At 31.8% G+C, this 54,387-nt stretch overlaps 1 protein-coding gene and 1 long non-coding RNA gene across 3 annotated transcripts; one reads left to right on the plus strand and one right to left on the minus strand.

The window, feature by feature from the left end:
• The first annotated feature begins 10,642 nt into the window (after positions 1-10,642).
• Positions 10,643-37,377, plus strand: LOC118194040 (phosphoglycolate phosphatase-like). 2 transcript variants are annotated; one of them, XM_035365224.2, is made up of 9 exons: positions 10,666-10,807; positions 11,615-11,717; positions 12,617-12,684; positions 16,212-16,304; positions 18,702-18,839; positions 26,200-26,259; positions 28,899-29,046; positions 30,070-30,214; positions 36,411-37,377. In XM_035365224.2, exons 1-9 carry the CDS (start codon positions 10,805-10,807, stop codon positions 36,592-36,594), a joined length of 942 nt encoding a protein of 313 aa, XP_035221115.1. In that variant the 5' UTR covers positions 10,666-10,804; the 3' UTR covers positions 36,595-37,377. The 2 variants fall into 2 exon arrangements, with proteins under 2 accessions (XP_035221116.1, XP_035221115.1); XM_035365225.2 differs by lacking the exon at positions 11,615-11,717 and having other exon boundaries at positions 10,643-10,807.
• LOC146998661 (uncharacterized) lies at positions 31,453-42,888 on the minus strand. Its single transcript, XR_015039659.1, has 2 exons — positions 42,403-42,888; positions 31,453-31,775 (listed from the first exon to the last, which is right to left on the minus strand). It is a non-coding gene; the product is annotated as an uncharacterized LOC146998661 (long non-coding RNA).
• Between the last annotated feature and the right edge of the window lie 11,499 nt (positions 42,889-54,387).

Below are 54,387 nucleotides of genomic sequence, written 5' to 3' on the forward strand. Positions count from 1 at the left end.
ATTTTGATAATAAGAAACAAAAAGTAATAAACATAAATTAAGTAAAGAGTAAAGTTGCAGGATTAAGTTAACAGTCCACCGGATTCATATAATGATGCACAGACAGTCCTTTCCCACAAACATTCATGGGTAGCTTTAAACAATAATCAGCTAAAGGCATAACAGCTAAAGGCGAAACATCGAAAGAAGAATCAAAACTCCAAAAGAAGACCTAAGAAGACCGTCTGTCTTCTTCAACCCTTGAAGACATGCGAGCCGTCTGCTCACATCTCCACTCACATCCACGTCTCGACGCTGTCTGGAATGCTCCGCACTGAGTTATGCTGCGATTACGTCATTGCTGGTATTCTAATTCAGCATTGGTCATGGATTTCCACAGCTTCGGACAGCCTGAAGAGGCATCGTCCTCGATGTCTGTTGAGTGGACATCATTATCATCTACCTGCAAAGAGAATAATAAAAAAAATAAATAAATAAAAAGAAAAAAGTGTATCAGGTCCTTAGGTTTTGAGCTGATACAAACATCAAATTCCATTACAAACATCAAAATCCATTTTCAAATTTATACAAAATATCATTTATCACGAAGAATCCATTTTCTTCTCCCTTCTCAACTAAATTCTTTATCAGTTTCACATGTTCATCTTCATTCTGTTGTTGTGCTAACCGAATCATCTCAATTACATGGGATGTGTATGATGTTAAAATTAAAGCGTTTCTACTTAACGCATCAGCATGTTTCATTGGCTTCCTGAACGATGTACAATTTCGTAATCGAATTTTTCAATAAATATTGCCCATCTTGCAATCTTGGGAGTTAAATCTTTCTTATCTAAAGTTTTCTGAAAAGCACTACAATCAGTTATAATTTTGAATTTAGACCCTAACAAATAGTTTCTAAATTTCTTCAGAGCTTCTATAACTGCAAGGGCTTCTAATTCGTAACTACAGAGTTTCTCTTGCTGCGGTGAAGTCTTCTTACTCATATACTGGATTGGGTGATAATTACCATCATCAGACAATTGGAGTAATACCGCACCAAAGCCTTGACTACTAGCATCAGTATGAAGTTCTAATGGATATCCTTGCCTAAATATATGTAGAACGGATGTTTGAGAGAGAATTTCTTTTAATCTGCAAAAAGCTTCCTGTTGTTCGGAATCGAACTTTAAACCAATACCTTTTCTAAGTAAGTCACTAAGAGGTTTAGCTATTTTAGCATAATGAGGTCTGAATTTACGAAAATAACCTGTTAGTCCTAAAAAGCTTTGTAGTTGCTTACAGTTACGCGGTTGTGGAAAGTTTCGAACAGCAACAGTTTTGGAAGGCGATGGTCGAATAGTTCCGTTTTCAATTACATGTCCTAAAAATTCAATTTTACGTTTTAAGAATTGGCACTTTTTGAAATTTATTTGTAATCCATATTCCGAAGCAGTTTTGAATACTCTTTCTAATTTGTCTAAACATTCGACTTCATCATTAGCTGGTATGACTATATCATCCATATAAATAATTAGCACACCTTCATTTAGCAAGTCACGAAATACTGAATAAATATACCTTTGAAAAACATTTGGACTAATACATAAACCAAAAGGAGCTTTAAGAAATTCATAAATACCATTATGTCTTACAAACGCATTTTGTAATTTTTTTGTAATTTATTTTGTGCAATTTTCATCTACGTCTACATGGAAAAAGCCATTTTTCAAATCTAGTGTCGTGAAGACCTTTGACTGTTCTAAACGATCAAGAATTTCCGGAATTAAAGGCAGTGGAAATTTGTCTTTAATAATCTTCTTATTTAATTTCCGGTAGTCAATGCATAATCTTTTAGAATTATCCCGCTTGTTACACAAAACGATAGTTGCCGCATAGTCAGAGTTGCTAGGCTTTATTATTTTTTCTTTCAGCCATTCCTTAATTTGATCGTCAACAATTTTTTGTTCCGCGAAAGACATGTATCTTCTATTTTGACAGACAGGAATTTCATCGCATAAATTTATTTGCATTTTAAAGTCAGATTGTCTATTTTTCCGAGGCTGGTACGAATTAATTAAATTACACAGTCTTTCTTTATGTTCCGCACTCGAAATATGCGATAAATCAATCTCGTTGACAGAAATAGCATTCACCAGATGTGAAAGGTAATTAAACGTCAAGCCACTTCCGCTTTCGGAATTTTTGTTTACATTAACGGAGACGCCAGACGATTGAGAAAGATCATAAACATTCTTCAATGACACAGCAATATTCAAATTTCCCATAACGCAACGAACATTAGAATTTCGAGATGACTCAGCAGTTATCAAGTTTACATTACTTTTATTCCGATGAGAAATTATTTGAAGGCCATTCTCGGTAAAAGAGAAGTTAAACTGATTCAATACATCCAAACCTAATACAATTTGATTACATAACGACTGAACAACATAGATTTTCGTACGAAGTGAAAAACTATCAATTGAAATATCAGAATTAAAAAAGTCGATGGGGTACGTTTGCTTTGATTCAATTCCGTTTAATGTGATATCGCTACAATTTAAATTAGGAGAACCAATCTGCTTGTGTAACTCCACGCTACATATCGTGACATCCGAACCAGTGTCAACTAGACTATCAACTAAATGATTATTTATTTCTACAGTCTTCATAATTCTATCACTATCAAAAATTCGTTGTAATAAAGCTCGTTTCTCGGGGGTCTGGTCTGGACAGTCAGTTGATTTATGCCTAAAAATTTTACATTTAAAACATTTTATACCCTTCGATTTGTTTACACAGTGCGATGACCGATGGCCAAATTCCTGGCAATTAAAACATTTGACCTAATTAACGTTAGATTGATTTCGGTTTGATGACGCAAGCTTACTTCTATCTTTAACTTGAGTGTCTACTTTCGGTTTCGGATTTTTAAACTTATCATTGTCCGATCTCATTTTATCATAAATTTTAAGCCTTTGTTTAAATTCAGATATTGTTTCGCAACCATATAGTATAGTTTTCCTCACTACAGAATCGGGAATACCATCAATAACATATTTAATTAATGAAGCATTTCAATGTTACCTCGCGAACACATTTCTTTCATTTTCAAAAAATACTCATCTAAAGATTCATTAGGCATTAATTTACGCTTACATAACATTTCATGCAATTCAGCAGAATGAAAAGCTTTACCATATTCAGATTTCAAAAGCTTTTTTAACTTACACCAGACATTAACTTTAGGTTCACTCTGAATAAATAGTTTCGCTTTACCTTTTAATGATCTTTTAGCAAAAACTAATTTATGCAAATCACTCAATTTCAAAGAATTTATAACATCTTCAAATTCATCAATCCATTTATCAACATTTTCATATGCATTACCAGAAAAATATAACAATACTTTCAATATCCGAAAAACTAAGATGAGGTTTAAAATGATCTTGAATTGGAAGCTGCGTACTGTTATTTACTTGAGACTCGTTAAAACCAGGATTGTCTCTTTGATTATCATCAAGCATTACTTCAGAAATTTTATTAGTATCAGAAATTTATTAGTTTCATCTTCAATATCACTATTTTCTTCATGCAAAATATTTTCAAACAATACAGGTAAATCACATAGGAAAGAGACAATTCGGGTTACGACTTCTAATTTTAAACCTTCTGAATTTATGCACAATACATTGCACACTTTAATTAACTCATTCAAAGTAAAACTATTCCGCACTGTATCTATTTTCTTATTATATTCTTCAGAATCTGGTTTAAATATAAAGCCAGAAAATTCACGTAATCATTTCCGGTTATTTCGGTCTCCATCAGTATTAAAAATAAGCTTATGCAAACTTTTGATTTCGGAACTTTTACTATTCTTTAAAGCTGCTTCCTATTCTGGAATTTCTACTAACTTCATATTGGAAAGAAAGTTTTGTACTCACCCGACAGATGATCGTCGTCAATTGAAGTAATCCACACACTTTATACGAGTAATCCAATAAATCCAATAACTCGCGACAACAGTTCACTCAATCAGTCCAATACACAGTTCTACTACTCGCACACTTTCGAGTTGGAGGCCGCACGGGTGGTCGACATAATTTGTAGGGTTCTCTTTTAAATCAGAGCATGAGAGCACGAGCATGGCATTGTACATGCTTTTATTTTGATAATAAGAAACAAAAAGGAATAAAGATAAATTAAGTAAAGAGTAAAGTTGCAGGATTAAGTTAACAGTCCACCGGATTCATAAAATGATGCACAGACAGTCCTTTCACACAAACATTCATGGGTGGGTTATTTAAATAATATAATCAGCTAAAGGCATAACATCTAAAGGCGAAACATCAAAAGAAGAATCAAAACTCCAAAAGAAGACCTAAGAAGACCGTCTGTCTTCTTCAACCCTTGAAGGCATGCGAGCCGTCTGCTCACATCTCCACTCACATCCACGTCTGGACGCTATCTGACGCTGTCTGGAATGCCTCGCACTGAGTTATGCTGCGATTACGTCATTTCTGGTATTCTAATTCAGCATTGGTCGTGGATTTCCACATATATATGATCAAATGAATGCATAATAATTTATAATGAGAAATCTTTCCATATACCATTTCCAAGGAACACAAATTGAATTTAAAATCATGAAAGAAAAAAATTAGATTGTAAATAGCATTTTAAAAAGTAAATTCAACTTCTTGTTTATAAATCGCCTAAGAAAATTCTTTAATCGTAAAAATCCAAAACCAAAAGCAAATTTTAAATATTGAATAAGCAGCATTGTCATTGATCGCAGATTAATCAACTTATTAAGGGGATAAACCAATCTACCATCAATTAACAACAACTAAATTAAGAGAGTTTTTCATCTTACTTCCAAGTAAGATCATGCATGATCTTAAGCATGATCAAATGAATGCATTATAGTATCAAATAAGTGAAATGTGAATGCTGCTATTAAAAATTCCGATTGAGAAACCTAAGAATTGCAATTTGAAGTCTACATTAATTCCTATCTACTAAGTCATAATAGAAAATGAAGAAAGTAAAAATTTAAAAATTAATTTGAAGGAAAAAAAAAAGGTAAAATAAAAATTATTTTTGAAAAGAATTTGTTAAATTGTAAAATAAAACGTGATAGATGGAATAAATAATTTGTCTTACAAGAATTAGCTAATAAAGTTGTCATAAAGCAAATTCATTTGAGGTTGGAGATATCAAGGCTTTATCCAAAACCTTTAATATGGAGGGTGAAGTTGGATGGCTTAGACTGAAAGATTTTTACAAATGTAAATAGTTACTATGTAAAAATATATAGTATTATTTTTCTGCCTTCTGTGTTTTTAGTAACCAAGGCCCATTTATTAAATCGCAATTACAGCTCGTTTTGCTTGAAGATTTTTACCTTTTTCTCTATTCTTTTTTTCTGTTTTATGAATTTTAGCAAGAAATTTTATAAACAAATTTACTTGCTTTTAAACAAAGACTTATTTATTCCAATTAATAGCTAGTTGCACTGTCTAACCATGGCATAGCTAACTTCCATTTCTCATCTGCTTAATATTTTACCGTTCTCTTAAATCTGGCAACTGCACACAAATACGTCTGCCCTTGGAATTAAGAAAAAAAAACCCGTTCGTTGTTAGTTAGACAGAACTTTGTACTGAAATAAGTTTATCACAGCTTTTAAAATTTTTTCTGGCTTAATTTGTTATTATAAATATGACAGTTTCATTTTAATTGAATATAGTATTTTTGCCGGGCTGGGGCGTCGGTAGGGAAAATGACCGACTCCGACTCTCTCATATATATATGTAATATATATATAAACATATACACATGGGTTAGAGCTTATTTTTTTAATATAAAAGAAGTAATATATGCTACAGAAAAAAAAATTGATGGTATAGCAAATTATTTATATTAATTGGCATTTATTATGAAATAGTGTGTGTGATTAATGGCAAAGCCTCGAGGGCTATCTGGCTAAGGGGAGGGATGTCTTCATGGAGGATTTTCTAAGGAAAATTGGCTCGTATACACAATTATTATTATGAAATAGAAAAACTGGCATTAGTTATTTCTGAGAAACACTATAGCTTCGGCAAGATCTTCTTTGTTGGAGGACCATAGATCCGATTTGATAAACTTCAGAGCTGAAAAGAGTCTTTCCACACTAATTTGAGAAGGAGGAAGAGCTGTTACTGTTAGGGCTTACTTCTTTTAACTTTTCAGGACAGATTTTTATAAGTTCTAAAAGAGGATTCTTGCAAGCGGAATCATATTTCTCTATTTCTTCAAAGGGCGGGTAGAAATCTTGTTTGTATACTTTCATTTTTATATCTAAAGGCTCTTGGTTCTTTATTTGCATTCACTTTGCCTTAGCCTTTTCAATATTATCCGAAAATATTTCTCAAAATCTAATTCATCGCTGGAAGAGGATGTTTGCAGTTTGACTGTCCTGATTCGAATTCTCCAATTGTTCTGAGAATAATTTCATTCTTAATGAAAGTTCATAGATGGCTTTTGTTGTCTTTTTAATTTCTTCGTCATCCAAGAAAATTCATGTTTCGAATCTACATATATTGAACCAGCAAGATCTCATTGTCTAGCAAAGTAGTTTCTCTTTTCTTCATTGAAAAAATGATTCCTTGTGCAATAAACCCTCCATCCCTCCATTTCAGAAAGAACAAACGTCACATTCTTCCATTCTCACCACCTGTCAATTCTTTAGACTGCAGCTTTTTTGTGGCTATATACGATGTAGAAAGAAGAGTTTCCAGTTCTGCAAGATCATTCCATAGTCTTTCTGTTAGTGAAACATTAGGGTTATCTACATCTAAAAAAGATCTTAATTCTAACAACTTCTTTATCATTAAATATGTACTTCCTTATCGCGTTGCTTGATGAATGATTGTTCCTTTTCCTGATCGCTTCCTTAGAACGGCATCAATTTTGGGAGTTCTTGCTGCTATTGCTGCTTACTTAAATTTACTAATGAAATTTGTAACTATATGAATGAGTTTAATCACTAACGGCAAATATCACATCTATCCTCCTCCTTTATATTTACTTATTAATATGTTAATAAAATAGAAAATAACTATTTGTTAATGTATATAATCCATAAATAATAATAATAACTCCGCTTGCCATTAATTTGTTTGAATTCATTTTAATTTCATTTCAAATTCAAACTGTCCAACAAAAACTGGAGTTGGAGTCGACCTGATTTTAGAGACTCCAGCTCCGACTCCTTTTACCCCAAAATCTGCCCGACTCCGATTCCGACACCATTTGCCCACCAGCGGACGAGCGGTTAAGTCGCTGAACACTGGTAGTTCGGTCCGAGGTTCGAATACCGCGAACGGGCTGGCTGCATGGGTGTTTTCGTGGTTTTCCCCATGTGTAACGTGTATACGAGCCAGTTTCCCTTAGAAAGTCCTCCACAAAGACATCCCTTCCCTTAGGCAGATAGCCCTAGTGTGCTTTGCCATAATTAAATACACCAACTACACCCGATTCCGACACCATGACTTCGACTTCACAGCCCTGTTTTTTTTTTTTTTTGGGGGGGGTCTTATACGATATTCTTCTTTAGTTTGCATTTTCATTTACACGTCTTGTTTACACACTTGTTTATTTGTTGGGCTTTACCCCAAGGCATGGGTTCCTGGTCCGAAGCCCTATCCCATATTAATAAATATAAATAACCTAATGTATAAGTAGCATATCTGTAGGCGTAAATAGTAATTCAGATAATAAAATAAGTCGAAAGTAGTGAGGAGTAAGGCGAATAATCTCCATCGGGGAAAAAGTGGAATCAACGAATGAAATACTGAGTAGTGGATCACACAGGAGCCAGAGAGTCGGGAAAGCTAGTGACTGGCTGAAAGAGAGCTTATCACTAGAGCAAAGAAAAACCCACCGGCTTTGTTCGTAAAATAAGTAATAAAAAGGGGGCAGACGAAACAGCAATGTAAATTATAAAAATGAGCAGATATATACAAATAATAAAAGGAATTAAATCCAACGAAGTCAGAAATAAACATTATAAGTTTACAGGTACTGCTCCTGCAATTATCCACGTGAGTCATAATTCAGCAAAGGTATAAAAACATTCTGAACAAACATAATATTGTTGAAACATTTTTTTTGCAATTTTTGCCATGAATTGAGCAATTGGTTTAACACCGAGTTCCTCGTGAATTTTAGTATTTCTGTAAAACCAGCGTGCTAAAGAATTCTGTCTCAGAGTCATGTTTTGATTAAATTGAAGCTTATTTAAAGTAGTTTTTAACGAAACATTTCCCAGACAGGACAGGCGTAGTAAAAATCGGCCGCAACATGGCCTTGATTTAATACTTACGTATTGTTATAACGATTTTTTATATTTTTAAAGTCATTTAAATCATGCTAAAATTTTCGTTTAATTTGCATTTATATTTTTGCATCTCAATCGAATTTCCTTTTTCACAACTATTAGGTAATGCTTGTAATACAAATTCTTCATTCCATTTTTTTATGGCGTGCACTAGCCACTTTTAGGTTTTCGCCACTATTAAGGCCAGAAGTGGTGGTCATTTTATGATAGAGACACCTAATAGGCGGCCATCGTTACCTCCTATGAGAAGACATACAATTTACATCCATGCCTTCTTCGGAATTCGAACCCGGGCCGCGTAATGGCAGACCGCACATTGAGTTGAACAGTGTTAAACGAATGTCGCATACTGCGCATGCCCAGAAAACAATTTGGCGTAATTACTATGTTGGCGCGATTTGAAAAGAAGATAAATACGGTATATGGTAAATGTATCGCCATCTAATTGTAAACAAATCTGGCGTTTAAATCTTCGTAGAGTATAATGTAAATGTAAATTAATTACTGTGTTAAAATACTATTTTTTGCTATACTGCTCAAACAACTAGAGAGCTGAAATTATTGCCAAGTAATGTGAAGCAGTGTTTACATTCAAAATGTAAAATATAATACTTATGAAATTCTGCACATTCCTTTGGAACTGTACAAATTTTAGTTCAGAAAAAGACTGAAATTTAGGATATATTAATTGAAAATTTATTCATTATACTTTTAAGCAATAAAAACAATTCAGGATTTACCATACGTTCCATTCCTACATACATAAAGAAACACTGAGGAATATAACAAGTGCTTGCAAATAACACTGAAGAAATTTTACAATTCTTTAATGCTAGTTATCAAATTCTTTGAAATGAGAAAATAAAAGCGCGAATATACGCTAACAAACTAAGCGAGATACTCCAGTTTACAATTACTGAATTATAACATGTAAACAAATTACATTTAAATAACGAATTATTACGAACATATGTTAACAAATATTAAATGCACTGTTATTGACAAATTAAAATGAAACATATATTAGAAAAATAAGCAAGTGCAATCGGCATGGACGTTAAAATAACTAATAAACAAAGTTCCACAACAGTGCAGTTTTAAACATCACTCAACACACTCGGCAGCCATGGAGATCACGAATAAGCTAACGTAGGGTTGCTTAGTCGCCAATATTTCTCCCAGCGCCAAAGGTGCACCATCAAGCATGCGCAGTAAGCGAAATTCGCTTAACACTGTTCAACTCAATGTGCGGTCTGCCATTACGCACCCGGGCCTTCGGTATCGCAGTCGACTCTCCTATCTACTATAGCACGTGGGCGGCTGTGATGCAGTGTATAAAACTGTATACTATAACATAACTTTCACAACGTGCAAAAATTACTAATTAAAATTTCACATAATACAGTATGAAATAAATAGCTATGGCTAAACTATAGACATACAGCTGAAAATCATATTACGTTATGCATAAAAAAAAACTTCCCAAATCGCTAAAAGAGTAAACTCGAAAATGAAATTCAACTAACTTTCCTTAAACTGCAAAATCTCAGAGATGATTAAAAGTAACTTACTCTGCAGAGCACTATTTATATGGTACTGCACAGGCTTCTTGATGTTTCGGAAAAAGTAGCATTTAGAGCATCGGAAATGCTTCCAAGCTGGCTAAGTATAGCTAACTTGTCACCAATTTGTGTGCCAAGGAACATTTTAGCCAATATCTCATGTTAAACGTTATCTGCTAAACGTTCATGAAGAAATCTAAAGTTTTAGCAAATATTTCGTTATAGAGGAAGAAAATAAGGAAATTCTTTTGAACATTCATTGGAAGAATAAAGAGATAAATCGAAAGAGAAATCAAAAGCAAGGAAAAAAATAAGAGTCGAATGACGTAAATGCTGCAAATAATAAAAAAAAAATCAGTAATGAACATTCAACAGAAGATTCTAAAGATAATGAGACAATTACTAACCTAGGAATTCTCTCGCATAGCACAAAGCGACTACATAGCGGAAACTTACTAATGAGGAATTTCATAATACGGTGTGTTGAAGGGGACGTTTAGGAGGGACATTCGTTCTATTTTTACTTATCAGATTGTCTCGGAGTTATTAGTTATTTGGAATTACTTATTAGCATCTAGCATCCTTCACTGTATTTATCTCCTTTGAACTTCAGCTTGAATTTTCGGTCTGTGAGCAAAACGACTTAGCTATTGCAAAACAAAATATATCTCAGTCAGCTGACGTCAAAGAACGTAAATCTGAACTCTTTGGTTTACGTTTCCGCTTCCGTTTAGCGTGACTTTGGTGACCGGGCTGTGAAATAAAAAGTGTGAGGAATTAATCATGCCATCGAGATCTTGTAAAAAAGTTGATGAATCTGTAATATCATCAGGATTTTTTGAGTCATTTGATTATGTGCTAACCGACTGTGATGGTATAAATGTCTGCTACTATGATTAAATTATTTTTTGATAATTCATAATTCTAAGAAATTAGTGGGTATCGGTGATAAAAAGTTATCACTTATTTTAGAAATTCGTCGTAATTTTTAAAATATATGTTTCTTTTTACAAAAAGAAGAAATACAAATGATTGTGCACTGACAAAAAGTCTTTAAAAAAGTATCAAAACATCACAGAAAATACCTGAAATAATGAATGAATTTAATCATGCAACGCAAGCTATGGTAGAAACTGCTACACATTATTTCCTTAGCTCTTGCAATGATTTACAAAAACTTTTTGCATTAGGTTTAGCGTTAAAAAAGGTTTCCCGATTAAGGGTATTATCTTTAAATCTGAAACATGCTATGAAGAGGTTTTTGTAGAAATATTGTTTTTTGAACTAAAAGATTATTTAATTTTAGCACTGCTAATAGCAATAGACTGTAATGACTTTAGCTTTCATTGTGCTGTTAGGAATATACTAATTATGCAGTTTTTTATATTCCATTTTGAAAAACTTCAAAAACTTGTTTATTTTTATTTCATGTTTTGATATAAATTTAAATTGTTTGTATCCTTTCATCTCCTGGGGCATATTACTTCTTCCATGGCCTGTGCCTTTGGATAATAAACATTAAAAATCACTTGGTTTCCATCAATTTCATTTTTTATTTTATATTTTATAATTATTTTGTAGCAGTAATTTGTTTTGTAAAGGCACTGCAAGGTAACTCAGCAATTTTTTCTCTTGATAATTTTTGTTTGATTTTTAAATTGAAATTATTTTTTTAAATCAGTGCAGAACAAGAAGCTTATCAGTTAGAGACAAATTTAACAAGGAAAAAAAAAACCCTCACAGAAGCACTGTTGGCTTGCTACTGAATAAACTCATATATTTGGGTATTTATATATATGCATATCTTTAATTATATTGGTTTTGTGATGTACAGTATTGTAACAATTTATCTTTGCTGATTTACTTTTCTTGAAAATTTTCTCTTAACTGAAGTTTTTTTTTTTTTTTTTTTTTTCTTCTCCCCCAATGGAATCTTTGCTAGATAATGTTCATACTTAATGCATTTCAATAAATTTCTTTCTGTTAGAAAACATGGTCACGTATATAGTTTAAAGTCAATTAGCCAAATCTATTTTATTTCTTTTTTCATAAAACAAAGAGTTTTTTTAATGGAAAATTCTTTAAAGTAAGAGGGTTTTGTCTTTTTTATGCAGTACTTTTATATTTTCCATACAGTATTATTTACCAAACATTATGCTAACAAACTTTGATCTGCAAAATATATTTTTGAATTATTTCTATCACAATAAAGTTAAATTTAATAACTATTCTGAACATTTTGATTACAAGATAATCTAATATGTGTAAACATTTGATCATTATGGTAATTCTTAACTTACCTATCAAGCATCTCTTGAAAGTTTTGAGAATACAATTAACAACTGAAAATAAGATCAATAAAAATATCAATAAAAATTTTCATAATTTTTTATTGATAGTAATGAGGACTTTCATGTCTGAGAAGAATATATTGCATCTTGAAATAAGTAAGTATGGGTACAAAAAAACAGAGATGAGCACTTAGTATCATTATTTGCCAGATACTATCTTTCCTTACTATCTAATTTTTATTAATATTGAGATAAAATATGATGATAGAGTTTTTAATAAACTCTAGTGTAATATTTATTGCAGGTAAAATTTGGATTTTTTAAATATGCTCAAAGAAAATACTAAATATATATATATATATATATATATATATATTTATTTTAATGTTTAGGTGTGCTGTGGTTGGGTAATGTTCCAATTCCAGGATCTATTGAGACAATACAAGCTCTGAAAAAAATGGTAAGTGCTTTATTAACATTATGTTATTTTAAAGCTTGGAGAAGTAATGTTCTTACTGAAAATCTTATTTTTGTCAAAATATAAGATAGTCCATATATGAAATGAATCTCTGTTTTTTAAGATGTGTTACAAAATTGCAATACTCTGGAGTGAAAACAAGGTAGCACCATATCGATTTGTATCTTTCTGCTTGTATGTTCTGCTTGTATGTCTTCTTCCTAGTTTACTTAATGTACATTTTAAAAACTTGTGATGTACTAACATATTTCCTCATATCCACAATTTCTCCAGTTGGAAATACTAGAAATTATCCAGACTGATCATGACATATTAAATTATTTAATATCATAATAAGTAGCAATAATAAAATAAAAAAATAGTTCTGAAGGTTATAACTAATAAGAATAGTAGTACATCCATTTGTACATTCTTTTAATCATATATGTTCTTTCTCTATCATTCAAAAAACTTCATACACCATTTAACTTTCCCGTGTCAATTTTCAATATATGGAACTAGGAAAAAATATTTTGGGAAATTATGCAACTAAATACAATATATTTCCATTTATTGTTAATGTTCACAAAAAAGTGTCATATTTAATATATTTTAAAAGTTATGATGTAAGATAGGTAATTAATTTTATTTATGGCATTTTAAAGAAAAGAGTATAATGCAATTTAGTCATTTCTGTGGTTACTTACATGCATTCTTTGGTGGTAACTCATTTAGAATATTATCTAGATCAGTGTTTCCCAACCTTTTTTGTGCTATGCCCCACCTTATACTCTCTAAAATTTTTAAGCTCCCCCTAGCATTTACATAATTTTTAATATTTAAAAATTGAAATTTTCACGAAAGAAACTTGAATGATATCTTTTAGGCAGAAACGATAACGAAATTTTGTGAGCAAACACAGTAAGTGAACTTTCAAAACATGAAGAACTGAAATTCAAGAAAAAAACTCATTTTAGTGAAAGTTTTTTATTTTAAGTATTAGTAATTTTTATTATTTAAATGTAGCGAATTCCTTGCGCTTGATACTTGCTGCAAAGAAACTTTATGTCAGATTCCAATGTAGATAACTTGAGTCTCAAGTCTCCGGTTTCATTATATCCAACTTTTTTTTTTTTTTTTTTTACAGCAGCAAATCATTTATGGCACTAAATCCGCATTCAGCAAAATATGAAGATGGAAACGGTAACAATAGTTCTCTTGCAAATTTTGTTGCATTTAGATATCTGATTCTGATTTCCTCACAAAGCTATGCCATCGCTCCTTTCATATTAAATAAAGTTTTAATTGACTCAGCATTTTGCATTTCTGCGAGTTCTTTTTACTGCATATTTGAAATATCAGCCAAATCCACTAGCTTTGGCTGTATCATCCAATTTGGAATATCATTTTGTTTTAAGTCACAAAATCTTTTAAAAATCAGATGATTGACAATAACATGTATTGCGGTATCAATAACAAGTATAATGGTAGTCACGTCACATTTTTGGAGCCAATGAGACGTTTTAAAATTGTTGTGGTAAATAATATATGCCTGACATAATTCAACAAAGGTAATTAAACCAAATATCTTCCTTTTGCATCATAAGATTTATTTGCTCGTTGAAGTTGTTTATATAATATATTTAATTTTTCAAAGATATTGTCTAAATAACTCACAATTGCCTTGTAATCATCTGTTAATGGATTTTTCATTTCAGGTTTGTCGCTTAAAAAATAACTAAGAGTATCAAATAGTTCCATAAATCTTTCCAAGCAGTTCCCTTTCGACAGCCTTCTTACTTCAATGTGATATACAAGTCTCATATTGTCTTCATTTTGTTCTTCATAAAAAAAACTTGAAAAGACGTTCACATTTGGCCCTAGCTTTAATAGCATTGATACACTTTATAACTGAATTTAGTACTTCATTTAGAACAGGCGAATTGTTTTTAGCTAGCAGCTTTTCTCTATGAATAACACAATACACAAGAAGCATTTCTGGATTCTCATCTTTTATCAATTTTAAGCAACGCTTTTTCTTATTCCGTGCTTTATTTTATTTTTCAACCATCATATTAGGAAAACTATCTGCAGTACAAGATGTATTATATTTTTATTGATATATTTTTTATATCTATAATTTTTTAGCGTAGTATAAATATCTTTGTAGGCAGTGGTGCTTTCTAATGATTTACAGAATATTTCTTTGGCAAAATCTCTTTTATGAATATATCTTACACAAGTTACAAGTACGGCCTCACTGTCTCTCAAAGTTGGTTCATCCATTTGCACCGAAAGTTTTCTTGTTTTCAGCCTTTCAACAAGTTGTATTTCAATATCTTCACTCATTTAATCTTTCTTCTGCAAACAGTATTGTTATTTAGTGGCATAGCTTTAACGTCTTTGTCACCTTTTTCTAGAAGTTTTAAATGCTGATATTGATGGTTTAATTAAATTCTCCCCTATATTCCCAGATTAAGCAATGAGTAATGAAATTTGATAAATAGCCTCAAGAGCACGATTAACAGTTGCATTATGAGCAGTAAACAGACACTTTAATATTACTCTTTTTTCAAAAATTTTCCTTAAAGTATGAAAATAATTCAAATCTGAATTAATATCAGCATTATGTTTCGCCTTCAAATGTGCCTCAAGACGACCTAGTTTCATTGATTTGTTGATCAGGCATTATTGGCATAAAAGGACAAAAGTTGACCGTTTATGGACCGGGTATGAAACCAAATTTTAAATATGGCTCCGAATACCGACGAACGTTTTTTCTTGCTTGCACCCCTCGTTTAACTAAGGGCTGAAAGAAATAAATATAAGATCAATATAAACAAAGCTGAAAGCAGCTACTGTTGCCATTCAAGGAAAGAATAATATACCGGTTGCTATTCCTACAGTAAAAAATAAAATAAATTCGTTGGCTGAAATGTGTGAGAAACGTCTGGAAAGCAGAATGTGTCAGTTATTTAAAAGCATTTAAATGTCCATGTCTACAGCGAGAATTCTTTATAAAATATTTAAAATGCACCGCAATTTAAAAACTTTTTTATGTATACATCGCTTACAATTTTCTTTATTCTGGGGAATAAAAAATGAAATTTAAAAAAATTTTGACTTTATGAAACATATTTAGAACGTCCTTTGTCCCCTTAAACTCTGGACGAGTCCATTTTCGAATTGCCCCCCCTTAACAGTTGCATTGCCCCCTTGTGGGACGTGGGCCCCACATTGGGAAACACGGATCTAGATTGTAATAAGTGTGAAATGATATTTTGAGAAACCCCAAAGGTAGAATATTAGAAATTAGATTTATTTTTACTATAGAAAATGTTGTTGTTTTCTATGGTAGTGCTATGAGGTACTGCTAATGAAGAGCTATCAGTTATTTCAAAATATTCTAATTGAAAGAAGATTGACTTTCAATCTTTTTGTTTTTTGTAATTAGCTGTTTTAATTGAGTTTTTGTAATTAGCTATTTTTATTGATATTTTTATGTGTTGATTTTTGTGTAACTTTTTCAGGGAAAACACATCATTTATGTGACAAATAATAGTACAAAAAGTCGAGAGGAATATCTGAAAAAGTGTGAATCGTTGGGTTTTCCTGCTACCTTGGTAAGAATTCTGAGTTACAGTTCTTTTGTATTTATACATTTTCTAATTTGATTTATGCATTTTAAAATTATGTTTTATGCATATTAAAGAAATTGAATGATATGAGGTATTTTCAATAGTAAAAGGAATATTAAAAATGTCATAAAATTATGCATTTATGATTTTATGTTTATTTATTTTGTAGGGAAGATTATCCTGTGAATTCCAATTTATCTTATGCATCTACTCTGTAGTTAAAATCTAGAATCCCCTGTAGAATTATAGGTACTTTCTGATCTTATCTGTCACCAAACGTTGTGAAGTGACTTTGAAGAGCATTCGCAAACTCATTGGTGACTAATTTTCAATGTGGGGAAGAAATGGCTTCCGATTTATCATTTTGTTTTCCTTAGAATGCGTAGTTAGAATAAGTTCAGTTATATTAGTTAAACAGTACTTGCATATTAATGTAATGACCTCAGTGGAAGTCACTACACTTTCAAAATGTGCTAAACTCTGGCAACCATGCTCATAACAATCCATTAGTCAATCAACTCTGCCATTTTTCATATGCTTTTTTGGTTAATCTTTGGATTAACCAAACCATTAATTGGTAACATGGCAATTTTTTGGTGAAAATTTGGCGACCAACCCTGCTACAGTAACCTGCTAGTTTTTGTTTGGACAGCATTTTTGTTTTCACGAAGTAAAGGCATGTTTTTTTTTTTTTTAAAAACTCAACATTTTTTCCAACAATCTGCTAGCCGAATTACGCTTATGCTAGAACTTTTATGGAACAAAAGTGCTTAATCATGACGAAGATTAGGTGCGAAATTGGGACAAAACGCAGAATCGCCCACTGCTTACAGCGTTTTTAAGAATTGCACATACACGGTATCCATGTACACATCGACCTATTTTCACTTAAAAAAACATCCCAGAATTGCACAAAAATGGCATTGCGCACACTCTTGACTTTATCCATGCACACTGCTAAAATCCTAGTTAGTAACCTTTATCGCCTTACCAAAATGTTGCCAAACTACCTGTTACCATATTCAAAGATTAGCCGCTTTTTTTGTTGCATTCCAAGTTCCAGTGGTTTTTATAAACAAATCAATAAATTTTTTACCTTAGTTTTAAAATATGAATTTGTGGAATTTGGCCGCAATGAAAGAAACTGCAGAAAAATTTCTGCAAGAATACAGAATTTTGCTGAAAATTTTCTAAAGGAAACAACAAGGAAATGGGTTTCCTTGATAGCCGCTGTTGCCAAGGGTTGCATGAAGCCATGTCTCTGGAGTTCTGTGATTTTTTTTAACTGAAAACAGAATGCTCTGTAATCCAGGAGAAGAATGGCACACAAACATTACAGAAAGATTTGAAGAAGAACGCAATTTTTTTTTTAATGTTTCACATAATCCTTGTTTAATAGTTCAAATTTGTATATTTAAATTGCTAAAGTATGTTTTCTTTTCATATGTTGATAATGTTTGCCGACTTACGATAAATATCAAATTTGGGAATAATAGCTTGGGAATCTTTGTTAAAGAAAAGCAGAAATACCACCAATTTGCACCCGATAAGTGAAAATTAAAGTTTAACCTCTTCATCTATAAACATTTGCTAAATTGCGCCAAGGTGGTTGCATTAATACATAACTACCAGTTGAACTGTGTCTATAGTAAGTAAGATGGTTTAGTAAAAACTCTGTTTAAGTAAGCATGCAAAAACTAAAATTAAATTTCTACTCATATGCATAAAATAAAAGGTATAAATCTAAATTATTTTTAATTATTAATAGGTACTGTTCTGTTACCAGGACCAGGTGTAGGAAGTGTATGTATGTATGCACATGTATAGTATGTATGTGCACACACACAGATACATGTGAACACATACATCCATATATACATGCATGCATACATACATTTCTCGACATGGTCCCGATAACAGAACATTAATATTTTGCTATTAAAATTTTACACATTTTCAAGAAGTCTTCGGAATTGGGACAAATTTTAAATAATATTCTATGGATAAATTGGATATTCTATGGATAAATTGATAATTTATCCATAGAAAATTACATTTATATCATATGTTTACTTTAAATTATATAAATAAAAAGCAAATAGTTATTAAGTATAATAGTTATATAGTTTTTATAATAGGCAGCTGAAATCCTCGATATAATTATTAAAATTTCTTGGAAAGACATTCAGTATTTTTAAAGCATAACAGATCTGAATCTAAAAAAAAATAATTATAATTTATATCACAGTTCTTAGCTTCACAGAAGAGAGTTCTAATTTTGATGACGTATTTTCATTCTTTAAAAGGTAATTTTTTCTCCTTCCCACAGTAGTCAGAAAATATGTAGAGCTATTTCATAATGTCAAATTTTCTATTTTTTAGGATAGTATTATTTCCACATCTTACTGTGTACCATGCTATTTGAAGTCCAGGAATTTTCAGAAAAAAGTTTATGTTTTTGGTAGCTCTGGTATTACTCATGAATTAGAAAAAGCAAATATACAATACTTACCTATAGGAGTGAGTAGTATGTTTATTTTGATATATTTTTTGCTCATGAAAAGTAATTTTTATCATATTATTTTTGTTTTCTATATTTTATTTTAAATAGGAAATTGATATTTTAAAACTGAATCTGAATTTGCAGCTGATATAGAATTTATATTGTTTAGAACTTTTAGATAAATTAATGTTGAAATATAAGAAAACTAAATGACAAAATATCTCTCAAATTATTTGTCTCGGAATTTGATTTATGAATGAATCAGATAATTTCTGATTGTAACAGTTTGTTTGTATAATATTTTTTATTAAAATTATATAAAACTTGAACTATTATATGACTTTCAAAGGGAGAGGAAGTTTAATCCATGTCAGATTGAGGGGAAGGAAAACAAATGTGATCATTTTAAGTAAAAACATCATAACTTAAAATTTGTCATTCATCATTCTATGCAGCATAAGTATTCTATGCTTGAAGACAGCTATTTGTGTAATGTAAACTGTAAATGTTGGGCCACAACATAACTGGCTGAATCCGAAACTAATTAGGTAATAATATAAATTTAATGCAAATAATACCAAAAGATAATATTATAGTTTTTCCAGATGTACATCAATAATTGAGACTCAGCTAAATCAAAGCCTAAGTTAATCATAAGAATTAAGTACAAACCAAATTAAAATTTTTTTGATCGTAATTATGTAGGAGTGAATTTTGCGTTGTGTTTTATTTTTATTCCAGGACCGTGCTGATGAAAAACGTTTGGGTAAATGATAATAACAATACACAAGAAAACATAACACATATTAAATATTAATCAGCAAATTTATTTCCTCTCTAGAAGCTAAGATGTATTACAATTATTACCTACTTTCTTATACAATCCATTAATCCTAGCCATCTCACCAATAATTATTTAAAGTCCATACCTATTATTCTTAACTAATAGTTACTTTCTAAATTTTCTATTTATTATTCAATTTCTGTTTCAATTCAATTTTCTAATTATTATTCAATTATTTTTCTAATTGTAATTCAGTTTCCGTTAACCAAATTTTAAAAAAAATCATTGGAATTAAGTTTAAAAAAAAACATGAAGTTATTAACAGTGAAGGGGTACCCCACAAATTTTTCCCTAGTATGTCAACCATAATTCATAAGAAATGCATGTTTTCCCTTACACATTTTAGGTAAATGGCTAATTAAAAAAAAAAAAAAAAGTCTAACACAAATGCAGGCACTTCAGCCAAGTCACATTCCTAATTATTGCCATTCATAGTAAAGAAACAGGAAAAAAAAAAACAGTTAATAAACAAATTCTGCAGGTCAAAGAGTTTTTTTTTTTTCATTATTTTTAAATTTCTATTTATTTAAGCACTCGTGACATATTACTAGGACCCATAGGAACTTCTGGCATGAATTTATGAGAAAAAGAAGGAAAGGTATTTATCACTTAGCCATCCAAAACCAGAACTTGCTCCTCAGGAAGCCTCAAATCTAGGTCCAATACTGTACTCAAGTCGTTGGAGGAAAAAGACATAAAAATTTTATTGTACAGGCTGATAATTGGAAAATCCACTCAGAATATGGCAGAAGAAATTCTTCAAATTCCTTTCATATGAATGCTAATTAATTTATGGATATTTATTCAGGGGCCATGTAAAATTGCTTCAGGGCTCGAATTAAGCCTTCAAGTCGTCAGTTTGAGGCCACTGATCTAAGTAATCCAGAAAACTTGTGAAACTTCATATTAATGTCTTTAATGTATAATTTTTCACTGAAGTTAATTATCACATGCATTCAGTTAAAACAATGATTAGTATAATTTTGAAAGTGCACTAATAAAAATATAATTTTGTTATTTTTTTGAAACCCATGCAAAGTGGTATTTTGACTCGCATATTTAACACGTTGACTGCCACGTGCATTTTATGTTATTTGCCCATGACACCAACTTGAAATTTTTATTATGCAATGTATATTATGTTGAAATATTATCTACAGAAGATAATATGAGTTATATAATCGTGTGTAATGCATTTTTCATGGTGGGGGTCACCAGCTACCCCCAAGGCACTTAGACAATTATTGCGATTTATAATTTAAACTTTTACAATTTATTATTCTTCAAACCATTACAGTAACAGTAGTACTATTTAAAAATTTACCAGTATCAATATTTACTCTAATTATGCATTTTACTGTTGATTGCGTCACTAGTGGCACCCATAGCGCTGAAGCCGAGTACCGGACACCGGTGACCCCCACGGCAGTCAACATGTTAAGAAATATTTAAACTATTAACTAAAATTGTCAATATCAGTCCACGGATTAATAAATTTTTCCCTTAGAACTTTTCTTGAAGGATTCTTCTCTTTCTCCCCTTAGAATCTTCGGATCATTTTCATTTAAAAAATATATAAGAAAACATAACACATATTAAATATTAATTGGCAGATTTATTTCCTCTCTAAAAGCTAAGATGTATTACAATTATTCCTTTCTTATACAATCCATAAATCCTATCCATCTCACCAATAATTATTTAAAGTTCATAGCTATTATTCTTAATTAATATTTACTTTCTAAATTTTCTAATTATTATCCAATTTCTGTTTCAATTGAATTTTTTGATTATTATTCAATTATTTTTCTAATTACAATTAAATTTCTGTTAACCAAATTTAAAAAAAAAATCATTAGAATTAAGTTTTAAAAAATCATGAAATTTTTAACAATTAATAAAAATCTACTGAGAGGAACACTATTATATATAAGATATTAAAGATAAGGGGTACCCCACAAATTTTTCCTTAGTATGTCAATCGCAGGGTCAACCATAACTTATTAGAAATACATTTTTTTTTTTATATTTTAGGTGAATGGCTAATTAACTAATTAAAAAAACAGGTCTAACACAAATAATTAAGAATATGACTTAGCATTTCAGCCAAATCACATTCTTAATTATTGCCATAATCACATTCTTAATTATTGCCATTGTAGAGAAACAGGAAAAAACAGCTGCTTAGAATATGGCAGAGGAAATTTTTGCTTGTCAGTCTCAGATGCAATCGGATAGATCAGATCACCATCAGAGTTCTGGACCAGCTTCCTTTCTCAGGTCAGGCATGAGACACCATCATTGTACACACTCGGTGCATCACACAACCGTTGTCGGCAACCATTTCCCAATTGGTGAAATAGAAGACTCATATCCTGATCAACACATGTGGAATAATTCGCCACTTTTAAGAATGAAAATTGTCTCCTGACAGGAATTTCATAGAAGGCCAATATCAGACTCGTCTAATTGCAGGAAAGATATTAAAACATTCACATGTCACCTCAGGTCACAAAACGGTAAGAGAGAGCGCATGAAGAAGTAACAACTCACCTGAAGACACTTCGGCCAAAATTTAAGTACTTTAAATTCTTCTCTTAATATATTTCAAAAAAAAAAACATTTATTTCCGAAGCTAACTAAAACTAGCCCAGTTTCTCCAAATTTCGAAAAATATGCTCAGTTGGAGAGTTGTTGTTAGGGGAAGTTACTTCCCCTAACAACAACTGAAGAGCAAACTTACCACATCACTAAATTAAGGAGGAAGTTCCTACCTTGAAGACAGTGAAGACAAAAGTGACCTATACTGCAAAATCTTATTCACACTCTCGCAAAGCAGGCTACCACAAAATCTAAAACTTCGCACCCTCCATCAAGACTAACATTTTCACCTTTTTCCCCAACTTGCACAAAACAGCCTATCAGCAAGCCAGTCAAGACCTGGAGCCAAAATAGACCTTTTCTTTCGCAAAACCTTTTCACCTTTCCTCGTAAGACAACTATTAACCCTTGACCCTCGTCACATACTCCTATTCCCCTAGCAACCGAAAGCAAAGAAATTTCTTTCTAGAATATTCGAAAAGAATGATGCAGCAGAATTACTGTCTTTCTCTGAATCTTTCACAAAAAATGTGAAGTCTTGCCCGTTAAACTTAATAAAAGAACAAAATATCATTGAAGCACAGGTTTTCCAAAATGTAAAACTCAGATAATGGAATATTAATAAATTAAAATACTAATCCAAAGAATTAACTCAATTCCAATTTTTCCTAAATAAAAAGTAAACTTTTCTCAACAGAAAATTCAGATATCATCTACACAACATCCCTTCCCTGTATGGGTGCCAAAACAAATGCTTCAAAACACGCATACACATCCAAGCGAAACTACAAATATACTGTAAAAAGTTTGCCACAATTGAAATGGGCATTGAGATCAGTGATATGGAAACCAAATTTTCATAGAAAATATTCGTGAAGTTAAATAATAACAAATTCAAAAGCATTTCAATACAAATTTTATCAAGCCAAAGAAAAATCAAACAGCAAGAATGAAGTGTCGCTAAGCTATAATATTCCAACCTCAAACTAATCACTAGTGAGTAAACAACATACTTGAGTCTCCTTAATAAGACAACCAAGAAAAATTCAGTAATTCATAACAAATCAACTAAGTACACAAAAGAAAGTTTCAAACTAATGAAAGCTGGACTTTTACTAGAACGCTAATAAAAATTCCCACAAAAATAAAAAAAGTGTCCAAAATAATACCTCCCCCCCAATTTATACAAAAATTGAGATCTATTTTGCATCAAACTCTTGCGAAAAGGGGAATTGCAACTTAAGTAACAGTATTTAGCAACACCTCTACCCAACAAAATAACTTTACAGCGTCCATGTAAGCTGAGAAAAGCGTTGTGTTACAAATGACAGACCCATGGCTTTACGCATCAAGCAAAACTCCAGACACGTTAAAAGAGAACACAGAATCCATTATTCCGGAAAGAAAAGTGCCCTGACTGAAACGTTTCTGAACACCAACGCAATGAAAGAGATACAACAATAGCTTCTTAGAAACAAGTTCCTGTTTTACTGGTGTGTGGTCAAGAACAACTATGAAGTGCAAGTATTACAAGAAAACCAACTTTCAGGACATTACAATTTCACAAGCAAGACCCAACTGCAAGCAACAAATGCAAAGTTCTCATGAGAAGTGCTTAAACTAAAAACTACTTATAACTCAAAATCTAAAACAAAATCTCTAAAAATCTCACAAATCAATTCCTATAACTCAAATTCTACCACATACACTAAGCTTCAGTGAACATACATTTTACGAACCTTTGCCGAGTTCACCAGAGAACAAAACAAAAACTTGAAAACAACCTTAATAATTAAAAGGCAAGACATAACTTATAGTGGAGTTAAATACTCTTCAAAAAGAAAACTCAAAATTCATAAACCATAATTCTTCACAAAAATCTCTCCCAAAAATGAAACTCCTCTTAAGTATGAAATTTCCACTTCCACACGTATCAAGATTATAATCCAATACAAAACTTACTCCAGTACTAGAATTAACCCCAAAATCTGCATTAAGTCCAACCAAGAAAGAAATTCACTAACTAAAACAAAACTAATACAACTCACTAGTAAATTCAAAACAAACTACCCGTAATCAACAGAAAAATCCCACTCAATGAGTACAGAACAAAACTACTCTTCTTAATCATATTTCAAAATTTCACAAAACAAATTCCACGTTGTCACAAAGTTTCTGAAAAAAAAAAAAATTTCACTTAACAATACACAAAACCCCAAAACTCGGAAGATAGCAAAATCTCAATTACCCTGACTCATTAAACAAATCAGAACTTCGCTCAAACTGAAATATTCAATCAAAAAAAATTAATTTTTAAATTTAAAAATAAGTCACTTTAGGTAATGTAGCTCCATTTATTTACAATTTTAAAAAAGTACTTTTTTGTTATTGACCGGATTTGGAAATATATGTATGTACATGTGTATACATGCATTTTTGCAAATTTCTAAATCTGTTTCTAATAACAGATACCAAAAAAATTTAATTTGCATAATGATATGTGACAATATCTAGAATTATAAACATGGATGCTTTTATGGTCAACAAAACGTTTATTTTTGGTGAAATAATCTTCAAATTAAATATTTTATTATAATTTAAAGCTTTAAACAAATTTCATTTTTTTTTTTTTTTTTTTTTTTTTTTTTTTTTTTTTGTTATCATAAATAACAATAATGTTTCTGAATCAATTGCATTACCATTTGGTTGGCAAAAGGTAAAAAAAGAATTATTTAATGTTTGTCTGTATATAGATTTTTAATATTTTTAGTTGAGTATAATACAAGAGCTGAAACACAGCATAAAAATAAGTTGGAATTTAATCACATTATAAGGTATTTCTCCCGCCTTCTTGGCATGCCTTCATGGTGTGGTGATCTGCATGCTGGGCACGTATTCCATAGATCTACGGTTCGATTCCCAGCAAAGGCGATTGCTCTTTTTCATCATTCCTGCTTCCAAAATACCTAATATTTCTACAGTGACACCCGAACTAAAAGGGTGTTGGATGATGATTCTCCATGCCCAGGATTTAGCGATTGGGTCCCCTAAAAACCCCATATTTCTCCCGCCTTCTTGGCATGGTGGTCTGCATGCTGGGCACTTATTTCAGAGATCTGTGATTCGATTCCCAGTGAAGGCATTGCCAGTTTTTCAATCTCTCTTGCTTCCAAAATAACCTAATGTCTCTACAACATATTCAAAATATTTTCATGTAAAATTTCTGTCGTTAAAATTTATATTGTTATAACATTTATTTAAAATAAGCCATAAAATTTTGTCTAATAATTTCTTAAAAGGAAAAGGGAAGTGTTAATAATTACAGTTAAGATGGTGTTTTAAGAGAGTAACATATATCCTTTCCTAGTAATTTTCAGATAACTTTACACAGAACTGTAAATTTTTGCCATTTAATTTTTAACTAAAACATTATTAATTTCTATTGTAAATTTATTAAATGAGGCTGTAAAGTAAATCTGTTGTACATTTTTCATTATTTTTAAAATTATTTCTATGGATTTTCTTAATTTTATACAACAGAGTGAATTCATTTTTGGCTTTATGATTGAAACTAGAGAAAGAATTTAATCAAATGATTTTATTCACTTTTGCTTACATATTTCATAATTCATGAGCTACAATTAGACCAGTGATTACATTCTAGTGAGAATTCACATAAAATCATTTGATCTCAGACTATGGTAGTAATTTGTACTTTATATTTTTAAAATATAATTTCTTATTAGATTTCTTTCCACCATGTGTTTCCTTTTTTAAGTTGGAATGTTTTCCTAACTGAAAATTAATACAAATATGAAACTGTGTTTAGTTAAAATACATTACTGTTGATGAGAATTTGGAATTTTTTATATGTAATTCATTTTAAGGTTAAATTATTATATAATAGTTAATCTTCCTTTCTTTCATTTTAGCCTGATCCTATTCCTGATAACTGGATACAGTGGTTAAGTGATCTAAAACTTGATCCAGAGGTAAATATCAGTTTGTTGGATTATTCAATTTACTATATGTTAAACTTCTTTCAAAAGCAGTCTTTGTTTTTCAATACTTGATATTTTTAGATAAATCATGGTAATCACAAGGAGAATTTATTTGCCATAATATATCCATTTTGATTCTTTGTAAATAAAAAAATCCTAATATTCAATATGTTTTTTTTTATTTAGCTTGGTTATATCGATTCATTATGAATATTGTGCTGTTCTTCTTAATTATAACTAATTTTATTGTAAACTTAATTATATATAGTGGTATCTCAGAAAACAGGCTAAGCTATGAAACCATTGAAAAACTGTTAGTTCTATCCAGGATCAAATCCTGATGAATGGGTTGGCTGCATGGTGGTTTATCATGTGTATAGTGGAAACAAGCCAGTTTCTTTGAATAAGTCCTTCAGAAAAGTATTTCTGCTCTTAAGCAGCCCTTGACTACTTTGCTATAGTCTAAATCAGTTGCCTCAAACTTAAATTGCAGGTGACTCGAAGGCACGATCTAAAAAACAGCTAAAAGGCCAAAGTTTTAAAACAATTTAAAGTTTTTTTTTTTTTTTTAACAGAAGGACATTTTTTACTATATTTGAAAAAATATACATAAACAGTAATAATTATGACACAAAGAAAAAATTCACATTTAGACAATTTTCTGTCTAAAGGCTGGCATCTTCAAGAAATTTCTGTTAGTTACACTTATGTAATTCAAACCTATTGATAATTAAAATTTTCAGACTGATATCTATTCAAATAATTATAATATACTGAAGTAACCACTAAATAATTTAAACTAAAACAAATTATGAAAATTTCCTAAGAACAAAACTAGAAAATAAATAATGACAACTTATTCTCTTTCTTTGATTTATTATATTTTCCTGTGATCCATACAGAAAAAATATATTATAAAAATACAAATATTTTTATGTAAATAATTACAAACTTCTTTATTCTTTACTACAGGTTTTAGCAATAACACCTCATTGACATTTCAATTTTGATAGTTTGTAACCTTGGAGAAAAATTACTTGAAAGTATCTTCATCACAAAATATAGAAATTCATTGGCAATCCCATTTTTTTCCCTTAGACTAACATAAAATTATTCTCCCAAGTAAGTGATTATTCTCCTTACAAAATTCACAACTAAGGATATTTATCTTTTGACAAAGAAGAAAAGCTAATCAGATTTGTATCTTCAAATCTTTCAGTAAGATTTATGTCGCAGTTTAGATTAATTACCTCCATTTACAAGTTCTCTTTATTCATGTTTGTTTTCAGCAATGAAAGTAATGAAAATTGGACTTCAAATAATTGAAATCGAAGATATTTTCTTCAAATTTCTTTCATATGAATGCTAATTAATTTATGGATATTTATTCAGGAGCCATGTAAAATTGCTTCAGGGCTCGAATTAAGCCTGCAAGCCATCAGTTCGAGGCCACTGATCTAAGTAATCCAGAAAACTTCTGAAACTGCATATTAATTCCTTTAATGTATCTATCATTTTTCACTGAAGTTAATTATCACATGTATCAATTAAATAAGTTAAGGTTTAAAACAATTATTAGTATAATTTTAAAAAGTACACTATTACCCATGCAAGCAAAGTGATATTTTGACTCACACATTTAAGAAATATTTAAAATATTAACTAAAATTGTCAATATCAGTTCAAGTTCACAAATTAATAAATTTTTTCCTTAGAATTTTTCTTGAAGGATTCTCCTCTTTCTCCCCTTAGGATCTTCAGATCATTAAAAAAAATATAGTGGGCAGGGTTTAAAAATTACATTATATTATGCTTTTTTTTATGCATTAAAATTTCTTCTGTGCCAGTCATTAAATTTCAGATTAGCTTGAATTTATTTGCATGAATAAACTTTCTTGTTTCAGTACTTTCTTATTTTAGTGGTCCCCAAGATTGAATCACTATCAACCAAGATATTTCGCCACATGTTCTTATACATCGTTACAAGTCACATCTCGATTGATTAGTGATTAAATTTTGGGTGTCACTATAATAAGGCAAGTACCCTTGGTTTTTAATTGTAATTAGGATTTAAAGCTTCAATTTTTAGTCCAAAGGGGCTTTGTCCCTGAAGGACTATTGTTTTTGTTTAGCGATTTTGCGTCGATTCACTATAAACAGCGAATCACTTTTCAAACTGTTGGCACCAAATGTTCTGCATTATTTGAAGAAATTAAATAAAGAAAAATATGCATAAATGTATGTATATTTCTCGCATTGTGATAAAAGACCAAATTTGAAATTTGGAATTTATTATCGATTTTCCATTTTGTAAAACTTTAATGAATTTTTGATTAACAAACTCAAGAATTTCAAAGCATGCAATGGCAACGTTGTACAGAAAAAACATTTTCATCTCCAGCGTGTGGTTCTCTGTATCGGAAATTCTGAAGATATGCTCATTTTAAAACTATTTTGCGATATTGCTCTTGAACTGAATTTTATGGTTTAAGTGCGAAGAACATGATATTTAATAAATAAATGTAACAGACAAAATGTTTAGAAAAACTGCCCCTTTGGACGTAATTTAAAATCTGAAACCTTTCAGATTTTCTTTTTATTAATAACTATTTTCAGTAATTTATATTTAGGTAGGAGCAGTTGTAGTCGGATTTGATCAGTATGTCAGTTATCCAAAATTGACAAAAGCTGCAAGTTACTTGAAGAATCCTGAATGTATTTTTCTTGCAACAAACAGAGATGAACAGTTTCCAACAGAAGGCAATCTCATAATTCCTGGTTGGTGCTTTTTATATTTTAATATTTATTGTTTGAGATTAAAGGATTTAAATGCTTTTACCATTAATACAAGATTATGCTCAACATATAAGCTGTTAATATGCATAGCTCTATGTATATTTTACAATAATATTGTTAAGCTTAACTTTTCAGATTAAAATTTTAAATGTGTTTGTAAGGAATTAATCATGATTTTCTTGAAAAGACATATAATCATCGACCATTCTGAATTACTTTCTTTTTTCCTCTGTCCATGGCAGCAGTATAACAAATCATTAGTTTCATTGTAATGTAGGCTATCATGTGATTCATCTTCATAGACTCAGGTGGAAATATCCCATTACCATTCTTCAGTTTAACCAAAAGAAAAATATATGAGCTCTATTGTTTTAGGTGTTTTAATATTCATAATTATTACATAGTTTAGGATGGTTTCATTATATTATTTATTGTGTATCTTAATGCAGAACTTGCTTTTTTTATTATTATTCTTTAGAATTTCATTTGTTCTTTTATTATTTCATTGGTATTTTAACCAACAAATTAATAAAATTTTGTATTTTGTTTAATCCACCTGGCACCTTTAAATGACAAATAATCAAACCCTTAAATAATTTTAATTGTAATTTATTTAAAAGTATAACTTTTAAATAAAAACTTATGATTTGTATAGTTTGGCTTTCATGAGAAATTAAAAATTTCCCAAATTCTATACCATGTATTTACAAAGCTGATATCTTAATTATCTCTAAACTCAGTTTGCTGCATTAGTTGAGGAAGCTCTTCCAACTGATAACTGCTTTAATTTTTTGCTCGTTTAGAATTTAAACACAGAAAACATATCAATGTACTTCTAGAATATATTTCTGACAAAAGTATTCACCCTAAGAAATTTTAGTTTTTACATTAAATTCGGTTCTTTGGTTAAAGCTAGGCTTTATTTTTTAATTATAATCAGTGCCATTAATTTTAATGTGTGTTTATAATTTTCTGTCATATGTAATTTTTATTTATTTTTAAAAGGTGCTGGAACATTTGTTTATGCTGTAGAAGTGGTGAGTGGCAGATCTGCAATAGCACTTGGAAAACCTGAGAAATTTATGCTAGACTGTATTAAACAGATACAGCCTGAGATTGATTTTAGTCGGTGTATCATGATTGGTGATAGGTAAAAATCTTGTGTTTCACTGTTTAATATACTTCTTAAAAATTAAATTTTAAACTTATTAAAAATGTAGATAAGGAACATAATTAGCATTAATGGAAATTAACAATCCAAATCAGAACCATTGATTTCTACCACAAACAATTACTGTTTACTTTAAAATCTGAATCTATGAAGTACAGTGCAAAGTCCGTAATCCTGACTCATCGGGACTTCGGCTATTCCGGATTAGGAGTTTTTCCAGATTATAGATCATCAATTTAAATCTGGTAAGATGGCATGCAGAAATTATACAATTAAAAATATGAAACTGTAATTTGTGAAATAAAGAGCAATTATGATCTAAAGGGTATCAAAATTTACAAAAAAAAAAAAAAAAAAAAAAAAACTTGATATTTATTTGTTTACTTTATTAAACATTTCTTTCAATGTTTCTTGTTTAAGTTACTTCGTTTTTTGTGCTAATACTGTCTCTTTAACTTTATAAACAGACATAATTTCTTGTTCAGTTACAAAGTTCCACTGTTCAAGTCCTGTAATTTCTGTGTCGAGAATACCGACTAACTTGTCAATCAAAATTTTTTCGTTTTCTCTGCCACTTTCTTCACTATCAGAAGCAGGCATGGGTAAATGCTTTAGTGGCTTTACGCGCACACGTAAACGCATTATGCGCATGCGTAAGTTTGTGGCTTTGAGGTCCGGATTTTAGATCATTCCAGATAATGGATGTACGGATTACTGTACTTCTAATTTTCTTCAAAGGTATGAAGCTCTTTTAAACATTTAGTGCTAATTAAAATAAAAATTCCATACTAATTTGAGGAGAATGAAATTTTAATTGAGTGAAAATATTTAATAAAAATATTAATGGAATTAGAAAAAAAAATTTAAGTCAACGCACATATCTCTAGAAATATAAAATAATAATTACACATATGTGATGAGAATGAACATGAAATTAAGCAAATAACTGTGGGATTGGCATCAAATATATACACACTGTGTCCATGAAAATCCTTGCACGGCCTTTATTTTTACAGCTGTTGCTTGTAGTTCATAGTTATAATTACAAAAATGTTTTAAATGATGCAAATATGCATGCTTTGTCATTTTTTAATTAAAAAAATCAATTTTCTAAAAATTACAAAATCAAACTTTTTACATTTCTTTACTGCCTACCCTTATGTTAAGGAAATTTCTATATTCATTATAAGAAATAAAATACAAGCATACAATTTCCATATGACAAAAATTGACCAATTTAATTTTATAGTTAAACATCACACTCAGGAACAATATACAAATTGAAAATCAAAATGGGTGCATTTGTATGAAACTAAAAATAAAATATCAACTTCAAAAACAAAAAAAAAAGGGGGGGTTACGATGTTTTACAATAGATAAAATGTTCAGCATTTCTATGCAGATTGTAATGAACAGCATTGATCAGCATAATTTTTTCCAAACAAGCAATCTTATTTACAAAATCATATAGATTTTGTGTTCTAGAAAAACACTGGCAAGTTTCCATATTGGCATGCATCCAACTCGTAGCATTATTTTCCTAAATTAAGAAGGAAAAATATTTCTAGTTTAATAAATTTTTTGTCTGATTTATTAGATTATGATTCTAAAGTAATAAAACTTCGTGGGAATATGAATAAAGTATTTTAAGCATTATTAAACTTATAAATTGCTTGCGTGAAAATTCTTTCAGCATACCAGTTGTAACAAAGTTATATGTTACACTCTGGTAAATCACAAAAGAATATCACTAAATGGCCTGTAAGAGCAAAAATATACCTGGAATTATTCTAATTTTTTGGTTAACCTAATTCCTAAAGGCCAATTAAAAATGACATCAAATATCTAAAACTTTAGAATGTAATATTTTAGTCAATTTTTTTTTTCTAGCCATCAAAATTTTTCAGAAAGTTTAAAATTTTTGTTTTAAATTTTTACTAGGTTCTGTGTTAAAATGATGATAAAAAGTAAATATGTATAAAAGAGAATTTTTTCAGTGCTACAACATCTTGTCCCCTAGTAATTAACCCTTTGGGTACATTTGACGTCTGAGACACGTCATTCACTTTTTCCCCCCTAGGAGCAGATGACATGTCTAAGACGTCAAACCAAAAATTAAACTCTGGGGTACATTTGATGTCTGAGAGATGTCATTCACTTGTTTTCCCTAGGAGCGGATGATTCACATACTTAGCACAAAGCATTCAAATGCTGATTTGATAAACACGGGCAAAAGGAGAAAAGGTGAAGGTGGCGACAGTGAAAATATTATAAAAACGGCATTTGTGCTTGAGTATAATAAAGGTATGGGAGGCATTGATAAACAAGACCAATTGCTAGCATGCTTCCCAGTTATGAGAAAAAGTGTAAAGGGTTATAAGAAAAAAAAATTTTTTTATCTAATATACATGGCCTTTTATAATGCTTATGTTTTATATTCTAAAATCAACTGCACAACCAAGGCAGGCATTGCTTCCTTTCGTTTAGCTACTGCCGAAGAAATGCTGGAGCAATTGTCATTGCCAAATTATAAATGTCGTGGACGTCTGTCAAGTAGCGATACGCCATTTCGTTTGGCAGCAAAAAATTAGGCACACTTTCCTGAGAACATTCCGTCAACCAAGTCCAAACAACACCCTGGAAAAAGGTGCTGTGTTTGTTATAAGCATAATATTAGGAAAGAGACTATGTGGCAGTGCAAACAATGCAAAGTAGCACTGCATTTACCTACTTGCTTTGAAAAATATCACACTCTGCATAATTATTAGTAATTGGTTTTTTGTTATAGCTTAAATTTATTTTGTTATTATTAATTTATTTTTGTTTTGCAATTCTAATTACTTGAAGACATCTTAATACTATATATGTTACCAATATTTTAGAAATAAATAAATTCTTACGTAAAATTTACTGCTTTTACATACTACTCCAAACAACCAAAAATTATATTGGTTCCACATGCAAATATTTTCTCAAATAAATCCGTACCCAAGGGGTTAATCATAACTTGGGGAAAAGTAATGATTGTTTGTTGTTTTATTAAGGCAAGTAATTACATTATAATTTTTGCAATTTTTCAAAATGTTATTTTAATTATTATATTCAGGAATAGTTGTTGGCTAAAACACAATATAGCTATATAATATAGATAGATCTACTAGTATAATTTAATTTAATTAAATAAAAAACTGAACATATTAATTTCTACACTGCTGGGCCATTAAAATTGCAACACCAGAAAAGAATGATCTGAGGAATGTCAAAATCACATGAAAGGAAGAAGTTGGGATATGTAAATGATTAGTATTGAAAGAAAGATGTGCGACTTTTTCCTTCCTTTCAAAAAAAGTTGCAAGTTGTTCGTTTTCAACCAATCAGCTATCAGCGCCGAATGTTGTTAGCTTGTTTGTAATGGAGAACCAGTTTCCCCTGTGTTAACCCCAAAGTGAGCTGTGGTGATTGGCTGTTGTGACAAAACAGAAAAATTGTTCCAAACAGTTGTTCTTTCGAAACAAACCGACGTGTGATAGCAGCCTAACACATGAGAGGACAGACATATTGTGAGGTTAGCCCTGCAAAACCATATGACCACATTATGGACTATTAGTCAGGAAATGGGCATGTTTGCAGCACACCCAGTATCAGCTTGTAAAGTGCATGAACGCTTGCAGCAGTGTGGACTATCAGCAGGGTGACCATTACTTTCACTTCCTTTGGCAACACAGCATAGAGAGAGATGGTGACTCTGGTGCACTAAACTACAAAACTGGGTACGGGTATTTTCACAATGTTATCTTTTCAAATGAGTCTTAGTTCTACGTGCAGTATTTTGATGGCCGTATACTTGTCTGGAATGTCCAAGGAGACCGCACGTTGGCTGCTAGCATTCTATATCGACATAGGGGCCCTGCATCTTGTGTGATGGTTTGAGCAGCCGTTGAGTACACGACATACACATCTCTAGTTAATGTTGATGGTAATTTGAACACAGATGGGAACATTTCTGACATCTTATGTCCAGTGGTTGTGCCCTCTCTTTGAGGTCCCCAAACACTATGTTGCAACAAGATAATGCAAGACCACATGTAGCACATCGTGTTCTGACCTTCCTTGATACACAGGACATTTGATTGCTGCCCTGGCCTGCACACTCTCTAGATCTGTCACCCTGGTCAAACATCTGGTCATGGGTTGCTGAGAGACTGGCCCCCCACCCCTCTCTGGGTAGTACGGTTGATGAAGTGTGGCATAGATTTGAAGCAGCATGGAATGAGTTGCCATTTCTGTCATCCAAGCCCAGCTTGACTCCATGCCTAGTAGGATAAGGGCCATTTTAGCTGCCAGAGTGGAAGCTATTTCTACTAATTTCTCTCCCTTGTAAACCTCCAAAATGCTTACAAATTTAATCATTTTGTCTTCATGCCATACTGTTTTACATGCAATATTTTTTCTTTCTTTTTTTTTTTTTTTTACTTGCTTTCCTTCATGGTGTTACAATTTTAATGGCCAGCAGTGTATACTTAAAAATCATTTTTAATATGCTATCTAGATTAAGATAATTAATTAGATTCTTATTCTTATATATCAAATATTTGCATACTTAATTAACATTTGATACATCTAAAATAAAAAGCAAAATAAAGATATTTTTAACTAAATTATGTATTCATTACTCTGAATTATTTCATATTACAATTTCTTTTCCAAACTGAGTATGAATTCATATTAATAAAAAGTTACTGAAAATTGAAAGGAGGAAAAGTTATGGAGTTCAGAACCTGGACCGATCTAATGTCCAGACACTAGCAGATTTATTTTATTTTTTATTATTTGTTTACAAAGTCTAGAAGTAAAGAATATGATACTTGAAGAGGGAGAAAGCAAATATGCTCTAAAATCGGTTTTTCTCCTGACTGAGATTCCTATATGTCACTTCTAAACACTGGTGCCCTAAGGAAATACATGGTGATCAATGACATTACATTGACTGGTAGTAGTCATGACTGCTTTCAACCCGTGAGTGGTTGTGGAGAAGGTGTTAACATTCTTCTCTGTAATCTAAACAATAATTGATGACCTAAGATTTATTTGTTTGGGGTGGGATTCTGTCCATACTGGTTTTCTTTTGTTGGCATAGCAGTGGGGAAAAAAGAAAGAATGAGATTTCTAAGAACTTAATATTGAAAATTGCATTCTTCTTTAACTTTATAATTTGATCCAGCTTATTATTTTTTGTAAGCTGTTATTTTTACAGCTATCTCATCAAAAAAGTTTTAATTTTTAATTATTTTGAAAAGAGTTTCAAATCCTGGAGCTGCAAATAGAAAGGATAACTTGTACTTGCCTTAAACCTTAGGGATAGAAAATGGCACTGACACAATTCGAACTAAGAAAGTGCAATTTCAAAATTAAACATAACAACTTGATTTTGGCATAGATTTTGCATGCTATAAGGTGAAGTTTTCTAAAGAATGCAATTTTTCAAGAAATATGGAGATGATAATAAATAAAGGTGATATAACAGATTTCTATGCCCCAGTCAGCAATAGACAAAATCTGTAGTGTGCCTTTAAATCAAGAAAATATCCATACTGATAATGAAGTCACAGAGAGGTTTTTGAGAATGAGATTTCATTTGAGAGTTTAGTGGAAATTCTCACTATGGCAATTATAAGACTTTAACAATGGAACTTAATAACTGAACAAGAAGTTATATCTACTATAAAATTTAAGAGAAAGTATTAACACAAAAATGGGGCAGCTTAAACAAATCTATATTGGAAGGAATGTTTAATAAAACAAATAAATGTTAAGTTTTTTTTTTTTTTTTAAATGCTTGATTCTTTTAAGATCATAAATGCTTGATTATTTCATAAACAGTTATTCGTATTTTTAATTTTATAATTCCTTCATGTAATCTTACTGGATTTCAACTTATCTAAGTTCTGGAAATTTCCAAAACCCAGAACTGCTGAACAGTTGCAGATCTCGGACTTTCTATGAGACTGTTCGTATTTTGTATGTATTTTAGATTTGTGTTATAATTATTTTATATGATTTAAAAAATTTTTGATGCAATTTCAAAGTTTGTGTGTATCCCAATAAAAAGGTTTTTGACAAATAAGTATAAAAATTTTATTATAGAACACCTTTTCATATGCAATTTTACTTTCAGATTAAATACAGATATATTACTTGGAACAAGACATGGCTTGAAAACACTATTTGTACTTACTGGAATAAATTCTTTAGATGATGTTCAGAACTTTCAAGAAAGTAAAGAAGAAAAAGATCATATGTTTATCCCAGATTATTATCTACCTTGCCTAGGTGATTTATTGAAATTTATTAAGAGTTAAAATTCTAACAGATGTAAGAATATATTTGTAATTAGTTTCATAGGCTAATTTATGGTGCTGTGATAGAAAAAGTATTAATACATTTAATTCATTATTTAAACTTATGAAATATACAAGTTCATCTCATTTTAACTTTTTGAAACTTATGGTCTCCTCAATGAAATTAAAATTTGTGTTGGTTTGTGTCTCCAAATTAAAATGTTGTGTCATTTCAATAAAAAAAAAAATAAAAAAAAAATAAAAAAAAAAAAAGAATTTAGATTTTATCTTATGAAGCAAATTGTTTACACCAAAGTATTATTATGAGAAATTTTATTATTTTAAAATTTTTGTCCAAATGTTATTGTATTTCAAAATATATTGTCATTATTAGACCCATAGTGATTTCTGATTTGCCAGCATGAATATAATTTAAAACGTTTTATTGGAATTTAGAATTTTATAATCATATATTATTTAAGATTTATTAAGAAGGGAACCAAATTTTTTAGGAAAGTTTACTAGCTTACATTTATTACATACTTTTATGCTGTGTGTGTAAACATTGTGAAAATGTTTCTAGTTATTAGAGTACAAAATAATTTCAGATATTTTTGTAGTTTTGCAAAGTATTGTCATTTAATTCAAATAACCTTTCTATCAACATTTTATATGGAAAATTAAACATAAATAAACGAGTTACAAATTAAATTGCATTATGTATTATTCAAGTAAGGCAGCAATAAAAAGGCAAAAATGTATGTTGGAGTTTAGGGAATCAAAAATAAATTTATATTTATTCTATCTGTTTCTCAGTATGTTAACATGTTTAATCAATTTTAAAAACAATTAAGTGTGATAAAATAGTAGGATCATTTTTTATTGTTCTATTGATGATAAATTAGTGGTTTATTTTGCAAACAGGTTTCATATTTTACTTAAAAATTTTTGGAATGCCTCGAACAAAATTAATTCAGAGAAAAAATATATTCTTGAATTAACACTTTTGAAAAGGTAAAATTATTACAATTTTTGGATCTAAAAATGACATTAACTTATCTTCATAATACAGTTAAAAGTCATTAATCTGGACTCGCCAGGACTTCGGCGATTCCGGATTATAGATCATCAGTTTAAATCTCGTAAGATGGCATGCAGAAATTCTAAAATTCAAAATATGAAACCGAAATTTATGAAATAAAGAACAATTATGATCTAAAGGGTATCAAAATTTACAAAAAAAAAAAAAAAAGCTTAATATTTATTTGTTTACTTTATTAAACATTGCTTTCAATGTAAGTTGTTTAAGTTGCTTTGTTTTATGTGATAATACTTTCTCTTTCATTCTATAAACAGACATAATTTCTTGTTCAGTTACAAAGTTCCGCTGTTCAAGTCCCGTAATTGCTGTGCCGAGAATACCGACTAACTTGTCTGTCAATCAAAATGTTTTTGTTTTCACTAACCTCTCTGTCACCTTCTTCATGCCTTTATCCATTTTTTGCAGCAATTCCACTTTTTGTTTGATGGACATCGAAACATTACTTTCGTTTTGGTAGATCCTTTGGGAGCTCCAGCATGGGAAATTCTATTTGACATAGTCGAAAGTTAAAGTTTACTTTTATAAAATTGCTCTTACAGTCTGCAAAAAATAATAAGCAGCATGTAATTTGAATATTAAGGAACAACGCAATCGTCAACATTAACTGAAATAGGCAATTAGATCATTTTAGTTTATACCGTTCGTTATACATTAAATGTGCACGCGAAAACGTATTCTGCACTTGCGCACACTCATATGCACAGTTGTAAAGGTCTAACGTGAACGCCTATGCGCATGTGTCAACGTGGCGCATGAGCAGAAAGTTTTTAGCTTTGAGGTCCGGATTATAGATCATTCCGGATTATGGGTGTCCGAATTAACGACTTTTGACTGTATTAAGATATAACTGCCCAAAAGACACTGCTTGTTTCTAATAATACATGATTTTAGCAGAAATATAGAAATGCTAATAGCTTTGCTTAATTTGGTATGTATTGTTTTCAAATGGTGGGACACTTGTAAGGTAATGCATTCATCAGGATGACCAATAACCATCAGTTTTTTAGCCATCTCATTACCGAGAATGTTGCCTAAGTTCAACATATGGGCAATTTATTTTACACTTAAGAGAAGGGGATGCTGTGTTCTAGTTTTAATCGAGAATGCCTGGGGCAAAAATCTGAAAGTCCACACGTTTTCTACCAACACCAAATTTTTCAAGAAAACTTTCTGCTTGACAGTATTTTAAGTGCTCGGATGCTACATAGACACTATAATACATTTATAAATATTGAAGCCTTCTCCAGGATTCAATCCTGGGTCCAATGATATAGCTGTCAGCATGTACTAACCACTATGCCAATTAAGGCGATGCTTAAATTAGTAGAGATATCTTTTTTTGTTCATCAGATTTCACAGTTATGTGAAAAGTTTTTAAATACTTATAAGATAAGACTTTTTTCTTAGGAATTTGATTGATTAATGATGTTAATTGACTATGTATTTTCAGTTCTATAGTAGTCTGGGAAAGGGAAGCTCTGTAGTAATTTGGGAAGGCATCATAAAAGAAATTAGAAATTGGACAAAATCTATCTAAATTTAAAATATATATATATATTATCGAAAAAATTAAAAACTCATTATTAAATTATGCATATTCAGATATGTAAATTAGTATTTTAAGTGAATTCTATACACAGTAGTTGAAATGGATTTAAACCTAATATGAAAGTTTATTGAATTCATAACACAACAATGGTTTGAAAAAATTCCTCTCTGAGAGAACATAAATAAAATTTCTTGCTACAAGCAGTTATAAAATTTAAAAGTAAGGTAAAATTAGACATATCTTCAAAATTTGTAAAATTGTCTACATCTCATGAGATGTCATACTTATTTTTCACCACTTTCTCTTGTCAAAGTGTAGATCTGATATTTATTTCAAGAATCATTTGCCTTTCAGCTCAATAGTTTCGTCTATGGGCCATCTGTAGAAGCAATAATAAATTACTTCTATTCGAGGAAAAAAAAAAATTATGTACATCAAACAGTACTATTTCTGACTAGTTTTTGATGCAGATTCAAAAAAAAATTTTCCCTTAGAGAGGTTTTGATCTCTCGGTATCATAACAAAAAATAAATTTTAATGCAAATTTTATTTTTATAGGTGCCTTTGAAAGCAATTTATGCTACTACAAGTTTTATAAGAAGTTATCATATAGCTAACATTTAAAAGATAAATGCTAAATGATTTTACCAAATGGAACTTGCTAATTATTTATCCTTTTTTTCTTCATATACTACAGTTTAGTAAAAATATTGTGTAAAAATGGAGGAACAAAAATATTGCCTCCTTTCTATTAAGAAGGTAAGTAAGGAAGGAAGAACAACTGGCTCCAACACCTCGGAGATGTAGTGCTGGCTATTTAAAGTACCGGCAATGCGTGCTAGAGGAGTCTGAGAGTGATATCCAATACTGCCCCATACCATAATACCCGGTGCAGGACCAGTTGTGGCAGTGCATAACGCAGCTGTTCAGCACCCTCTCTCCACAGTGTCTCCAGACTCGAATCCGACCATCGTGGTGTTGCAGACAGAAGCGTGACTCATCGGTAAAGACAATTTCATTCCATTCTGCCATCCACATCCTTCTTTCGTTGCACCATTGACGGCGGAGACATTTGTTGTTCTGCATCAAGGGTAGACAAAGCAATGGACGTCTTGCGGACTGACCATTCTGCTGTAAACAGCGTCGAATGGTACGTGCAGACACTGGATGATGCGTTACAGACTGAATGTGCTGTGCTATGGTTCGCGATGTGACTGAACGATTCACCACTGCCATGAGCACAATGTTACTGTCATCATGTGAAGTGGTGCATTGAGGTGGATGCAATCGAACATGTCGGTGTGTTGTACCCTCCTGCATCCTACAGTGACATATCTGCATTACAGTTGTTTGGTTTCATCCAACACAACTACCAACTTCCCTGAAAGATAATCCACACTCTCGGTAGGCCACTATCTTTCCTCTGTCGAACTCGGATACTTGATCAAACGATGATCGCTGTTTACTACGAGGTATAATTGATCTTTTTTTTAAAAAAAACCACAAGAAAAACAATTGTCGAACTTAAAATCATTGAAAACTCCAAGCCTTAAATAGCGCTTTGAAGTGGCGCCATAGGCACGCGTGATGTGCGTCTGCACCGAAATTCTAATCATTTGCATATCTCACCTCCGTTAATGCATGTGGTAAATTTCATGTTATTTGCATGCTTCTTTCAGGGTGTTGCATTTACGGTGGCCAGCAGTGTATATACAAATTTTCCAAATATTTTAGCATTAAATCAAAATATAATGCAATTCTGTAATAATAACAAGGCTATATTCTTCATAATTAGCAAAGATTGAAAGGGACAAAAATGTTTGTGACTCTAGTGATGCAAGCTCATGCAACACGTTACTCATTTTAGATGTTATAGCAGTCAGTAGTGAAACATGGCATTCTACGAAGTGAAAATCAACATATGTTCAATAGAAAAGAAATTAAAGTCTAATAAGCAGATTATTGATATTGCATAAGAATGTATTAACATGCCATCAAAAGGCTTATTGTTTTAGAATTAAGAAGTCCCATGGGCACTCGAGTAAGCGTATTGTAATAGTAGATGACTCATAAAAAATAGCCACTTAGTGGCTACTCTGTTTTTAGACCAGTAACAGAAAGGTCCTGTTTCTGGAAGCATCCTTGGAGTTTCTTGCCCATTTTGAAGATAACATAAAAATAACTCATTTAAAAATGACCATCAGCTTAGCAAGGTTTATGTAAAGTTGTATATTTTTAAAATATTCTTAGGAAAGAGAGGAAATATTAGAGATTTAAAGAGATTTCGAATTTTGGGTAACAGACTGTCATTCTCAAATGTAAAAGAGAATTTCATTGCTTAGTAAGCCCACAAATTTTAATGGAGTTGAATTAAACAGAAATACATGTACAATACAAATTCCGTAATCCGGACTTCGGCGATTCCGAATTAGGGGTTTTTCCGGATTATAGATCATCAGTTTAAATCTGGTAAGATGGCATGCAGAAATTATACAATTAAAAATATGAAACCGTAATTTATGAAATAAAGAGCAATTATGATCTAAAGGGTATCAAAATTTACCAAAAAAAAAAAAAAAAAAAAAACCTAATATTTATTTGTTTACTTTATTAAACATTTCTTTCAATGTGAGTTGTTTAAGTTGCTTTGTTTTTTGTGCTAATACTTTCTCATTAATTCTTTCCTTTATAAACAGACATAATTTCTTGTTCAGTTATAAAGTTCCACTGTTCAAATCCTGCAATTGCTGTGTCGAGAATAGCGACTAACTTGTCAATCGAAATCTTTCAGTTTTCAGTAACCTCTGTCACTTTCTTCGCTATCGGAAGCGCGCATGTGTAAACGTTTACTGTCTTTACGCGCATGCGTAAGTTTGTGGCTTTGAGGTCCAGATTATAGATCATTCCGAATAATGGACGTCCGGATTACAAACTTTGTACTGAATTTTAAAAACTAAAGAAGAATGCAGCTTCAAAAATAAATAAAATTATTTATTTTAGGCTATAAATTATTAATCACTAGGAAAGTGGACTGCGCAAAAAATAAAAGCACAATAAATAAATTTAATCAACACCAGAAACTTAAAGAGTGTAACATTATCAAAAATTACATTTAGTTGACTATTCATTAATTCCTTTAAAGAATATTGCACTATTAATGATACAGCAAATATATTACCTGATCTTTGAATACTGGCATTCAATACGCGAAAAACATCACAGAACAAAACCTACGCGGTTAATATGAATTTCACTTCACTATAAATAGGTCCATGCGTTGTGGCCAAGATGGCACCTGAAAAATTAAACTAAACCTTGAGTGCACTTGAACTGGCAAAAGCCGCTCGCTGTAGTTGCTCACGAAAAATCACAGCTTGGAAAAACTTCGCCGTTAGTCCTGGAAAAACACTTGTATTAAAGATGGCGCTCTCATGAAATAGGATTCCGCCCATAGCAGTTAATCACCGGAAATCACAGTTTGGAATTTGACGTTGCTTAACTTTGGAAACAGGACGCCGCCCACGGCAGCTGATCACGTCGTCGCCGCTCTGCAGAATCCAGGAAAAATCATCATGAACTAGAACCACTGTACTGATCGCTGGACGGTACGCATCGCGATAACGTCTTCCAATAGGCGCTGGAATGGCACACCAAGGAGCAATGAAACAGGAACCAGAAGGAATAAGCCTTATGACTTACTTTTTTCTGGTCTTTAACTACTAAAGACGGCAACCAATCAGCTGTCGGCACGACTCAGCTTTCCAGATGACGTAACCTCTCAAGTTTCGTTTTTGCATCTTAATTAAGCTGGAACAGTCCGTTCTGAATACAAACAGTGGGAGTGAAAAACGAAGTAGAAGTAATTGCTACATACCTCAAATAAGAACTAAACCTTATGTAAAAGTTAGAATTATTTCAAGGAGGAGAAATGATGCAGAAAAAGGGTTACAATAAATAGGTCATATTTTCCAACAAGATTTATATACAACATTGTTCTAATATAAGTATTTTGAAACAAAATCGGACTTTTTCTGAAATGACATACCATTTTTTTCCCCTATTTTGATTCTACGACTCAAATTATGCCTAGATATTAAATTTTGTAAAATTTGGGGTGAAATTTACGGAGGAATTCAAAAATTTATCTTACGACTCAAATTATGCCTAGATATTAAATTTTGTAAAATTTGGGGTGAAATTTACGGAGAAATTCAAAAATTTATCTTGTCAAACTTCTTAATTTATAGACACCTATTTTCCTTTACCTTTTTTGCATTGTACATGAGCAGCAAAAAGTCATCTTTCATACTTTGAAATAATTTTAGCAAAGTGCCTAAACCACATTTGGCGTTATTATCACTTATAACATATATGCCAAATTTCAAAATGTGCCAATATGTAAATTCGCGTGTAGCCTCGGAAATTTAAATAAAAAACTCGGTACATTTCCATTTTGCCGGCGCAAGCGACCTTCACGCCTGGTAACCTTTCACGCCTAATTTTCAAAACAAGTCCCAGCCATTTCTTATCAGATTGATCATTTCTTTCAATACTGGCATACAATTACATAGAATTTTTACTAGATAGTTCAATTTTATGCCCTAAGACCATTCGCGGTAATTAAGTCAATTAGGATGCGATCACACCACTCATCCAATGGCGAAAACATAAAAAAGGCAAAGTCAAGGGTTAAATTCATCAATTCTAATGAGAATGCACTAGCGAAGTAAAGCACTATGGTTTTACGTAATTTCTGAGTAAGCTATTTGTACGAATTGAAATAATTCTTGCACTTGTAATTAATAATACTGATAATTACTGAGAGAATTAGATTTTTGTAGCGTAGTTCTAAGTGAGATGAGATCACTTAAAGTCACGGGATATGAAACGGCGAATCAGGATGTTGTACCATGAAAGCATAGTAAATTCTTAAATTAATGTCTTTTTACAAATATATTATATTGTCTTTTTACAAAATTTTAAATGATATTAAAATGTTTATGCCTTAAATAAAAATTTCATAGATTTAACATTTGTTAACATTTTTTATGTGTATACTGTGAGTTGTCGCTAATAAAGTCTGCTTGGCGAGACTTGCGCCGGCGAAACGGAAAAGTACCAAAAACTCTAATTTTTTTGCAGGTGTGCATTGAAATAAATATACTTTATAATGTTAAAAATTTTATAGGTTATAAATACAAAATTTTTTTCGAAAAATTTATATTTAAAAATACAGATTAAAAAAATTAATAAAAAAAGGTGCGACTTATATTTGGATTAAGCCTAAATTTCTAATTCTGGAAGAAGGAATCAAGTAAGGTTATTAAAAAAAAAGAGAGATACAGTCAAAAGTCGTTAATCCGGACTCGTCGGGACTTCGGTGATTCCGGATTATCGATTTTTCCGGATTATAGATCATCAGTTTAAATCTGGTAAGATGGCATGCAGAAATTATACAATTAAAAATATGAAATCGTAATTTATGAAATAGAGAACAATTATGATCTAAAGGGTATCAAAATTTACAAAAAAAAAAAGCTTAATATTTATTTGTCTACTTTATTAAACATTTCTTTCAATGTAAGTTGTTTAAGTTGCTTCGTTTTTTATGTTATAATACATTCTCTTTAAATATATAAACAGACATAATTTCTTGTTCAAGCCCTATAATTGCTGTGTCGAGAATATCGACTAATTTGACAATCGAAATTTTTTCTTTTCAATAACCTCTGTCACTTTCTTCGCTATCGGAAGCGAATTATAATGACGAGGAATTTGATTTAATTCATATCAAAGACGGAGTACATCGAGATGAAATACTACATTTAGTAAGGAATTATAAGCCAAATAAAATAAAAACATCTGCCCTGAAGATAAGGATAGTGTTGACAGGTCAACTTCCAATTCATTGCGCGCCGCGGCGTTAAAGATAAACAAACGTTAAGGTTTAGATAAACAAAGGATATGCCTTTATCCATTTTTGGAAGCAATTCCATTTTTTGTTTAATTGACTTCGAAACATACTTTCGCTTTGTAGATATCCTTTACATATTAGTAAATATATATCAGAAATTCTATTTGACATAATCGAAAGTTCAAGCTTACTTTTATAAAATTGCTCTAACAGTCTGCAGAAAATAATAAGCCGAATCCAATGCGAAGGTTAAGGAACAACGCAATCTGCAACATTAACTGAATTAGATAATTTTAGCTCAGCTTATACCGTCCGTTATACAGTAAACGCGCATTCGTAAACGTATTTTGCGTACGCGCACACACATATTCGCAGCCGTAAAGGTCTTCTGCTCATGCGTCAACGCTACGCATGCGCAGAATGTTTGTAGCTTTGAGGTCCGGATTATAGATCATTCCGAATTAACGACTTTTGACTGTATCAATAAATATATGCCAAATTCAATTGACATTGAGGAGCTAAAATTTTGAGAGCTAATTTTTTAAAAACTGCTCATGTGATTTTTACAAAATTTGGCAGTTTGCATAATTTGAGTGGTAAAATCAAAATATGAAAAAACAATTGGCATGTCATTTCAGAAAAAGTCCGATTTTGTGTCAAAATACCTATATTAAAACAATGGTATATATAAATCCAATACATATATACAAGTCGCGCTTTCGAGACATGAAAAACACAAGCTGAAATTTGTCAATCCGTTCAGTAGAACGGGAGATATAGAACTGTATTTTTTTTTTTTTCGCAGTTTGCCTTAAATCATGAATATACTGAGATGGTCTTTTGAGTAATGTGTCATTGGTGTATGCTGTTTTCCATTTACATAAAAGCTGATTGATTCAATTTTTGTGCTATTACTTTCTCTTTAATTTAAACAGGCATAATTTCTTGTTCAATTACAAAGTTCCACTGTTCAAGTCCTGTACAGTATATATTATTTTAATAACTTAGAAGTAAACATTTTACTATATCTAGTGGCAAAAATTTCTTACAAAAAGAAAAGTCTGGAAGGGTTCAAATTTTAACGGTCGCCTAAAAAAGCTCTTTTAAATATAGTTTATCAGTAGAGATTATCAATGGACATAGCCCAGGTGGAATAGCAAAATATTTTATAGGATACTAGATGAATATGAAGTTAGACTAACATGGGAACATTATATATTGTTCCTATACAATAGAAAGTCTGAGATCTGGACTCGTCGGGACTTCCGCGACTCCGGATTTTGGATTTTTCCCGATAACAGATCATCAATTTAAATCTAGTAAGATGGCATGCAGAAATTATAAAATTAAAAATATGAAATCGTGATTAATGAAATAATGAACATTTATGATCTAGAGGGTATCAAAATTTACCAAACAAAAAGCTTAATATTTATTTGTTTACTTTATTAAACATTTCGTTCAATGTAAGTTGTTTATGTTTGTTCGATTTTTGTGCTATTACTTTCTCTTTAATTATATAAACAGGCATAATTTCTTGTTCAATTACAAAGTCAACACAGCTTGTTCAAGTCCTGTAATTGCTGTGTTGAGAATTCTGACTAATTTGTCAATCGAAATTGTTTCGTTTTCAGTAACCTTTCTGTCACTTTTTTCTCTATCGGTAGCGGTATTTTCTGCACCTAATAGAACTATACTACAGATTTCACCGTTCGTTAATTGATTGATGATTGGGGCATTCTTTATTTATTACTGCTTCTCCACATTCCTTTACAAAATCCGTTAACTGGAAAATTTCACCTTTGGTTTGCGATATCCGAAAACCTTCAAATTCGTGGCTATTATCTTCATCATCCTCACCATGAAATATGGTAGCTGGCCACAAAATTATGCCAAGTATTTTTTCAAGTATCTGGAGACACATTCTTCCACGATCTTGCGATGCTGCGCACAGCAGATTTTATGCTAAAATATTTCAAAAGTTCTTGAATAGGCTTGCCATTGGACAAGAAATTTAACATGGATTTTAAAAATTCTACTTTATATTTGCATTTCAGCGAGCGCATTTTTCCGATATCCATAGAATGAATGATGGACGTACAATTTGGAGGAAAGCATAATACGGATACATTATCTTTCACGAAAACTTTAAGTGAAGTATTAGCCGAAACGTTGCCTACAATTAGGACAATTTTTCATCAGGTAAACCAACCGAATTCAAATGTTGCCAAGCCTCGGGTATAAAATAATTTTAAAACCAATCATTCATTAACACTTGTGTTCATCCGTGCTCTTTTTATTTGTACAATATATAACGGGAATAATTGTTACTCCTTTTAAATGCTCAAGGTCGTGTATTTTTTCCGATTACGAAAATTTTGTACTTCTGCGTTCCTGCAGCATTTGCGCATGTTAAAATTGTTAGTCTCGCTTTGGAATTTTTGGCACCAGTTGGAGCCTTTTCTGTAGAGGTTGCCAATTTATTTTCGCGGTACATATTGCCAAAATAGACCAGTTTCATCAGCGCTGTAAATTTGTTCTGGAGATAATTTTCCACTAGTAATGAGTTGAATGAATTCATCTGCAAATAGTTCAGCAGCTTCAGTATCAGCTGAAGCTTTTTCAAATGAAATTTTTTAACATATTGAATTTTAAATTTGGTTAACCAACCTGTCGAATATGTGCACTCAGATTTTAAGTTCATTTCTTCCTGAAATATTTTGGCTTGAGCCATTAGTATTGGACCCGTTGTGGTGTAGTATTAATGCTTCAACGGTGTGGTGTTGAACTCCAATGAAAACGCTAATGTTAGAACACCACATGAAAATTTTATTTAACGCCCAAAAAATGGCTACATACAATCATCAGGAGGAAAACCTAAATCTCTTTCTTAAAATCAAATTCTATACATTTTACGTGCGAAAGCAATACGTGGCTCTCGAGCTGGCGTTTTTAACATTGCCAACAATTTAATTATTTTAATAACAACTATTTTAACAACTATTGAAAACGTATTTGTAAGTTAAATAATAATAATTTTCAGCTTATGCTCACGAGACATCCTTGTCCATATTAATCTTCAGTTTTTTCTTCCTTTATGCGACCTTATCACACCGTCAATGGCACGCCGTCGTTGCGACGCTGTCTATCCCATTCAATCATCACTTTGTCATGATCGTCACTTTTAGCATAACGAACAATTTTTCTGTTATTCATTGCGAGTGGTGTGTCGAAATTCACAAAAAATTCAAAAAGTTCCTTTTTTTTATGTCATATACAGTGTTGACTTTCCAGTGCCAGACCCCTCGCATAATTTTGAGATAGATATGCCTCTAACACCCCCCCTTTTTTTTTTCTTTTTTTTTTTTTTCTTCAGGAATTCTACTTTCTGTTTAGTGGACATCGAAACATGCTTTCGCTTTGTAGATCCTGTTGCAGCTCAGAATTCAAACCTCCTTTCGACATAATTGAAAGTTCAATTATTAATTTTCATAAAATTTCTATAATAATAACAGCCTGCAAAAAATAATAAGTTGGATCAAATTAGAAGATTAAGGAACAACGCAGTCTGCTATATTAACTGAAATTCCTTAGAATCAGTAGAGTATAATTTTAGCCGAGCTTAATAGATCCGCTATACATTATTGGCTAAGTATCATGAGATTGGCGACGAAAGACAAGTTGTTCTGATAAATTTTGTCTTGCCTCTATCGCGTACTGAGACAATGAAGCCCTAATTGTATTAATTTAGTTATTTATTTATTATACCTACGTCTATTTCTTGCACATGCTTAAGGCTAGTCTGAGTCCTGAATAAAAAACTACTCCCATGTCTACTTAAGGCTTATCGAGGACCGGCGCTAGATATCTTACCGCCTCAGAGGTCCTAAATACTGCTACCTCTCTAAGTTCTAAATTTTTGCCGCGCCTAAACTTTGGATCCCAGTGCTTTCCCTAAATTATAAAATTAATTTTGCCGTCCTTTAAATTCCAAAAGTTTTGTATTTCCTAAATTCTATGGCGAAATTTGGCGACGAACAATTTGAAAAACAAATCCGAACTGCAAGAACGTCGTAAAATACTGTCAACTCTGAAATTTCCACGATTATATATTTAATGAATATATACACATTTAAAAAATGACTCAGGCAGTTGTATTACAACAAAACAGCAAGCAAGTCAAATAGAAATTAAAAAAGTAATTACCTGCATAATAGAAAACTAATTTGTGGCTATGGAAGGCAGAATAGACGCTGTTGAAAATAAAATTGAACACATTGAAGGAAGGTTTCTTCTGTGAAAAAACAAATCGAAGGAAGAGTTTAGGCTGTCCAACAACAAATTGAAGAGTTTCTGGCTTACAAGGACAAATCGGACAAAAAATTGAAGACAGGGTTTCTGCTGTCGTCGCCAAAGAAGTTGACACATTAAAGAGATGCATAGCATCCGCAGGAAGCAATCTGGAGTATTTTAAATCTTTACCGATGCCTATTCGTCCCTTTCTAAAGCTATCCACCTATGATGGGCAGACCTCCTGGCAAGTGTATAAGACACAATTTTCTGTAGTGGCGGAAGCGAATGGATGGAGTTCCTAAGCTAAGGCCTGTCATGTCGCCGTTTCTCTGAGAACAGACGCAGCGGATATCCTTCAGCCGATGCTATTCGCACCACCGGGTGCGATTAGCCGCTTAAGCTATTCGCACCCAAGGTCCGTAGAAAGGACGGACCTTTCTACGGACCTTGATTCCCACAAACATTAACCACGCATGCGCATTGAGTTGTCAAAGGGCGGGTTTCTACCTTGGCGTAGTTTATCATTTTTTAAGCATTGGCAACTTTCAAAAGTTTAGAAAAAAAAATGGATTCCTTTTCTTATATATATATATATATAAAGAAGGAATGCATTTTCTTTTATTAAAGTATATGTAAAAAAGGGCAGATTTTTATGTTCGCAATGTTTATCCTTTTCCTGAACGGTTTGAATAGTTTAAATGACTGATTTGAAGGCGGGGGGAAATCGTGTTGACATTTTTTGTACATCTTAGAATACATTTAGCCTTAAAGATGTGTTTTCCGCAATCAAGCCTTTAATTCATTCCTCTTTGAAAAATTTCGTCCGATAAAAGATATTAAAAATTAGACAGAGGATTTCTGTGCAGAAAATTTAGACATGAAATAAGTTAAAAGCGATTATATGAACTATTAAATGAATTATTCTGTATGCCTGCTTATTTTTTTTTATGGAAATACTTGGCATTTTCAGGACACAAAAAGTGCTTCAAAGAACTTTGAAATATTAGTACAAACACATTAATCATTTAAATTGAAATAAATAATGGGATGTAATTTAAAAGACAAAAATAATTTAATGTAAGAGATTTAGATTTAAAAATTTGCACACACAAATGATTTATCAGATTTTGTAAGGTTTTACTTCATAAATAACTTTGATTTTGAAATATGGCATTTGAACCTATAAACCTGTGCAGATACTGAAAAAGTGATGAATGTATAAGAATTTTATCATTTTCAGTAAGTTTTCTTATTGAATAATAAATTCTGACAGTCCTATGCTATAAGAATAGGGTCACAGTTTGTTTGCATAAAAGTTTAAGTTTGCATAAAAATTCCTCTGTTAAAAAAAGAATTTAGATAATTTCTGTAGCCTTTTGTCAATACACTAAAGATTCTTTAACTAATTACTCGTCCTCGCTTGCAATTAGAACCATCATTAAATCCCTATTTTATCTAATCATTTCCTGAACATTATCATGTATATAGATTGACCTCGTCTTTGTAACTGATAATTACTACTTGCAAATTATTCTCTTGCTGGTGAACTATTAACAACCTTTTCTATTGCTGAGTTTGGGTTAACAACCTTCGCTCTCACTACCGCCTGCCCTACGAAAACCGGCGCAAAATGCTGGTACCTGGGCTGCTTGTACGCATGCGTGAACCTAGGTGGTGTGAACAGCCTTTTAGCTATTCGCTCCGTCGGTGCGATTAGCCACTGCGATATCCTTCAGACTCTTCTCGAAAACCAGAGACTAGACTTCGAAGACCTATCCAGCGCGTTAGAGCTGCGCTTTGGGGAGAAATGTTTAAAAGACTACATACAGGCTTCAATAAAAATCCCGTCAGCAGAAGACCACCGAAACACTCCAGGAGCTCCCCACGGATGTTGAAAGGCTTTCTCACCTCCCCTTTTCGGAGTGACCGACAGAAACAAGGGAAATCCTGTCCTTGCAATACTTTATTCGACGGCATCCGAGAGCCTGAAATACAGAAAGCTCTGCGGATGTCAAGGACGTAAAAAGTGCTCTAGTGTACGGCATGCAATTCGAGGCAGCCCAGCAAGTAACTCGTACAGATCTCCACACAGTCAGAGCTGTGCGAATCCACGAGCCAATGGATCAGTTGATAACTTGTTTAGATGATTTATCCAGACAAGTCAATGCTTTGATACGAAATAGAAGTGAGAACAGACTAGCTCTAAGGTGTTGGAGATGTGGCGCTGAAGGCCACATACGACGAACTGCATTACAGAATACTCCAGGTACGGAAAATAAAACTGATGATTTGACAAGACCAGTCAGTGCCTTGAGAAGAAATAGGAGTGAAAAGAAAATAATCCTACAGGGCTGGATCTGCGGTGTTGAAGGCCACATATGAAGGAACTGCAGAACACTCCAGAGCACGGAAAATAAGACAGACGATTTAAACGGACAATTAAATGCCATGAGATGGAAAAGGAGTGATAAGAAACCAAAGTGCTGGAACTGAGGAGCTGAAGGCCAAGTACGAAGGAGTTGCACAACACCCCAGGGCACGGCAAATAAGACCACTTCGCAGGAATGATGCAGAAAACAAATTAATAATCATATCGCGGAGCAGAGTTTCAACGATAGTGGAAAACCCCATTTTAAAGCACTTGAGGTTTCTGTAGTGAGTGATGACACTAATGGACTATCTATCAATGGGCATATCGATGGAATTCCTTGCAATATGATCATTGACACAGGAGCTAATGTTACCATCATTCGGAAAGATTTAGCTCTAAAGTTTAAAGATAAACTCATTTGGACGCCATCCTGTGTTACCCTCCAGACTGCGTCTGGTTTTGAGATCGACATAACTGGGAAGTTAAATGCGAACATCACATTTTAAAATGCCGCCTAACATCACACCGCATACGTGTCAGAGATTACAGATCCTTGGGTACTCGGATTGGATTTTTTAAGGAAATACAATTTTTCGTTGGACTTCAAAACAACAAACTGCTTTCAGCATCAGAGGACATAATTACCCATCATCAAAAGGGATCCTCACCTGGAAACCTCACCGACTCCTTGTGTGAAAAACCCTGCTCAGAAAGCTGCCTAAATAGGGAATACTAGGGTCGAAGAGAAACGCAAGACTATCGGCTATTCTCCATCTCAGATGCTCTTCAGTCGTGACCTTCGTCTGCCTTGTGATCTTTTGTTTGGTCGTCCTCGGGATGCACCTTGATCGCCTGAAGAATACATTCAAAATCTCCAGGCCCTGTTTGAAGTGATGCACAACTTTGCACGAGCGCGAGTCAGCTTGGCGATGGAGAAGATGAAGCTCCGATATGACACGAGAGCTACTGGACATCAATTCAATGCAGGAGACAAGGTGTAGTTGTAGAATCCGACTCGACGGAAAGGACTCTGTCCGAAATTATGATCACATTGGGATGGTCCATACAGTCCTAAACAGGCTGAACGACGTCGTGGTTCAGATACGTAAGTCATCGAACTCTAAACCTATATTCGTTCATTACGACAAGTTAGCACCTTACTATGGCCATAGTACGTAGTGTATATAATGGTAAATAGTATCAGACCATTGTTCTTTTTGTTTCTAAATTTGTATTTGATTTGTTACTTATTGCAATTATTGTTTGTTATTGTAATGTAATGTTTATTATTGCGTTTTTGTCTTAGTTGTAAGTTTAGCTTCCTGTCCAGGACGTGCAGTCCTTGGGAAGGGGGAAGTGTTACAGATTATGTATTTATTTAGTTATTTTAAGTAGAAGTAATTAAAATTGTTTTATATTTCCGTGCAATGCAGCACGAGATTTATTCGAAGAGAAAGCTAGGCCAGAAAAATTAAAAATGCAGGAGCACGCACATTTAATAAATAGATATCTCGTAATTGTACTCTTTTGCTATCTAGGAAAATCGAGGAAATACAGTCAAGTCTTTAATCCGGACTCGTCGGGACATCGGCGATTCCGGATTATCGATCATCAATTTAAATCTGGTAAGATGGCATGCAGAAATTATAAAATTAAAAATATGAAACCGTAATTCATGAAATAAAGAGCAATTATGATCTAAAGGGTATCAAAATTTACAAAAAAAAAAGCTTAATATTTATTTGTTTACTTTATTATACATTTCTTTCAATGCGCGCATGCGTAAAGCATACATTACGCATAGTCGAAATTAGAAAATTGCAACCAGAAAACTATTTGATGTGTATTCTTGATAGTTATAATGACGAGGAATTTGATTTAAATCATATCAAAGACGGAGTACATTGAGATGAAATACATTTAGTAAGGAATTATAAGCCGAAAAAACATCTGTCCTGAAGATGAAGATAGTGCTGACAGATAAACTTCCAGTTCATTGCGCGCCGCGACGTTCCCCCCCCCCCCGCAGAGCAGCGTGCAACTGATAAACTGATTTCGGAATGTTTAGAGAAACAAAGGATATGCTTTTATCCATTTTTTGCAGCAATTCCACTTTTTGTTTGATGGACATCGAAACATGCTTTCGCTTTGCAGATACTTTGGCAGCTGCAGAATCGGAAATTCTTTTTGACATAATCAAGTTCAAGTTTACTTTTATAAAATTGCTCTAACAGTCTGCAAAAAATAATAAGCCGTGTCCAATTAGAAGATTAAGGAACAATGCAATCTACAACATTAACTGAAATATATAATTTTAGCTTAGCTTATACCGTCCGTTATACATTAAACGCGCATGCGCAGAAAGTTTGTAGCTTTGAGGTCCGGATTAAAGACTTTTGACTGTACTAGAATATTCTCGTGTTAAATTTAAAAAGCATATAAAAGCTGGAGGAAAACATCTCAATTCAGTTATTTCCTTAATTCTTGTGGTTTATTGTAGCAAATTCGCGGTGAAATCGGATTAGATTTCTGTGCTTTGAATTAAGTTCTATTGAACGTTTTAGTAAAAGGTAACTACTGTGAGA

The sequence above is a fragment of the Stegodyphus dumicola genome, chromosome 2, assembly GCF_044657685.1.
Source record: "Stegodyphus dumicola isolate Sdum_Otavi_A_Nest chromosome 2, ASM4465768v1".
Lineage (NCBI taxonomy): Eukaryota > Metazoa > Arthropoda > Arachnida > Araneae > Eresidae > Stegodyphus > Stegodyphus dumicola.

Bases quoted from the DNA above. Each gene is read 5' to 3' on its own strand.
- LOC118194040 (XM_035365224.2), top strand. The intron at 11,718-12,616 runs GTATTTATATAT...TTTAATGTTTAG, and splicing joins GAATAAACTCATATATTTGG to GTGTGCTGTGGTTGGGTAAT. The intron at 29,047-30,069 runs GTTGGTGCTTTT...TATTTTTAAAAG, and splicing joins AGGCAATCTCATAATTCCTG to GTGCTGGAACATTTGTTTAT.